The sequence below is a fragment of the Camelus dromedarius genome, chromosome X (genome assembly GCF_036321535.1).
Source record: "Camelus dromedarius isolate mCamDro1 chromosome X, mCamDro1.pat, whole genome shotgun sequence".
Lineage (NCBI taxonomy): Eukaryota > Metazoa > Chordata > Mammalia > Artiodactyla > Camelidae > Camelus > Camelus dromedarius.
Window position 1 is genome coordinate 8,913,142 of NC_087472.1, and position 72,089 is coordinate 8,985,230.

The following is a 72,089-nucleotide window of genomic DNA, read 5'->3' on the forward strand; positions in this document are numbered from 1 at the left end:
TCTAGCAGAGAAAACCAGGATTCCCTAATAGGCAGGCTAGGTCAAGTGTAATTCAACAAGATGAAGGCAGGGGACCTATTAGAGTTATGTGTCAGTAAGCTATAGCAAACTATGGTGCCTTCTGCAGGATTTGGTACTTCATCCCATTTGGGGCACACACCATCATCTCCTTCCTGGCTGAGCATCAGTCCACTGTGAGTCGTCATAGCAGATGGGGCGGTCATCTCCCTAAGATTGGTCACTTTGACCAAAGCAGGTTGGAAACTACTTTTGAGAACGTTTAACCTAGGGTCCAGTGTATGCTCAAGTGCTGTATTTATTCAGAATATAATAATTATTCCCCCATTTATTTACTAAACACATGTGTATTAAATACTATTTTCCTGGCACAGGTTTGAATTTTATATGCTATTTTCCCCCCACTCTACTAGAGAGGCATGGGGAACATGGAACACTGAGATGAAGGAGATACCACTGAAACTAACTCTGTAAGATGTTGTGCAAATCTCAGCAGGTCCGAGTTTGTGGGCTGTTCTGTAGCGGATTGCGAATACTGGAGCTCTGTTTCATTTAACTCATCCTCAATTCAGTGCACATGTATCTCAGGCATGGAAGCAGAACACTACTCCTACCTTCTACCTTCCTCTGTATTTTTTCCTTCCACACTTTAAGTATTAGGAAATTTTCAAAATAAATACTTTTGAGAACAGGACCTAGCTGGAATCTTATAAACCTATCATTTTGAGAACCTAGAATAGCTCAAATCTTCTGCTATTTACCATTTCCTGACCTTCCTCAGTACCCCCAACCTTTGGAATATTAAAATTGGGGTGCTTTGGGGGGCTACTCTTTTTGTGTATATGCAGATACTTTCTCATCAAAATCAGCTTCATGTGCAAGTTCTATTTGTGCTTTTCAGCACACTTCCCTGGGTTCAGCAGCATAAATTTTGGTGACCTACAATTCTTAAATCCAAATTTTAAAGATTAGTGTTGAAGGTAAGTGGATTAAAAAGTCATTTTCCAGACACCCAGTTTTTGCTTGTTTCTTGGTGATCCAGAGTCATTAAAATCCTCAGCCATTTCCAGTATGATTGCAGTCCACCTGCCCAGAGGCTTTAAATCAAACTGTAGTGTCTCAGATTTTATCATCGTCCCATTCACATACTTCCCATACCAGCAGTGAGCTAAGTGTGCTTTCCTTAATATATCAGTCTTTTCACACTCTCATTGCTCTTGTCCCAAGCATCAAATGACTGTTTTATACGTGAACAATACTAGGATCGTAATAATCCCAAATAACATCAGTATCACCAGTTTATAAACCATGGGCTAGCAAGTTATAGCCCATAGACCAAATTTAGCCAGCCACTTGTTTTTGTAGATGAAAGTTTTATTGAAAAATACCCACTGTCTATGACTACTTTCTCATCACAGTGGAAGAGATAAATAGTTTTGATAAAGGCCTGTGATCCCTAAAGTCTAATGTTTTTACTATCTGGGCCTTTATGAAAAGTTTGTTAAACCCTGCTCAAAAAACAGAATTAATCTCACTAAACTGAATATTCAAATTCTAACTGTCCACACCATAATGACTGACCTGGAATGTCCCCTTCAAAGTATCCAATGAGCAGTTGCATAAGTCCACCCATCAGTGCTGGTTACCACTTGTGGCTTCTTTGGTGCTTCAAATCTGAAGTCCCAAAGAGCTGCGGCACTTACAGATGTGATCCCTTGACTCACGGCCCCAGCCAGCCAAACTGCGACTTTCTGGCACAGACACGGACAGTTTGACAAATGTGATTTTCTGATTGAGACTTTGGCAGGAACTTTCTGGCCTGTTACAGCAGTAGTAGAGTCCATCAGGGCCAGTGGAGTAATGATAGTCACTGGCAGGAAATTGCTGTACCCAGCAGAGTGGTATGAGAGGTAAAACTAGCAGCCTAGCAGAGAAATAATTGTGAAGTGTTGTCACCCAAAGAACAGATCGATTTTACATCATACCTACCGAGCCTCATCGGCAGCTGCGTAAACGACAGCACTGGTTCTCAATTCTGGCTGCACAGTAGATTCTTCTGGGGAGTTTGTAAAAATGCTCATGCTCAGGCTCTGCCACATATCAACTAAAACAGCAGCTCTCAGGATGGACTCTGGTACTGTTATTTTAAACTACCAAGTCTTAACTTACTTTTAGAATGTAAATGAAATTGAGTCCAACCCCCAAATGTCATTTCCCACTTGTTACATTGGTCTGGTTCCTGCCGAACACTCATGATGGTGTCAGTTTTCAAGAGAAAAAAAGAAATCTGATGTAAAATGCTGTAGTTTCACCTTGCCTATTTCTCCTTTTTCCTCTGGACTATTTCAGCAGCATCGTGGCTGGTTTTTTCTTTCTCAGTCCGTGAAAAACAAGGAACATGTTTTTTAAGTTTCCATTTCGATTACATTAACACCCCTGGATATGTTCAAATGCGTTATACTTTGTTATCAAAGTCCCCATATCTGAAACTGTAAAGCCAACCTAACATTGCCTGAGTACTTCTGACGCATTGACTGTGCCACTAGTCCCTTTATACACGTTATCTCATTTCATCCTCACAACATCAGTTAGATAGGTTTTATTTGTCCATTTGACAGTGAGAAACCTGAAGCAAAGAAACTAATCCAACTAATTAATGACAAGGAAGGGAAGAAAGAAGGAAGGCAGGATAAATTTTTTGTTCAAAGTGTTTCCACACATTGGGGAAGAGGATTCTGCTGAAATGTTTAATAACAGCTAACATTTATAAGGTGCTTACCAGGTATGAAGCAATTTGCGTAGCTTTCACTTAACCCTCTGAACAAGTCTACAGGGTAATTACTCTTAATATCTTCATTTTGCAATGAGGAAACGGAGGTACAAAATATTATAGCAACACAGCTTTGAGTTACAAACCTAGTGAGGGTCAGATACAGGGACCAAACTGAATTTTGCATGATTCCAGAACCCATGCTCTAAACCACTTCTCTCCAATACATCTGTCAGAGTATAGAAAGAATTTCTGTATTATGAAAATGATACTCTAATTCCTTACTCCCTCAATAGGTGTGAACAAAGTCTCAGTGATGTGAGGTGGTTCAACTAAATCACCACTTCTCAAAATGTCCCGCAAAGCACTACATCCAGGAGCTTCTCTGTCAGAAGTAGGTTTCCTTAGTCAATTACAGCGCAGACACACTACATATGAAATCCCCGTCATGGAGACTCACCATGTGAATGCACACATCCCAGGTTCTGAAAGGAATCGGGAGCACACGTACACACTTCGTGAACCACGCAAAATTCCTCGGAGTACTTCTACAAGTTATTTGAAAATGGAAGACCCCTCTCCTACCTATAGTATAATCCTACTGAACTGATGTTCAGCGAATTCACATTGAGAAGTGCTGATTTAAGGCATTCAGCCATTTAGATGATTCCGTTGTAAATTGGGCAACTCACAAAGATTACGCTGCTAGTACCTAAAAATATCTGAAAGTGTTACACTGAATAAATTTTTATGGAGAGCTATCTATCTTACTTAATTTTCCTACACATACACACGCACGCAGCATATTTTCTCTTGGAACTCCTGTTTTGGCTGACTGAAATATAATGCGTCTATCACACCCTGCCTCTCACCTCTCCAGTGACTGATAGAGATGGTATCTGTGGTGGCCACAAAAATGTGTCAGTTCTGCTCCGAGTGGCACAATTGACAGATGGCCCCAGGAGCTGCATTCTAAATCCACTGCTACCCTTGCTCTGAGGTCACATCTCCCACGGGCTTCTCTCAGCAACTGAGAGTTGCAAGAATACTAAGGTAGACTCATTCCTGCAAGTTGTCCAACCCCTGCAAAGGTGAGTTGCTTAACAACTCCTCGCCAAAACATCCTGAGAATTTCCCTGTAGTCTGAGATGTCTGTCAGTCTAACCCTCCTTTCATCTAACCGTCCTTTCTTCTGTCTCTTCAAAGGGGTTAGACCTTCATCAAAGTCTGATGACTTCCTCCAATGCTCCTACCATGCCGTCCACTCTCCCTAGTCGGTGTCTCCACAGTAAATCCCTCACATGTCTAATCCCATCTTGGCAAGTGCTTTTCAGAAGATCTGAACTGACACAGTGTCCTTCCTCCCCTCAGTGCTCCAATATATTTTGCATATATCTATATTTTCTCTATTTTCTATTTATAAACCTATGACTTTCACTGAAAAGTATAAAGTATACCTTGTTTATATCAGTTATCGCCAGTGTTGAGCAGTATTTGGGATATGAAATGATGGCAGGATTGGATTTATAAAGGAAAGAAGAAAAAGGAAAGAAGAACCTTGTATCAATAAGATAGTAGAATAGGAGGTCCCAGACCTTGTTCCCCCACAGTAACATCAATTTAACAACCATTCAATAATAATAACAACCAAAATAGTTTTTGAGAGCTCCAGAGACCAGTTGAGAGATTCCAGTACCCTAGTGGAGCACAAACACCAAGAACAGCCTTATTGAAAATGATACTACCAGTTTCACTTGACCTGCATCAACAGTTCAGTGCAGAGAGAGACTGTCTCCACTCTTACTCTCCTGCAGGGGTAAGACAGACTGAAGTGAGCTACTGGCATCTTGAAACTTTTTGGACATTGCTTGAGATGTCAGCTTGTCTCATCTCGCACAGTTTGCTGAGGGAATCAGCACGGCTGCCTGGGGGCGGCTAAAAACAAATCATAGGGGCAACTGATGCATGGATCACAACAACCAGCCAGCGGACCCTGCCAGCTAACCCACCCACGGGCAGACCCCAGTAGCTAGCTATTTCACACACACCCCCACCAGTCAGTGTCTCATGTGCCCTCAGACTCAACACCCCACAGGTCCCTGCAATCAGTGCCCTCACACAGTGGCCTCCACAGCCAGTGTCCTGGGCACCACCACAGATGGTGCCCCATGCACCCTTGCAAAAGATGCTCCTTGTTTCCCCATAAATGGCATCCGCATGCCCCTGCAGACAGCATGAGGCTGCCTCAACCCTGCAGGACTGGGGGAAGGCACACAACCCTGAGACTGCTCCTTCAGGAGGGCAGCAGAGCAGTGGAGCCTGCACCCATTGTCCTGGCATCTCAGTGCAGTGCCCTAGAGAAAAGGGCAAGTAACTGTCAGCACTCAGCCTGGCTCTATGGGGTAGGGAGAGAGGGTGCACAATCTTAAGACATCTTCAGGAGGGAGGAAGAGAAGTACAGCTTGTTCCCAACACCCAGCATCTCAGGGCACTCCTCTAGGGAAAGAGAGCGTACCTCCCAGTACTTGGCACAGCTCTGTGGGATTAGGAGTAGGCAAGCAATCCTAAACCTTCCTCCCCAGGAGTAAATGAGAAAACTGAAATGGGCACATCCATGGAAAAGAATTGAGGGATCCTTCAGTATCTCTAGCTATGATGATTAGTGAAAGGCTTTCCTCCTTAAAGGAGTTTGTGAAGACTGGAGAGGTGACTGCTTCTTGCAATGCACACGTACCAATACAAGGCTATAAGAATCAGGGAAAAATGACACCACAAAAAGAGCAAATTAAATCTCTGGTAACAGATAACAAGGAAATGGAGATCTACAAAGTGATGGAAAAATAATGTAAAATAGTCACCTTAAAGAAACCCATGTACACCAGAATTTGACACAATGCTGTAAACTGACTATACTTCAAATATATAAATATCAAAAAGCCCAGTAATCTACAAGAGAATACAGATCGACAAATAAAATCAGGAAAACAAAACATGAACAAAATCAGAAATTCAACAATGAGATTAAAAAGTATAAAAAGAAACTAAATGGAAATTCTGGAACTGAAGAATACAATGACTGAACTGAGAAATTAAGTAGTGAGTTTGAATATTAAACTCAAGCAGAGGAGAATCAATGGACCCAAAGAATATCTGACATTACAGAGTCAGAGGAACAATAAGAAAAAATGAAAAAGAGTAAACAGAGCCTATGGGACTAATAAGACACTATCAAGTGAATCAGTATGCATTATGGGAGCCCCAGAATAACAGCAAACAAAAAGGGGAAGACGGTGTATTTAAATAAATAATGGCTGAAAAACTCCCACACCTGGGGAGAGAAATAAATATCTAGATTCATGAAGCCCAAAGGTTCCCAAATAGAATGAACCTAAAGGGCTGTGATTAAGTTGTTTAATGTCAGAGACAAAGAATTGTGTAAGCAAGAGAAAAGAAATTCACCACATAAAAGGGAACCTCCGTAAGACAGGCAGTAGATAGCAGAAATCTTACAGACCAGGAGAGATTGGCATGACATATTAAAAAATGGTACTAATCTAAAATATTATATCCAGCAAAAGTGTCATTTAAAAATGAAGGAGAGATTTTTAAAAATTCCCAAACAAAAACTGAGGGAATTCATTGCCACTAGACCTACATTATAAGAAGTGCTATGAAACATTGATGATTGAAATGTGAAAAGATTTTAAAAACTTAGAGACACAAATGGTAAGTTAGTTTATGTTCATAATTGGAAGACTTAATATTCCTAACATGCCCATACTACCCAAAGCATTCTACAGATTCAATGCAATCCCTATGTAAACCCCAGTGGGATTTTTTTTTTTTTACAGAAACAAAGTCCTAAAATTCATATAGAATTACAAAAGACTCCAAATAGTTAAAGTAATTTTGAGTAAAACTAACAATGCTACAGAGAAAACACACTTCCTGACTTCAAAATACATTACAAAGCTACAGTCATCAAAGCAATATTTTACTGGCATCAAAACATATATAAAAATTTAAATGGATTAAAGCCTCAACTATAAGACTTGAAGCTATACACTTAGAAGAAAACCTAGGGGAAAAGTTCCTTGTTACTGGTCTTGGCAATGATTTCTTGGATATGACATCAAATGCACAAGTGACAAAAGCACATGGTGCTTTCCACAGGAATTCCCCATTTGTTCAATTAGCAAATATTTGTCAAGCTTCTCCCTTGAGTCATGCTTTACTTGAGGTTCTGAGAATACAGAACTCTCGAGGAGCCCATAATCAAGTGGGGAATATATAAACACAGATGGAGAAATACTTACTGTGGGATAGTGACTGGGGATGCTCAAAGTGCTCTAGGTACACCTGACCCAACTGGTGTGAGAGCAGGATAAAGCCTGGCTTTATGGACGATGTGGCATCTGAGCTGGCTTTGAAGAATCCATGAAAGCCAGTAAGATGAAATACGCAGTATGCAATCTGTGAGATGAGCACTCTAGCATAGGGTAGAACAGAAGCAAAGCAGCAGGGAAGTAGAGAAGTTTCAAGTTAGTTCTGTCGAGCTAGGACATAGAAAAGCAGGTGAGGCTGGTGGCAAGAGCAAGCGCTCTCTCTGTATCCCAAATTTCTGCTCAAATATGGAAAATATTTCACAATAACTAGAGGGTAACTATTCAGCTGCTATTCAGATGAAGTTCAGCTTCATTTGTTACACCAGCTTGATCATTTTTGAATAGTAGATATGTTATCTATTTCTAATATTCTTTCCTTGTGAGTCTATTTTGATTTCATACTGGAGATGAAAAAGTACTGAACTCAAATGAAAATGGCAGGTGGTAAGAATGCTGGGGGAAAATATGCTAATTCTATTTACAATCCAACACCAGATTCATGGACATAGAAAGCAAACTATGGTTACCAAAGGCGAAAGGGTGGGGACGGATAAACTGGGGGCTGGGGATTGGCAGACACACAACACTATATATAAAATAAACAAAAGGACCTACTGTATAGCGCAGAGAACTATATTCAGTTTCTTATAGTAACATAATGGAAAATTATTTGAAAAGAAAAAAATATATGTATGCATATATATAACTGAATCACGTTGCTGTATACCTGAAACTTTGTCAATCAACTACATTTCAATAAAAAAAATTTTTTAATGGAATTCTGAAGAATCCACAGTACTTAGTAATTGACAAGATAGCTTTGAGAAATAGAAGGACAGTTGTTCTTTTGCGGTTGGTTTATACCTTTCCCCAAACCATAAATGATTTTAACCCAGTAATATCACAGTTCCTTGAGGGACGTAGGAGAGCAGCGAGCAGAGGTGGGTAGACAGTGAAGGGAAATGATCAGTCAGCAATAAACAGACTTCATCAAGAAATCAGGTTTAAAATAATGTAAATCATGATTATCTCATTCTGCTTTTCTAATTTTTTAAAAATATGGATGCCTTACTTTCATTATCAGAATTAAAGAAAAAACCTTATATGGGATAATTGGGATTTGTTTGAGATTTTACCTCAGATTGAAATAGCGAAATGTCAAAAGGTGTCTGTTTTCAAAGCTGAGACGCGGCAATGCTACAAAACTCAGAATGGCTCCCAATGAACAGTATGTCCACACCCAGCTGAGGCTCAGTCTGACAAGAATGTCAAGTTCCTGTACTGCAGACAGCATCACGGTACAGCTTTCCATTTAAGATGGTTTTTGTGTTTCATTTTTGTGTCTTCTAAATTTTTATTTTTAGATGCTACTCAAAACTTAAATCCCTGAACTTTGTCTTTCGTTGAAAGGATAAAAGAAGACATATCCTAACAAAATGTGGATATCCATTATTGATATTTATACTTAACATGGATTTATGAATAATTAATAATTGAGGTGATCGTTCTCACTTTAAACAAGCTTAGATTCTTTCTCTTCTTTGAAACCACCTCAAAGAATGAAGAGATCTTCATCTTTGGTAAAATATGGGACTAGCTGTCTAAGCATAGCTTCATAGATCAAAATATATAAAGAGGAATTGCCAAGTGCATCAAAATTTAGATGAGGATGAATGCTAGATGCCACAAAAGAACATATATTTGCTGTCGCTCTTACTGGGCAGAGCCAGCTGACCACTGTCTTCTCTAAAATGGGTAGCCCACCCCGAAGGTCAAGAGTTCCCAAGTACTTTTTCTAATAGTAAAAATATACAACTAATGATATTTATCTGATGGGAAATATGGAAGGTAAACAAAAGTGATCTACCATCCTCATAATTGGTATTTCAAAGCCATAACTCAGGAAAACGTTCTAACTAATAGACGATTCAACTCTCTTGACCTGATCACTCACCATAGTGCAGGGATGTTGTTACATAATAATCATGACCATCCTGTTGGCAAATAATGGAAAGAATAATGGCACCAAGTGTTTGTTAGAATGTGAGGTTTACTGGCGGGGGCTCTATGGAAGATTATGTTTGAATAAATGTTTCTACTGCTAAAATGTCAAAAGCTACTTGCGTGGTGGCAAAAAGAGTGTTCAGTGTCGGGACATGGTGACGATGATAAGTAATGCCTGTATAGCGCATCGTAATTTACTAGAAATTTTCACATCGAGAACCTCCTGTCATCTTTGCAAATAGATATTATGAGTAGGTACCTTATTATCCTCATTTTCAAATGATGAAACTGAGATTCACAGAGTCTAAAAGAATTCCTCAAATCGTACAGCAAATTAGTGGTAGAAGTGGGATTAAAACTTACATGTTATAGCAGATGAACTGGCTTTACGACTTGGCTTTGCCAAGTATATCTTATCCTCTCATTAGTACTAGTTTCCTCATCTGTAAAGGGTTCAGGCTAGGTCTCCAGTTTAATACAATCAATATGTTAGACTTCCAAATGTATCTTGTTTGAAGAAAAGTATTCAACAGTTAAAAAAATAAAAACTACTGCTTTATATTAAGTAACATTGGGCACCTCCTGCTGATTTGATTACATTTGATTATAGCAAAGGTGTCCATTATGGCAAAAGCACCCTGCGTGCGGTTCTAGGCCATTTTAACTATCATACACTGCTATTTTGTAGATATAAGACTTTCTGTAAAATTCATTGCAAAATGAAACATCTGCAAGCACACATACATACACACACAAACATGCAGGCATATGCAGCCCCAATGAAAATGCTAGTTGTAGAACTGTCTTAGTCACCCCGGGCTGCCGTAACTATATAGCACAGGTTGGGTGTCTTAAACAACAGAAATTCATTTATCACAGTTCTAGAGGCTGGGCATTTCAAGATCAAAGTGTCAGCAAATGTGGCTCCTATTTAGGGCCATTTCCAGGTTTGCAGACTGTGCCTTCTCACTGTGTGTGTCTAAACATGGCGGAGAGAGACAGACAGACAGACAGACACTGAGCAAGCTCTGGGCTCTCTTCCTTTTCCTGTAAGGACAGCAGTCCCATCATGAGGGTCCAGTCCTCATGATCTCATTTAAAATTATTACCTCCCAAAGGTCCTACCTCTCACTCTTCAACTTGGCGGTTAGAACTTCAATACAGGAATTTTGGGAGGACCCCAACATTCAGTCCATCACAACAGCTGAAGTTAATGGGTAGATAACGTGAGAGCCAAGATGTCTGTAAGTTGACAATGAACAGCTGCTAGGATTTTACTTGTGCATCTTGACACAACAGCAGAATCACAGTCAGAGAACAGAAGCAGAAGTTTAGTTGGGAGGAGCCACAGCTATGAAGTACAGGGACCTTACAGATACTGCATTTCAAAGAGCCATTGTGACCACTCCAGCTGATGATAAAGGAAGCTTCATTGACATCTGCTGAGATTCTAATAGCTTCCTGTGGAGCATATAACAAACGTACTGAAATAGCAGAACTTTAATGTCTTCATACTTTTGATCTTACTTTCTCGCTTTGTCTCTACTCTATACCATTTGTAATTTTTAATGAGCTGAACAACTAGCCAGCAAAATACAATGTTAACACCATGAAATGCATACTTAAAACATAACATGTATGTATGTTATAGAACTTGCCCCTTACCTGTCTTTTTTAAAGCATCTGCATACATTCTTCAAAGCTTTTAAGCCTTTTTTTAAAAATGCATCTTTTGCCATACTGGCCCAGGATGACAAATTACATCTTGACATTAACTCCCTCTTTCAGTGTGCTCTTAGAAATTTCTCCAACAGCTGCCTTTTCTTTTGGATAATTAACTCTAACTAATGATATTTGTTGACAAAAGGAGCTGATTTGGCACTTAGAGTTCTATTAGTTAGGGTCCAATAAATAAAGGAGAAGGTGTAGGTGCATTTAACAATTTCTCTTCTCGTATAGGTAGCTGTGCAAATGCCTCACACCTCAATTCATCATTTCAAAAAACATCTATCACTACATGTAAGATGTTGTGCCGGGTGCTGGTAAGAAAGGGAAAATCAAGCACTCAGTGGTAAGCTGCCTGAAGGCCCTGGGTCTACTGCAGCCTTCTATACAGATAGGATGCTTAAAAATATCTACTGATGTGTATTGCGTTCAGTTAATTATTATAGAAAGATCATTGGGTTGCAGATAAGGTAGGAAACGTGGACTTCATTTTCTCCATCTGTAAATATAAATGCTGTAGATATATATTATCCTTAATGTCGATCTGTGAGGGAAGTAAAGTCAAGTAGGAGGTGCATTTTTGCTTTTCTCTTAATTATAAAACAAGAGCAAATTACCTCTTTCCTCAGAAAGCATTCAAGGATGAAGGGAGGAAGGTGAGCATGAGGCACTATCCCCTGTGATCTTCTTCTGATTTTTTGCCCTCTTTTAAGAATGTGGCCATGACCATTTGCTCAACAGTCGTCTGTCCTGTGAACTAAGAAAGAAGACCAATTAAGGAATTTAAAAATGTATAAGATCAACATTTCCTTCCTATCTTGGAATCTACAGCATCCACTGAAATCCATACTCTTGCAGGATTTTAGTTTAATCACAGCTCCGTAATCATGGGTTCAAAAAAAATCTCATAGTCGTGAGCTCAAATCCAATCGCCAGTCTTTTAGAGCAAGGCATGCTTATTAAGAATTAGGAAAGAAGCAAACCGACAGAAAAAAATTACACTAAAATATGAATAACTGATAAAAGTTTGTATGTTTTCTAAATTAAAAATACACTTGTCAGCCATAAAAAAGAATAAAATAATGCCATTTGCAGCAACGTGGATGAACCTGGAGATTGTCATTCTAAGTGAAGTAAGCCAGAAAGAGAAAAATACTGTATGATATCACTCATATGTGGAATCTTAAAAAAAAAATGGACTTATTTACAAAACAGAAACAGACTTATAGACATAGAAAACAAACTTATGGTTACCAGGGAGGGGAAGGGAGTGGGAAGGGACAAATTGGGAGTTCGAGATTTGCAGAGTTTATACTGTATAGCACAGGGAACTATATTCAATATCTTGTAGTAAATTATGGTGAAAAAGAATATGAAAACAAATATATGTATGTTCATGTATGACTGAAGCATTATGCTGTACCCAGAAATTGACACACATTGCAAACTGACTAGACTTCAATAAAAATACACATATACAAAAAATATATACTTGTTAAGTACATATCTAATTTGTAGAATTTCACAGAGTTCAGTTAATGAAAGTGAGAAATGCCAAGTTGTTCAGAAGTCTCCTTGGTGGATTTGGTATCAGCCGTCGTTTATCATAGAATCATGTTCCTTTAGCTATTGACCCATTGACAACTGTGGAACACAAATACTGACTCAAAGCCTATCTCCTCTAGGGAACTGTTCTGACTTCTCCAGACAAAGAAAAATCTTTCTGCTATACTCATTTAGGACCTTGCTTATATCCTTATTATAACATTCATCACATCCTGGTAAGCATCTCCGGGTAGTTTGGGAATACCTGATAATTTAGTGGCTGCTCACTAAACAGGGGTTTGATTGGTATTACAACTATTTGTAGGCTATCTACTGACCCTTGATAGGGAATCACTCACAGCTAGCCTTAGGGCCAGAGGAAAGAAGAATGATTTATAAAATGAGCCATCAGCAAGTACAATGGTCAGGAAAATTGTGGAGTAGGAGTTGGTAGGGGATGCACAAATTCTAATCTCTTCCTCTGACAGGATCAGGCATATGCCTAGAAACCCAGTGATGTGTAACTGGTTTTGACCAGTCTTCTTCTCAGTAGATTGTGCTGGACAAACAACCTTGAATTTCCCAAGGCTAGATTTATGCAAAGCAATTTGCCTTGCTGTTAGAACTTACTGATCAGCTGATTCTTTCTGACTAGTTTTGACTTGTTTATTAAAATATAAGTTGGACAAATGTGATACTGAATTGATGAAACAAAATTTGGCAAGCCTTAACACAAAAGCCACCAGTCACCCATCTTGCTAATAATATTTGTAAGTATAATAGTTTACTTGATTAAGTGCTTATGTAATAGATATGTGTAGTTAAAACCCCAGCATCCACTCTCCATTTGATCTAGAGAAGCTCAATCCAGTCTGCGCTGCTGAGTTGAGCATGGATACACCTGGAACTGCTAGAAGCATTTTGTTCCTCTAAAGGGAGTCAGTCTGGGCAAGAACCTGGCCTAGATAGGAGAGCAGGACTGAGATGATCATAGAGAAATCACTGATGGCATCATGAACCTGTGGCTCAAACTTTGGCTGGAGAAGATCCAACCTGTGAATGAACCTTTGTTCTTGAAATATGTTTTGATTTGGGTTTTATGATACTTTCTATGGAAGGGCATCTTACATAGTTCACTCTGGGCCAGGCCTTATACTGAGCTCTTTAGGTAAGCTCTCTCACTTAATCCTCACCAAAAACCCTAAAAAGGAAGCGGGACAGCCATTGGGGCAGTCATTTCTGCTGAACTCAGATATACCGTCAAGCCCTCAGGACAGCAGAGCGCCAGGCAGCTGTCTCCAGTCAACTACATGGGACATGGGCAATGACAGCAGTTGCTTTCTCAGCCATAAACCATGCTGCCTGGAAGCTGTGGGTCTAATGTCGCACTCGATACACTTTGGGTGCTTAATCTATATCTTTGAAAGGTACTGAGTTGGAAGAATTAATGTAGAAAGATTATCAGAGAAGTGCCTTCAGTGCCTTCCTCCTTCCAGTGCCTGGGGCCCCAGGAGCCTAACAAGCAGTGTCTGCAGAGTCTTTTCACAGACGAGAGAAGTTCCCTGTGCTCTGTCTCTGATCACCTCCTTCCAGCGCTTGCTCTCCTAGGTACCGCTCAGTATCTTACTTTTTCCCCACTACTTTTCCTCTCTGACCCCTCGAAGTTGATTGTGCATTTATCCTGTCTATCCACAATTTGATACAGCTTCTATTTGCTAATTTCCACCCCTGGTCTAAACCATCCTTAACTCTTTATAAATGCACATTTTAGTAAATTCCTTGGCCAGACCTATTGTCAGCTTTATATCAGAAGAAGCATCCTGTTCCAGTGAGAAATGAGGCAGTGAACTGCCCCAGGAAGACATGTTTGCAACAGGTTAAATTCAGGATTTGTCAGACTGCTTTATGGCCATAAAGAGGGAAATTATGCTTTAATATTACTTTTTTTTTTTTTTTTGGGGTCCATAACTAAACCTAGCTGAGGCTTCAGTGACATCATCTGGTCAGAGAAGTTCACCATGCACCTCTCTGGAAGAGTTAAAAAATACACATTCACATTTCCTGGGAGCTACATTAAGAGTTGAAAACAGTCACAGTTCACAAAGTAGCAATTGTTTCTTGTCACTACCTGGAATTAGAATAGCATCCGGTATGGTGAAAGATACTATACTTTTGATTGTTGTTATCTATGGCAAGATGGTAGCATCCAAGCAGGTGTTTCCTATTACAATCAACTTATTGACACTGAGTCTGTGACAGGAAAAAAAATATCAGAGAAAGAACATGGAAAGTACTTAACTGTAACTTCAATTTAAATAACAAGGTTATTCTTATTCTGCTGTTGAACAGGAAGCCTGGTGCCAATGCTTTTGCATTTCTGATTGTCATTTGGTACAGAGTAGAATCTGGCAGATGCAGTTGCCAATTGCTTGTTGAAATGAAATGGTACATTATTGTGAAAGAAACCTACCACCTGTGCCACCTTCCAGTAGGTGTAATTATCCCTAAATGATCCGTGGCAGGATTAAGCAGTATTTGTATTTCGTACCAACCAAATAGCTCTTCCTTGTCATACACATTTTGACACATCATAAAAAGGAAATAATATATATTCTTTCTCAATATAACATTAATAAACTTCAAATTTAATTTAATTTCCTTGACATGTCCTTGTGACAGTGTTTATATGCAATATAAGGCACTAGATGTAGAAACCGGGTGACAATACTATCTGGAAAAACCAATGATTATGATTCATTTAACATCATTACTGCTGCTACTATTACTAGTAACTGTACTTGTCACACTTGCATGCTTCCCTGAGTCTGATTATTCTGTCTGTGTTTGGGAAACCCCATATCATGAGGCAGAGCTTACTTCTCATTCATTATTTTTAAATCTGCATCAAAATGTAAGAACATGTGGTATGGGATGAGTTCTAAGATTTGGGATAGTAAAAACGCAAGCAAAAAAAAAAAAAAAAAACCCTCCTCCATCTGGGTAGAGAATCTCTAGCCCAAGGATTCTCTGCCCATGATTTTCCACGTAAGATCCTTATTTTGTTGTCTCTCTATGACATAGATCTTTAAGTAGTTTCACTTCTTGAAGAATTTCATCTCCTAAACCCTCTGAGAAATTTAGCATTATTGGTTCCAATTGCTCCTAACAATATTAACACATGTTATTTTAAAACTATTATAGATGACCTTCTAGAGTTTACTTGATTGTTGATAATTCTTTGCTTTCTTAGGATTCCATAATTTATACCTTCTATTTATTATTACTTTTTTTCTGGGAAACAACATATAACTGTAAAACAGAGTCTAGATTCCTTCCTCGCTGACTCCAAAGATGCACACCTAGCACCAAAAAAATTTTTCCTCTCCAGAAATCAACCCACATTTCTAGGATTCATGAGGTTGCCTTCTGGTTTGGTACACGGCACCACAATGCAAAGCTGAATCCTAGAAACAAAGATGAGTTTCAGATGGTTATCTTAGTTAGGCCTGAAGTATGCACCAAGCAGGTTTCAGGAAGACTTCTTGAATTCTTTGTGCCAAATATATACACAGAAATGGACTCGTGGTGGTTATTACTGTTATTTCCCTCTAGGTCCATAAGCAGATGAATGGATAAAGAAGATGTCATATATGTATATACAATGGAATACTACTCAGCCATAAAAAAGAATGAAATTTTGCCATTTGCATCAACATGGATGGACTTTGAGGGTAATATGCTAAGTGAAATAAGTCATACGGAGAAAGACAAATATTTTGTGATATCACTTATGTGCAATGTAAAAAATGAAACAAGCTAATGAATATAACAACGGAAACTGAATCATATAAAGAACCAACTAGTGGCTACAGTGAGGAGAGGGAAGGGGGAGTGGCAAGATAGACAGATTAGGAGTGCGCACAAATTCTAATTAGTATTTATGTATAAAATAAATAAGCTACAAGGATATACTATACAACATGGAATATAGGAAATATTTTATAATACCTGTAAATAGAGTATAAACTTTAAAATTGTTAATCACTTTGTTGTATATCTGGAACATAATATTGTACATCAACTATATCTCAAATCTTTTAGAAATGAATTAAATCTTGTCTTTGAGGCACTCATCCTCTACTACTTGAGGTCCTAGTAGATTTGTCAATTACACTGATGCACACAGATCCCACAAACTCCCATCTCTACTGCAACACATGACCCAGGCTGAGCCAATCATTGTACTCCATCCTGGTACAATCTTGGTCCAGTAGTGGATACTGGACCCATAGAAAGATAATCAGTATCTTCTTCAAGATTCAGAAATTGGATGAAAGAAATCTTTCCAATAGTTTAACTAAGGAAATGTGAGTCTAGAGATACCTATAGCCATCTTACCCATCACATATAGAGCACATCTATGCAGAATACAGCCAAGTAAAAGAAAGATGATGACAGAGAAGGTTTGAGCTGGTAGGTTCAGCATCTCATTTCATGTATTTCTCAGGTCATGAGCCAATAAATCCCCATTATTTTTAAGCTAGTTCATTTTGAGTTGGGTTTCTATGACTTGTACCAGAAAGAGCCTTAACTAATTCAACCACTTTCTAAGGGAAATTGCCCAGTAGCCATGGATTTTACTTTGTGTTTTGAGTTAAATTAGCATACTTTCTGGATATATCTGATTGGGGCAGTATACAAGTTGATGGCAACCAATGTTGAAAACCAAGGCTGGGCATGAGATAGGACAGTTTCTTCTAAGGTGGCTAGTACAGTTTTCCCAATAAGAATGCTCCTTTTGGGAAGGTAGCAAAATGACTGATTCAAGTCATATAGGAAGAATTCATTTGAAACATATGAGATCTCCATTTGTTAGATCACAAATTGGCAAATATTATCAATTTCACTTGATTCAACCTAATATAATTATTAGATAAATAAAAAGAAAATACTTCACTTGGGTTAAGCTGAAGTCATCACTCTTTGAGTGTGACAGACCAAGATTTGTTTCTGTATTCAAGTCTCTATAATGTCTGGCACGTAATGTTGCAAGCACTGACACCCAAGGTTGATTTTATAGCTAGAAAATTGGCTACATTTTTGTTCACATGAAGTTATCTTAGAACAAAATCTGTACATTCTTGCAAATCGAATGATTCTGACAAACAAGAGATTTTGAGAGATCTGACCAGCACTCTCAGCCTAGATCTTATCATATAACCCCCAGTATTATCAGAACCTTGGCTGATCGTGTTCTTGTTTCATTCATTAATTCAACAAATATTTATTAACCAAATGCAAAGTACTAGGCTCTGTTCAGTTGTGTTGGATTTATATCAATCAACCAAACAGTCAAAATCCATGCCATTCTTGGAACTTACATTCTGGTGAGGAGAAAGCTAATAACTGAAAACTATATTATGTATTAGAAGTTCATAAATACTGTGGGCAATAATAATGCTGGAAAGTGGGTAGGAAATGTGGACTAGTTTACAATTTTACGCTGGGTGGATGGTGGGATGGTCAGGGGAAATTTCACTGAGTATGTGCTATTTAGGCAAAGAATCAATGGGTGTGAAGGAGCAAGCCATGTAGATATCTAAGGGAGGTGTGTTCTGACAGAGGAACCCAGAATTTTAAAGTCCCTGAGGGACCTGTAGGACTTGCATTTTCCAGGAACAGGAAACAGACCAGCATGGCTAGAATGGAGTGGGAAAGGAAAATAGGAGGGAAGAACAGAAGTCAGAAAGGTCCCAGGAGGCCATATCTGCGGCTTGTAGCCTTTACAAGGATTGAGTGTTCACTTTGAGTGAGCCGGAAGCCCTCATCTTGAGCAGAGGAGTGGCATGATCTGACTTGTATTTTGGTGGAATCACTCTGGCTAATGTGTTGAGGACAGACTGAAAGTGGACAAGGTTGGAAGCAATTATGTGGCTCTAGCCACAGAACCTAGCCCTAATCCAGGTCAGAGATGCTGGTGACTTGGACTAGGGTGTCATGGTGGAGGTGGTGAGAAGTGATGGGGTTCTGGTTCTAATCTGAATACGAAGCCATACACCAATAATCTCAATTAGTCTACAGCTGACCAGTTCTTCCGTAATACTCAGTTGGGAAAACTGTCCCATCTGTGACATCTGGTGACATTCTTGCTATGCAGAACACAAAGCTAAACAAAACAAATAATCTTCCCCTTTCATAATTTTCCTCCAATTTTCTCCTCAGCTTAAGGGCATTGCTCTTGTGGCTGTCATAATTAATGTCAGTTCCTGGGGCTCTGCTCCATCATCAGAATAAAGAGACTAGGAACCTGTCTACAACAAAGTGGTTAAATGTCATTGATCCTTGATCCGAGAAAAACATTTTCCTGGCATCACCCTATGAATTCTCACTAAGTGCTAATCCAGTTCACTACTGTCCAGTTTTAAAAGCAAATGAAGGCATTTGATATTTCTCCAAATGGCTGTTTGGGATTCAGCAGGTGTGGGGGAGAGGTCAGAACGATGCGAAGTAGCGAGTGAGGGAGAAAACGGGGTCTATCCAAGGAATGTCCTTCTGAACTGGGCCTGTTGACTTGGTTCTACTGGAACCATGTGATGTGCTAATACGTTTTCAGAATGTATCCTCTACTTAAAACCACGTTGTGTTTTCAAAAGCATTTTCTCTGCACAGTACAACCTCCCGGGTGTGTGTCTGCCTGCTAATAAACTCATGCCCAAGGTGGGTAAAGTATTGGCAGACAGGCCCAGACCCTGGGGTGTGTTATTGCTTGCATAATTAGCCATCAATTATCACCAGTTACATTTGCACCTGTTCCATTTACAGATCTTTGGAATTTCAAGCTTGCCCAATTAGCATGTTCCGAACTTTCTCCCGCTTGTGAGAAGTGGGATAGTAATTCCTTCCTTGCGGAACCTCCTTGGGCAAGGTCTCCTCTGCAGCCACCATATGACAAGGGAATATCTAGTCAACCACTTTAGAGGCACTGTGAAAACAGTAGTATGTCAGAAACAGCAAAATTATTTATTGACAGTCCTAGCTTTTTTAGACTTTGAAAGGGCTTTTGAGATCATTTCATTTTACTGATGAAGAAAGTAAGCCCCAAAAAGTGAAGGGGACTTTTCCAACGTCACACACCTTGTGAGTGGCCGAGCCACTGCCCGAGCCCAAGTGTTCCTAGCTCGGGTCTGTTTCTGCTCTGGCATGTGGTCAAAATTCACCTTTTACTTGGGACTGAATTAAGACCGAGCTTCTTTTGGGTATGCAGAATTATGGGAAAAAATGGCACATTTCAAAATACCCCATTTCAGCTACATCAATTGCTGATTATTCGAAGCTTAGTTTAAAGGTTCTCTCACACAAGTGTTTTTGGGCTGTCTCTAGTTATTTGGAAAACTTTAGGAGGCATCTTTCTATGGTAATATTGCAATTCATAACGGAGGGCATCTCCGGGGTCTTCTAACCCAAGGGGGCCTATCACCTTTCATTTCCATCCGTGACTGGGTGCAGCTTATGAAGACTGGTTGTATATGAGGCTTCTAACTCTAGTTGGCCAAATAACCGTTTTTCAAGTTGTATTGGTAGATAAGGTCACCTTTATTGCCCCAAAGCCACAAGTGTTAACATAATTTTAGTGTAAACTGTACTAGAAGAAAAAGTTAACTACAAATTATGCTTCTGACCTTTGTATTTTACTGCTTATAAAAATGAGGCTTCTGGATCTTTAAATTATAGATTTTGGTCCCCATTCAACTGTATGAGTCCATAATAGCTGACCTATTTTGGCTTTTTCACAGACATAATTTGAAATGGTCCAGCCTTTGAAGGGTAAATCTGTGTGCAATATGCTTGGGGAAAAGCTGCGACTGGTGGCACGGTGAACAATTTAACAGACAGTCTTCTGCACACCTCTTTCTGTATGAACTTCAGCTACACTTATTACCTTTGGTTCCAGTGATTTTCTTCTACAGGAATTTTTCATTTCCAAAAAGTTTCTCTCATAGCAGAGTATGCATGAAGATTAATTCAATGAGACTTAATTTGATAGTTAGAATCTTAATAATTTGGTGGTTAAAGTGATGATATAATGACTAGAAAATTACGCTAGAGTCAGGAAACCACCCTTCTGTCCAGATCCACCACCTAAGAGCTGGTTTCCTGAATCAGTGAGGTATACTGTTGAGAACTTGAGTTTTAGAATGAGCTGACCCTGTCACATATTCAGGGTGTGACCTTGTACCAGCTTCTATCAGCTACTTAATGCTTTTAAGCCTTAGTGTCTTCATCTGTAAAATGGGAAATGATGGCTATTTTGCAAAGCTTACTGTGAGGATTACATGATTTACATAAATATCTCAGCACTTGGTAATTATTATTATTACATTCAGGAGCCAGGAAAGGATGTACAGGAGTAGATTCTGAGGGTGCTAGAGGAGCGTAGTTGAACCTAAAGATCTCACTTTGAGAATACAATACCCTCTCATGTTACAGGATTTAACATCCATGGGGAGATCCTGGGATACAGTGGGGAAACACTGCTGGGAAAGCTCTCAGAAATCAAACACAAAACCAAAAAAAAAGTTGCTCTATACAAAGTGAGGCTGAAATTCCAGAACTGCCATGGCAGACAGGAAAGAGGGATTAAAGGTTTCAAAGAAGCAGACATTCTACATATACTATGCAAAACAGGGAAACATACCAGATGATTATGTCCCACTGGGGACCCTGGAGATACCTCACTTACTAACGTAATAAAGAAAGTAGCAGTGAAAGGGACACCAGCATCACTATACAGTTTAGTGGGGGTGATATCTGTAGGCTAAGGCTAATGACAGGAGTGTCTAGTATAAAAATAGGCTCACTGATAACAATGGGATGATGGAATTCTGAAAGAAACAGATGTCACGTGGCTTAACATCAGAAGCAACGTATGGACACAATGCTCATAATGAGTGGCCAGGTTGCAGTGGCAGCTAAGGTATCCTGACCTGCAGAAGGCTGTGGAGACAACTAACAGACTACAGTATCTTTAGAGGCAAAGTTCATGGCCAGCCAAAACAGGTGTCAGTCATCAATCTACACAGTAAATTAAAAATTAATCAAGGATGGATGATCATGAATCCAGGGGTTTTCTTCCTTATCAAAAGTCATTATCTCTTGCCCAGTTTCCTGAGTGAGCCTATTTTCAGACCTCTAGAATCCAAGGGCTTACAAGGCCAGATCCCCAGAGTAAGGACTCTGCAGTGCCAGGGCAAGGATACATGGACACAATTATCCCATTACTTCTGCAAAGGGAAAATAACTCCTCTGCGAATCAAATATTTAACATAAAAAAAGAAGGTACAAGAGTATCAGAAAATATAGATACTATGTTTCTTTTTTAGTAATAAAAAGTGGTATATTTCAATGAAGTCAAAGCATCATATGAAATTAACACTAGCATAATCATTTACCCATAAAACAGTGCATGCTTCCTGGTATCCATCTCTTGCTCTTGCTCTCACTGCTGTACTCTCCTGCTCTCCTCTCCCTGTTAGTTGACAACAAGGTCTTCTTTCTTTTCATTTATACTCATTTGATGGTGACAGAAATTGAAAACTTCAGTACAATCTAAAATGAATTCAGAATACTGTGCATATGCAAACATATGCACATATATTGAAAACACACACCTGAACATTATTTATCCATAGTTACTTAGGTCTTTTTGAATTTATTTGTATAAATAAGAATTAACCTATATTTAAGGAACAAAGTAGGTACTTTCTTTGCTTCAGTGTTTTGAGGCAGGGTATAAGACATGGAAATAATTCCACATCTGACATTTGAGAGAACACACCTCTTAAACCACATACTAAGAAGTATTTGGGAAATGTTCCTTTGTTGCTGTTTTTCTGTTTTTGCCATGGTTATTAGTTCATTTTTTAAATTTAGGGAAAAGTTGGTAATTTTCTCAGAAAAAAAGGTCAATTTTGTTAGATTTCAAATGCCTCATCAGCAAACTTGTCACTACATCTGGAAATGGTCATGATAACATAGTGAAGCATGTGGGCTTCGTACTCAGAGATTTGAATCATTGGTTCTCCCGCTTACTGGCTGTGTGATCCTTATAAAATCAATGTAACCTTCCTGTTCTGTATTCGTCTCCACAATAACATGAGGATAATATCACCAACTTTAGAGTTATGATGTGAGTGTGCAATGATACAGTATTTATAAAGTGCTTAGCACAGTGCTTTCTTATTATTAATACTATTCTTTTGCATTAATACTATTACTTTTTTCTTGATTCTGTTTGCCAGATTTCTATATAAGATATGAATGCTTTCAAAGAATTATATCTAAGATGTGTTTATCAACTTCTTTTTTCTAATTCATTGTCTAAGTTCTTTGCATCAAACTTCTTGGGTTGAATATTGAGCTAATATCTTCCTTATTTGAAAATGCAAATGTTTATAGCTATGAATTTCTGCCTCTATCATGTTGGCTATATTCATTGAGCTTTGATATGTAGGATTTTGTTATTTCATAAATGGTAGGAAATTAATATTCCTACCATTTTAGAAATTAATATTAAATATTTTTCAATTTCCTTTTGGCTCAGTTGTAATTTGAGGAGGATTTTCTTTTTAACTATATAAGTAATTAGGTTTAAGTTTGATTTAACATTGATTTCTAACTTTCTTACATTTTGATCAGGCAATGTACATGATCTTATCATTTGTGATTTTTTAAATATATTGAAGTTATATTTTGATCTTGGATGTGAATCCATTCTATTTACAGAGACTTCACGTTTAGAGCAGTTTTAGGTTTACAGCAAAATTGAGAAGTTAGAAATTTTCTGTATATCCCCTTCCCCCACACAGCCACAGTCTCCTTCACTGTCAAAATCCCATACCAGAGTGCTACATTTGTCATAATCAGTGAATCTATATTGACACATTATTACCCAAAGTCCACAGTTGATATTGGAATTCACTATTATTGATGTATATTCTATTTGTTAAATGCATAATGACATGAATCCACCATTATAGTATCATAAAGAGGAGTTTCATTGCTCTAAAGATCATCTGTGTTCCTCCAAACCACACCTCCCTCTCCCCCAACCCCAGGCAATGAGTGAGCCTTTTATTGTCCACAAAGTTTTGTCTTTTCTAGAATGTCATATAGTTGGAATCATAGAACATGTAGTCTTTTCAAATTGCTTTCCTTTACTTAGTAGTATATTTTAAGTTTTCGCCATGACTTTTCAGAGCTTGATAGCTCATTTCCTTTTAGTACTGAGTAATATTCCATTGTCCGGATGTATCACAGTTTACTTATCCATTCACCTACTGAAGGACATCTTGGCTGCTTCCACGTTTCAGCAATTATGAATAGAGCTGCTATAAATATTCATGTGCAGATTTCATGTGGACCTAAGTTTTCAACTCATAGAAGAGTATAATTGCTGGATCAAATGGTAAGAGTATTTTTAGTTTTGTGAGAAAGTGCCAAATGCTTTTCCAAAGTGGCTGTACCATTTTGTATTCCCACCAGCAATGACTGAGAGTTTCTACTGTTCCACATCCTTGCCAGCATTTGGTGTTATCAGTGTTTTGGCCTTTGGACATTCTAATAGATGTGGAGTAATACCTATCTCACTATTGTTTTAATTTGCATTTCCCTGATAGCATATGATATGAAGCATCACTTCATGTACTTATTTACCATTTGAATATCTTTTTTGGTGAAGTGCTTTTTAAGGTCTTTGGCCCATTTTTTAATTGCTTTTTGTTCCTTTTTCCTTGTTGTTGAAGTTTGTGTTCTTTGTATATTTTGGATAATAGTCTTTTATCACGTGTCTTTGGCAAATATTAACTCCCAGTCTATGGCTTGTCTTCTCATTCTCTTGACATTGCATTTTGTAGAGCAGAAGTTTTTAATTTTAATAAAGTCCAGTGTAACAGTTCTTTCATAGCTTGTGCCTCTTGTGTACTGTTTTAAGTCACTGCCATACCCAAGGTCATCTAGCTTTTCTTTTATGTTATCTTCTAGGAGTTTTACAGTTTTGCATTTTACACTTAGGTCTATGATCTATTGTGTGTTAATTTTTGTGAAGAGTGTAAGATCTGTGTCCAGATTAATTTTTTTGCACATGTAGATATCCAGTTGTTCCAGCACTGGAACAAGACTTTTTTTGCTTCATTGTGTTATCTTTACTCCTTTGCCAAAGATCAGTTGACTGTATTTATGTGTGTCTACTTCTGGGCTCTCTAGTCCATTCTGTTAATATATATGTCGATTCTTTTAACAATACCACACTGTCTTGATAATTGTAGCTTTGTGGTAAATCTCGAAGTCAGGTAGTGTCATTCTTCCAACTTTGTTCTTCTCCCTCAGTGTTGTATTGGGCTATTCTGGGTCTTTCTCCTCTCCATATACATTTTAAAATCAGTTTGTCAATATCTACAAAATAACTTGTTGGGAATTTGATTAAGATTGCACTGAATCTATAGATCAGGTGGTTAAGAACTGACATGTTGATTACATTGAGTTTCTAATAAATTTTTAAAGTATTTTACTTCTAATCATGTATTAAATGATTTTGATAAGCACAATGGATAATAAAGTTGAAATTCCATTTCCTTTTTCTATATTGTTTTACCAGAGACACTAAGTAGTTTTCTTTCTATTTCTTCAATGTGAAAAAAGAATGTATCTGTGGAGAGCCAATGTTTACCAACAAATAAAGTCTGTGGTGTGTTCTGTCCCTTTGCCCCCATCTCTTTCTGTAAGTGTGGACGCCAGTCAACCTCAACAGACGTATTGCACTGTAAAGTTTATGGCCTCATATGAAAGCAGCAAGTCAACAGAATAATGAATTTCAAAATACTGGAGTGAGAATAAGAACTTTTGCATGAAATTCACAGTAGAACATGCATATACTTGACAAAATGCTTAGCTAACACAATCAGACTTAAAATTTACACCTGGAAAACCCTACATTTGGGTTTTGGTAGAATACCCTTGGCATATCGGTCGTTAGAGAACAGATGTATACATGCATTGGCCCAATTTCCTGTGAATATTTTTCTAGTACATCTCATTTGAACTGGGTTGAAATATTTACCTATTTGCACCATCCTGCTCTTTATCATACTAAACCAAAGAAGCACATGCAACCCAAAGGTCCCCAGCATGTGAAGAAACCAGGGTTCTTCCTCTCTCAATCGTATCCATTTCCATAGAAATTTACATGAGGTTATGATCTCCCCTTTGGAAGCAGTAGATAGTTATCACTCCCCTCAGTCTCTTGCTCTGTCTTGTGTGAGTGATTACATCCCTCTGTGCGAGGAATAACTAAAAAACCAAGGGGAGGGGCACAGTACTTTAGCCACCTTCAAAAACAATACCCATGGACATCACCATTCAGTTGTGATAACCTGATTTGTACTGGACTGGGAACAAGTGGAAAAATGAACAAAATATACAAAACATCTGTTTTCAGACATCAGCATATCACGACAGTCATACTTGGGAGAGGAGAAACAGAAGAGGTGAAACTTACGATCACCCAGTCTTTCTGCCAGAGGCACCTTCTATACTGTTGAGCAGGAATGGGGGACCCGAGCATAACACAGGGGTTTTGTTGATTTGAGTTAGACAATAGATTTAAAAGACACTCATGTAGCTAAAGTATGTAGAGCAGAGTCTTGGAAAGAGGGATCTGTGTAGACAAAGGGCTCTGATATTTTGCATTGGGTCCCCACGAGTCTACTGCTCAAAATAAAGTTACACACACATAGGGTAAAACTTCACAAGATTAGGCAAGATAACAGTGGGAGCTATAAGGTGAACAATTCTGAGAGCTCACACAGGACTAGAATCCATTTGAGTTTTAACAAGCCAGAGTGGAGAGACTTTACTGGACACCCAACACATTCAACAGAGATCTCAGAAGAATTGCACCTCAGTAGTAGGGATACATGAGGCTTAGAGTAAAGGCAACTATAGAAGTTTCCTAAAAGAGTTACAACAATCTTCACAGCGGTCTTGTCCAGATATTTACCCAAGAGAAATGAAAACATATATTCAAAAAGGGCTTGCTCACAGATTTTTATAGTAGTTTTTTTAAATCACTATATATTGCAAATAGTAATAATGTCGATCAACAGATAAATGGTTTGTTATGTTTATACAATTACTAATCAGAGAATGAATTACTGATATACCCATAAGCATGGGTGTATCTCAGAAACATTATGCTGAGCTTAAGAAGCCAGACTCAAAGAGCACTTACTGTATCATTTCATTGACGTGGAGTTCAAAAACAGGCAACTAACCTTGGGTGAGAAATATGAGATCAACAATTGCTTATGGGGGAGTGGTACTGACTAGACGCAGGCATGGGGGAATTTTCTGAGTAATAGAAATGTTCCGTATCTTGCCTGTAGCAATATTTATGGAAGTGTATGCACCTGTCAGAACTGATCTGTAACAGTAAACTTAAAATGGGTTCATTTTATTGTATGTAAATAAATTCTACATTTATTTATTATATGTAAATAAATTATATGTGTAAGTATATTATATGTAAATAAACCCCAATAAGATCGTTAAAATAAAAACAATAATATGGAGAGAGATGGTTGTACAGGGTTCTGGTTGGTCTGAACCCTGGACGTCTGAGTCACAGGACATCTTTCTTGCAGGCTTTCAGATTGCCTTCATTTCTGTATCAGTTATTTATTTTGAGTCTTCACTCAGTGCTCAGTGCAGGTCTTGAAGTCAGTATAAAATTCTCTTAAATTATGACAGTAGGTTGCAGGCTCTTTTTTTAATGGAGTTTTTGTGGTTTTTTAGTTACTAAGTGTGTCTGTGCTATTTTAGGGAAAGGCTTAGTGGTGGCTACTAGTTAAATGCCACCCGTGTGAGGTGCAAGGGTTTTCATCTTCACTGCCCTTCCACTGGGAAAGGTTTCTCTCAGATCTGACACTTTCCTCTCACGTTGATTCCCATGTACTTGTCCATTCCCTTGTACTTGTTGCGATCAGCACACATCATCCTGTATTATTTCTCCTCTACTCGTCATCCTCTCCACTTGCCACCCCACCTACCACATAATAAATCCTATAGGAAAGAGGACCCGTAAGTAAAAATCTAATTTGCTGATAATGTCCATTGAATCAACCACAGAGTTTCTACAAAGGAAAACGGACTTACAAAGGGTCCAACAGTTGGTTAGTAAAATCCAAAATAACTAATAGAATGTTTGCTCATGCATAATACAGTATAAAGGTCCTGGGCTTTGGAGTCTTGGCTTTCCTATTTGTAAAAAGAGAATGATATCCTTGGGCGCATGTAATTTTATGAGAAATACACAAGCTAAAATAAATAATACTCCCACAAATATGTGATACACCTTCACCTAATCAATAAACATGTGCCTCCCAAATTATGTCTGTAGTGTGTATGTATGTAGAGCTAGACTATGTATACATATATATTCATATGCATGTGTGAATCCTTAATATGTTCTACATGTCAGATCTACACATATTCAGCTAAATACATGTATTTTAAATATGTATCCAGTAGCATTAGAAAATAAAATAATGGTTTTATCATATATTTAATTAAACATCAAGATTATGCATAGAAATTCCCAGACAGCCATAATTTCCTTTGTTCTCTTGAAATGTTTCTTATTTATCATTTTATCTCACAGGTGCGCATACATCAAGATCATGGAATGTGCAATAAATTAATGAAGGTGTTGGGCTACCCTGCACAAGCCACTTGACTCCTTAGCACATAACTGATATTGATATTACCTTGCTAAGAAATATAACCTAGCAAGGAACACTGCATTCTTGTACCATTTCCAATTTGGATAAAACATGAATATTCGACAGTCATTTTTAAAATCAGCCGTGAGATTTTTGTTTTGGTTTAGCTGAGCTGCATATCTGGCCTAATCAGTGGATATTCCAGTTAAAACATCAAGTGTTACTTAGATTATTTCCTGCCATATCAGCTTAAAAGTCTTGTTTTTTTTTAAATATCACAATATTCATGTTGATGATACGTGTGGATTCTGTATGCAAAAAAATAGAATCTCCATATAAATAAAACAGAAAAGATGCACTGAAAATTTCTTCTTAAAATTATAACTAAACAAGAGTTATCGCCTTTGTTAGATCTGACACAACTTATTCATTAGAGAGCAACCAGTGTGCACATCTGTATATTTGCATGCTAAAAATAGTTGTTCAAGAAACAAAAGGTTGCTTAGAATACATAACCTCTTATCCGTTTAAATTATATGTTTCCGAGTGGAGTATTATGATCTTGTTTTCAACTACATGTATGTGACCACCTAATTACAAAGCAGACATTTTAAACATAGTGTTTACTGCAAAGCATTGTATCTCAGAATAAAAATGCATTAGAAGCAGTGATCAGGAGGAAAGGGAGGCAGACACGTTCAGCGTCTTGGACACAGACATCAAAATCTTCATCCTCCATTCTCAGTCAGTGTTGTTGTGACTGGACTTAATGCCATGTAGACCAAATGCAACTGCTTAGCTATGACAATGCTGATGGCATGATCAACTCATGAGGAATCGTGTCATACTGTTTTTATTTTACCTGAGATTCATCATTAGTCTTATTGGTGGGCAGAGAACAGGACCAGGAGGATGCTGTTGCAGTGTTAGTATCTGTATTGATTTTCTCTTGCTTAGCTTTGTCAAGTAGGGGATAAGGTTTAGTGGCGGTGCTTGCTGACTGGGACACGGAAGGGTAGCCAGGAGGGAGGTTTGACTGGTTAAGCCTAGGTGTAGAACTGGACACTGAGAATCAAGGACAAAGTGCCCAATGTATCGAGTCCAAATGGATGAAATCATTTGGGGCTTGTTTCAGCGATTCTTGTGGTTTCAGTTCTTTCCCAGCAAGATCCTAGCTAGTGTCTAGGGAATGGAGGAAAGGATGGGGAGCGAGGGTGTAGGGTCCAGCCCTCTAGGAGGGCGATAACAAGAACTAGGGTGGATATCAGGCTCCAGGATTCAAAGTCATCTATAATACGAGTAGCAACTGTAGGACTTGGCAAGGAAACCATGGTGGGAAACTGCAGCCGCCCTGGAGAGCACACTGATACGGCGGGCGTGCAGCTCTACAGGCACCTGCCTACTAAATCAAGAGCAGAAGTCTAGCTTGAGGCCTGACTGGATGGTTTGCTCTTTATAGGCTGCTTTCAGCAGGACTGGCTCAGGGATTATGTGCAACTGTGTTGGTGGTGGAGGCCATTGGTTCCCCCAACAGTCGGAGGGGCCGGAGGAGGCAGGGCAAGCCAGAGAGAATAGTGTCTCATCACGTGTGTCTGAGCACACAGCAGCACGTCTATGCTGTGAACAGATCATGACATCTCCCTGTTCTGATCACCTTGCACTGAGCTCCCAAAGGTATGAAAAGAACAATACAAGTGGAGTGTTACCTGGTATTTTTGTTTAGTTAATAAATATAACACATGTGACCCAAGGTTAATTCCGAATGAGGAAGTAGTTGTCACATTGTGCACATGCCTATGGCCCTTCATCCATGCAATGTTTAACATGTCCTGTCAGCACCCCCTCCCAAAGCAAGACTTGTCCCTGCACTTAAGATGCTTACTTTCACGTAAAGATGATGAAGCAAGCTCACACACACGGTAACATAATCCATGACAAATCCACACGTCAAGACCACTCTACACGCCACAATAAATCATCTGGGCCACAATTAGTGTTTCCTTACCTATCATTTTATTTATTTTTAGTGGTGAAGTCTATTGCTACCATTCTTCTGAGGCCACAGTGTGAACACACTGGAGTCCTAATTAGTCATCACGAGTTGGTTAGTGCAATTTTGACAGAACAAAACCTAGAATCTGAATCCCTTTTTAAACAGTTTATGCAAATTTACTCTTTATTCTCAGGCTATTTGCAATCACAATTGAACTTTTAAATGGAGTAGTAATTTTACTCAATAAAGTGCAGCTTCTAGCATGGTGTCCCTCTCTTTCACTTGTCTTTTCTATCACAAAATGAGTGTGGTCACAGCATATATTTTCAGTTCTTAAACCCATATTGCCGGAAAACATGCTGCTTCCCAAGGCTCACCTTTGGTGCTGCGGACAAAACTTTTCCCTTATAGAGGATATGCAACAAAATGGCTAAAACTTGCTATCCAGGCCCACGGTGATAGGAGTGAAAAGGATCTTATGCTTCTTATTTTCCAACTGAATTTAAAAGAAAAGGAAAAAGAACTTCCCCCTACACACTCACAGGCATGTGATCCTAGTCTACTCTACTCTAGTCTGTTCCCGTTCTACTGTCTGATCCCTCTCCCCTTCTGTGGTTAGATTTCATTTAAACAGAGTGAAGACAATGCAATCTCTGGCTCTGATTTTCAGTTGAAGATACTGCCTTTGCCAACCTTAAGTTGTGATCAACAGATACCAAAAGCAGCAGCTTTGTTTTAGAACAAACACATCAACAGGGTCACTTTTCTGGATATAAGGATGCTAAAAGATGGTGATGGAGATGAGAAGCAGAATGTCATAGGCAAGAAAATGTTACAGTTCAGGGGACTCTTCATTAGAATTAGAAAGGAAGAGTTACCATTTGTCAGAGAAGATGAGTAACGTAATGTCACTAGTGCTGAGATGGATGATATGCAAGAAGAAGGTAGGACCACATGCTCAGAATGAATAGTCATTAGTAATGTAGAGAGCAAATTCAGACTTTACTAAATCATACGTTCGTTAAGAGCCTGTGGACACACCAAAAAAGTTGAAGAGTTAAAGACATAGGGAAAGCATCATCTTATGTCCCTAATAAGTGGACAGTATCTCCTCTTCAGTAAATTTCCAAGTCTTGACTTGCAGTCTGGGAGAACTAGAATGAATGTGTTTACTAATTCTTTTCAACTGCTTTGGATGAAGATCCTAATTAGGTTGTGATGGTGTAGTTCATTTGACTCAAAGGTGGATCTCTTTTCCTAGCAAAAGCCGAATCTATCCCAAATCTGAATGCCAAGGTTCTTGAGAACCACTAAATGGCACCATTAACCATCAATAGAGAAAATAAAAGATGCTGTTGTCCAGTGATTTAATTTGATAAAAGTAATGTATGGAGGGGAAAGAAGCCACTGGGAGAAGCTCCTTTTCTATTCTTGCATTAAAATATAGTGAATGTTCTACTATAATGAATGAATAAAAGAAAGAAATAAGGGCTACAGAATCAAATCAAGTGTATCTGTTTCCCACAACGACATTCATGCCCAAAATCAACCAACAAAATGAGCAAAAAGAATGCATTTCTGAGGGAGTGGATACCCATTAAATAATTTCTGCAAGCGACAGAATACTTTGATTCATATTTGGATAGCAACTCAGGTTATTATTTTAATTCCTATGGTGGTTATGACCGTCCCAAATTCCCCATCAACTTGGACTTTGCAGAGGGCGTGATTAATATGCATGGTGTTCCTCTCATTTGCTTGGAATTACAGATGATGACTCCAGCACCAGTGTTCTGGGCTTTATCTTGCAAATGGGACATGGACTAAAATATGAAGACCATTGGGTCCCTTGCACTCATATAATCTGCATTCTGGACACAGTAAGGTCTGCTTATATAAGGATGGCCTGATCAGTTCTCAAATCCAGCATTTTTGAAAAGACTGACATTTAGTGCACATTTGGAAAGTAAAGTAGGCAGTGTCCTAGAAGAAAGAACATAGAGATGATCACCTCTAACAGGCCAAAATCTGGTTAAAAATTACTAGACTAGATGATCTCTAGTAATTTTTTCCAAATATAACATTTTATGGATCTGCAAAGAGAATGATTGCTTACTTGTACTATTACTAAACACTTACATCCAAACATTCTCTTGCTTCACGATAACTGTACTAGGAGAATAAAATGACACCGACGTGGGAAAGAACACAGTTTTACATCTGGCACATGGCGTGCGCTCCATGAATGGAAGTTGCCTTCCTTCTATCTACAATTGATGAAAATTTTCCTTACACATAGTATGTTCGGTAATGGGAAACATAAGAACGAGGCGGGAGAAGACAAACACTAGTTTCTTAAGAATAGCCTAGTAAATTGGAAATTATTCTGTCTGAACATAGCATTAGCTCCCAGCCCTGTGGATTTATGCAGACATTTAGCAGCTTTCACTGCACAACTCTTACTTAGAGAAGAGATAGGACTACTCCCAGGTGCTGTGATATGCAGACAGATAGCCATAGTATTGCATTTTATAATGAGAAGTATCTTTGTTTAATGAACACCTTTTCCACACATGAGTCCTACCCTATTCATTACACAGGAAATAGTCTCATCATTTATGGAGTAGTTATTTTCTCTTTATGTCACAGAACACTGTTATGTATGTTCTTCACATTAGGACAAGTGAGCAGATGCAATTTGTTTCGATTGTGTGGCTTCACGTACATGTGCTAGGCATGTAGTCTACACATTTGTGAGATGTGCATGTGTTTGGCACAAGTGGATATTAATTTTTGATAAGTGAATGCATATCTGCGTTGGGAGAACTTTTCAAACCTCACACATACACTATATTCATCATATAATAGTATCTGTCCAAATACAATGCATACATATTTATTTAGACTAAAGTCAAGTGAAAATGACCAGGAATGAGACCCAGAGAAAGAAAAGAATTGAGAGTATATGTGAGGGCAAGAAAGGGAAAGAGAAAAGTATGAGGGCCCCCGAAATAACGTGAACCACCATGTATGTTCCTGAAGCTGACTTTAAATTGGGTATAAGAAGAAATGACCATTACTTTAGTGTAAAAACTGAGTACTTCTTGATGAACGTAGTTTAGGGACAACTAGCTGTGTCTGTTGGTAGGTTTTGCTGAGCGCTGTGCTGTGTGCTTTACCTTTTAGTCCTTAAGTAGTGCGTGATCTGGTTATTGCTCCTGCCTAACAAGTGGCCCCCAATTTAGAGTAAAACAAAAACCTTTTGTTATGCTCATGATTTAACTTGTCAGGAATTCAGGAAGGGCTCAGTCATCTAGTTCTTGGGGCTCCTCATGCTACTGCAGCCAGATTTCAGCTGGGGCTGCTGTCATATGAAGATGCAACTGGACTGAATGTTCAAAATGGTTCACTCCCATGACTGGCAAGAGACCCTGGCTGTAGGCTGGAATGCCAGCCAGGACTGCCCAGCAGTTCTCCACGTAGTCACAGGGCAGCTGGACTTCCACATGGTAGTTACCTTCCTCCAAGCAAGTGTCTCAAGAGACCCTGATAAAAAACTTCAGGGCTATTTCCATTCTAGCTTTGGAAGTCAGATACCATCATGTGGTTACCCACGTTACTAATGTTCACAGCAGTCACAAATTCAATCAGATAGGCGGGGATGAGACAGAGGGTCACCTATGGATGGTAGAACATTCAGGTCAAGCTAAAGAAAAGCATGCAGAATGGGAGATGTCATTGTGACCATATTTGAAAAGTGTGATGGGCCACAACTGGTTTTTCTGTGCTAGTTTTTTTAGAGGAGTAAACTCAGGCCAAAAGTATTTTAGAAACTGGAAAGAGAACTAAAACCTGTATCCTTTCTACTGCGCGGCATTGCCTCATGGGGTATATTATTCTGCCTCAGATGATTATATTTTTTCAAAAATGTGAATAGATTGAAATTTGGTATCAAAGACAGATCATCTCATTAAGAGTCTTAGTCCTGACTTCTAGTCTTGTTTCTATTGCTTGAATGATCTGGGGTGAGTTGGTTCCCTTCCCTGGGCTAATTTTTCACATGCGATGAGCAGAAAATTTGTGCCATATTGTCTCCAAAGCCACTCACACTTCTTGAATCCTGTGCTTCAGAATGTGAAAACATTACAAGAGAAGGAGGTGGGAGAGAGAGAGAGTGCACAGTATTAAAAACTTTAATCATTTTTAATCGGAAGGTTACAATACCTATTTATCTCACTTCTAACATGTCTAATTTTGGTTTTGTGATCCTTGCCTGGGATCCTCATTAACCTCTGAGGCAAGAGGCAAGTGATTTAATTAGTTGTGCAACTGTGTATTTCCTCTCTGAGTATTTCCTTCTATATTCAGTCATGTTTCCTGAATCAAGAGGCTCCCACAGGCAAGAGAAAGGCTATGGATTTTATAGGTTTATTCGGGTTACTGACTAAAAGGGAATGAAACTATCACGGGTTTGAATAACAGTTTGAGTGAAAGACTATTCTAGTTCTGCAAACACAACAGAGAAATTTATTTCCAGGCAGTAGGACACGCACTCTTGAAAAAATATGTCCTGCAAGAAGCAGCTTCCCAAATGATTGTCTGGTACAGTAATGGTAATGATCTGGTGAATTGTATGACAGTGTCCTAAGTCTCGGGCAAACGTCTTTGAAGACCGTTTCTATGTAGACTAGAGTGTAATGCTTTCATCTCTTATTATTCTAACCATTTAATTAACTGCAGTTTCACAAATTTACAGAATTCAGACCTTTGGGGGAACTTCAATATCCTGGCCTTTAGTTGTTTCTCAAACTTTTTTTCTCAGCAGAATCTTTTCTCAAACAAAATCAGAAACGAAACTTTCATGGACGTATTGATAAAAGTGCAGATTCTGGATTCAAAGTGGGACTGAGGCTCCAGAACCATTTCTTCTGTTACCTCCTCTCTTCCTTTATTCTTTCCCCTATCCTGCTGCAGGCTTCAGATTATCGGAAGGAACTTCTAGAACTTTGAAAAATCTGGTTGGAAAGTCAGTCATCCAGTCCATTATTTGATTCAAAATAGATGCGATAACATGTCCCTGTGCTGGACAGTCGTAAATAAGATTAGACAGAAGTCAATAAGACCGACAGAACTGCTGCCCTCACGGAACACAGGATCTAATAGGGGACTTACGCGTGTGAACAAACCATCTTAGGCCTAGTCTTGGTGTGCTAATTACAGCCTATGGAAAGGATACCTAAGGTGACCTGGGGCTTAGTGGTCAGGAAGACTTCCTGACATAGGAAAAATACTGACACCTGAAGGCAAATTAGGTGTGACATCAAAAAAAAAAAAAAAAATAAGAATAGGAGGAAGAAATAAAAGTGTGTATAAAGCCCCTGAAAGGAGGGGAGTGGCCTATCTGAGTTTCTCCTGAGTGTGAAATGTGAAGGGAGCCAAAGATAAGGAATGAGCCTTATTCAAGCTGTTGTAAGGAATCTGAATTATAACCAAAGAGTACTCCAGCAGGAGCCCACCGCAGGAGGTTCAAGAAGGGACAGGATATAACGTGAAATGTGTCTGCAGATGCTCGCCGTGGCTGACGTGTGAAGAATGAACGAGGGAACTATTGCAGACGTAGAATTGGCATCATTGCTAATAGACTGGATGTCATCCATGAAGAGAAGAGAGAACTCCAGAATGGCCCTCGGGTTTTGCCTGGCAAATAGGTGGAAATTGGTGTTACTTATTCATATGTGGAAGACTGACAATTCTTAAACCCTATGCTTCAGAATGTGAAAATATTACAAAAAAGGCGGGGGAGCATTTTTTAATAAGTTTGACATACATCATAAACATCGCAGTTGGAATGGAAGTAGGTAGTAGTTAGATCTAAGTACAAATTTCAGGAGATGGGTCTGGGATAAAGATACAGTTTTGAGATTCAAAAATATACAGGTGGCATTTGAGGCCATTGTAGTAGATTATCCAGATAGATGGCATAGAGTGGAAAGCTAACAGGACCAGAACACAATCCCCAGCATTTAAAGGAGGATTAGAGAAGATAAAGCCCACAGTGGAAAATTAGATAAAGTACCCAATGATGTAGAAAAACCAACCAACAAACAAAACAAAGTGCTGAGGGATCATAAAAACAAAATAAAGTGGCTGTCTGAGGGCGGAGTAGTCAACACTGGCAAATATACCTCTGGTGGAAATTAGGAGAAGGAAGAACACTTACTTAACTCTCTTTAACTCTGCTTAACACTCAGTCCACTCTCCATTTAGAAAAAGGAAGAAAATTGGAGAATAAAACAGCACAGATAATATAATTAAGAGTAGCTACTGACTCAAATAATATTTTCTAGAAACAGTGAAACTAAGATCAAATTAAGGGAGGAAAGTGAGGAACAATACATATTTCTCCTGATCTTTAAAATGGAAAACATTATTTTTCCAAGAATATTTGAGTACTGAAGGATGCAACTCATTAAACTTTCCTTGAATCAGTAAGGATCAGAGCCCTGGACGGGCCACACAAAATGGAATCAATCATCTGAGAGTGAAGAAGACCTTCTTAGACAAGAGAGAAGCCATATAGGAAAACAGTGAGAAAATATAGGATCTAAACATTAAGTTTTATAAACCAAGAACTAGTATAAACATTTAAAGAGGCAGTAACTGGGAAAAATTGTAACTCTTTAATAGATGGAGGACTGTTACTATTAATATATAAACAGTTCTTATAAATTTGGGAAGGGAACTCACAGAACAAATGGTTAAAAAAAAAAAAGGGAGGAGAAATAAAAGGAAGTGATGGCTAAGCTGAGTGGAAATCCATGAAATATACTGTATTTTGCCTATCAAATTTGCCCTCCAAAAGGCAAAAAGATGGTAAACTACATTACTGACAAGGATATGAGGAAACAAATTCTATCCCTCATCGTTGGTTGACTGTAAGAGGCCACATATTTTCAGAAGGCAACACAGCAATAACTGAACATTAAAAGCATACTCCTTATCTCAGAAATTTTATTTTTAGAAACTTATATAGAAATGCATGCGTGAATATTTAAAGATACTTATTATAAGGATGTTCAATAGTACATTACTAAAATTTTCAAAAGTGGAAACCACTCCAGTATCAATCAATAATAAGGTATTTGAGCATTAAATCAGGGAATGTTAATACGCTGGTGCAATGGAATACTATGCACCAACTGAAAGGATCGATGCAAAATATACAGGGAATGACATAAGATTTATGTCCAATATACATTAAGTAAAAATCCAACAAAAAAATCAAAGAGCAGTATATTATCATATGATCTCTTTGTAGACAACAAAGTCCCACAGCGTATGTTACATGTCAATTTGAAATATGTCAGATGACACAGGTAACAAAACCAAAAAGTTGCATTACACATGTTACTTGTCATCTGACATGACTGTTTTGTGTCAGTCTCAGCCTATCATTAGAGATGCTATGGGTTAGGAACTCCTTAGGGTACTCACCTGGACCCCTGCTGCTTGTGGGGAACCCCCACAGACATTTCTGCAACCAGAGCCAAGTGTGGCTGGACTACCTCTTACGGTTCATATTATGATTGCAAGACACATCTTGGCAACAGCCATTAGGGAACTTTGAAAAAACAAGGTGTATTATTCACAAGTCCAGGAGGGGACAGTGCATGCCTGAGGCCACACAGCTAGGTCATGGGTAGAAAGAAAAATAGACGGTGTGGATCTAGGGTTCTGTTTTTACTGGGGTGGAGGGTGGGGTATATAGGATTTCACGCATTCACTTTTTATTGGTGAATTTAAAATATAAGAGTGGGAATTAAAATGCTGGAAGGGATAAGCAGGGTCACTCAAAAGGTCAATTACGTAGGTCCCCTGGGGCCTTCTGAAAAGGAACTTCTTGGGTGGGGCAGCCTGGCTCTTATTCTAGTTGTGTTTGTCCAAGATGGAGGTCTTTGAAATGGATGCCTCGGCTATCAAAAGTTTAGTGTCTTGCACTTACATGACAATCAAAAAAGCTAACTGTCAGCTTACACTACAAGGTCATAAGGCATAATGTAGGTAACTTTTGAAGGATACATTACAAATATTTAATAGGGCTTATCTTTGAGAATTAAAATTAGGGGTAGATTGGGAGAAGTTCCCTTCATCTTTAACTTCAAACACTTACGTATATATTTGAAAAATTTTTATAACAAGTATACTTCTGAAAACATAATTTACAAAAAAGGGTTACAAATCCTACAGAGAATAAGGGCTGACAACTGTCTATCTGCTTTGGCAGCCTTGGTCTTGTCCACAGCACTTTCAATATGAAGTTAATATACACTTAAAACCCCAATATAATAAATGGATAAATTTTAATCATATAAATATCACTCTGAAGAACAGCTTTAGTATGTCGAAGTCAATATGTAAGCAGACAGGGTAGGGGGATCTCTAGAGAAAGGGAACCAGGAATGGTTTTCTTGATGTAAGAGAAGCCATTTTTTGGCCTTAGTCATTATGTGATTCAAGCCCGGCCACAATGCTTGCCCTTGAACAGGTCTCAGTAATCAATGATCTTAAGGGAAGTAACGGAATGCAGGAACAAAGGAAAAGCAGTCAAGAAACAAGAGTTCAGCGATAAAACAAGAGTTCCTCCTTCAGGGATATACAGAACAATCTGACACAGTCTTTGAGCTCTGCAGGAACTAAGGCCCCCACCCAGGTGGAGGATGAAATGATGACCTTTACCCTCATGGCTTCAATCAATGAAAGCTTGGACTCTGTTGACCTTTGCTCCAATTCTATGCTGAATTCTCCTCTGCTCAAGACCCTTCATGAATATGCATGTACCCTTAGCATAAAACTTCCCCAATTTTGCTGTTTGGGGAGACACTGCCTTGGGGAAGATCCCCGAGGTTCTCCTTACTTGCTGCAAGTAATAATAAATTCTTCCTTCTCCCCATCTTTGGCTTGGTTGTTTTTTTGGTTCAACATCCACCAAGAGGCGAACCTAGTTTTCAGGTAACAAACGTAGTTCCTGTATGTGTAGCAGTTGTTCATGCTTAACACCCTAATTTTGTTGGCTTGAGTACCCCTCCAATCACCTTCAAAATAGTATCGTTCTTGGGTTCTACCTTCATCTCTCCTTCAGTTGAGGTACAAATAAAGTGGTTTCTACTGAAGAGGGAACAAGAGTTATGTTTTGTGAATCACTGTACACCTGAGAAGTTCCCAACTCGTGTGCCATAGCATGAGACTGTACCAGAAATGGATGACCTGTGTGCCGAGGAATTGACCCCCTTCAGCTTTGGGGTGGCTAATCATAGCTTGGGTCAGCCGAAGCCTTCAGGCCAATAGTTTCTTGGTGTGAGCAGCCACATCTAGTTACCTTATTATACTATAAAAACATCCTTTTCTACGTGTGCCATGAAGTGAAAAAAAGGAAGAGTGTGGTACCACTGCTCTGGAACATCACTGCTTTCTTCCCACATATATCACATCAATGGGTATAAATCTTGGGTTACAATTTTTTAGACCCAAGACAAGATAGGCATTTCTTCATTTTCTTCTTCCATTTAGTTTTTTTCTGTGTAGAAAACTGTGTTTAGGTTGTTTTTTGTTTGTTTGTTTTGTTTTGTTTGTTTGTTTGTTGGCATTGGTCAGTAAACATTTTTCCTGCTTTGATGTTTGGATAATTTGTGAATTTAATATTAAAGTGTAAAGTTTTACAAAGGTATCCTCAAGGTATCAGTTGCCTTTCATTAATTTTGCCTGAATGTGGGTGAATACTTTCAATCTGTATGTGTACATCTGTTATCAGTGAGATTTCCTTCTATTTCATCTTTCTTACTCTTTGGGTTTCTTTTGTTCCAGTTTCTTGTCTGAACACCTGTAATTCCTTGGTCCTCTAAATCACATAGTGTTTTTGTTATTGCTATTTGTTACATTTTTTTCTACTTTACTGACTTTTCTTTCACATTTTGTCTATTACTGCCTACAGTAAGAATTTTGTTATGCTGTGCTGAATTATTTCCACGTATCATCACTTGCTTGTTTTAGTCATCCATTTGTATATTTTCCTTTATCTCACCTGGATCTCTCTTTTTGGTTCATTTTCCTATTTCATAGATGTTCTCCGTTTGCTCTTGGAAAATAAGTCTAAAAATTTTCACCAGTCATATGAGAAATAAAACATTTTTCAGGTCATTAAAATTCTTTCCTCTGGTGGTACATCCTCTGCCTTATTTTTCCTGCCATGTTGTTTTAGAGCTGCTTCAATATCTGAGAAAATGTCTCAGGACATAGGAATGGGAACCAACCTTGGCTAGTTCAGAGTTGACAGAGTGTCACTCCAAATGTATATACTTTGCAGGTAAGCCAAAACAATTTAATGATACTGGAGGGGGAAATTGTGTGACTTTAAGGTAAACTTGTTAAAATATGTATAAATATATACTGAGGTCATTAATAAATCTCATATATTTTATTGAGGCACTCTGTAATCGTAGAGACACTGTATATCATCCAAACTAGGACTCTCGAGAGTGAAAGGGACACTATTAATACTTACACTAGAAAAACAGGTATACACGGAGACTATCGTGAGCAAAATGAGACGTACAGGCACTGTATACAGTTCTCCTGCAGCAATTTGTTGCATCTGCAGTTAACCCAATGGGTGGGTAAAGCTCTTCCTCCCTTCTCCAAGCATCCTTCAATCGTTTCCCACGAAAAATACATTTAGTGAATCATCGACCAAGATGGAACTTCCAACATACGGACTGTTCTTGTCTGCAGTCTAGTTATCCTGTTTCTGGGTGTTTTTTTATTTCAATAGGATTTTGGGAAGGTGTACAGCAGTAATATCTTATTTTCTGCTTTGCTTAGTGAGGATTCTTAAAGGTTATATTTAGCAAATTGGACCAGCTACATGTTTTATTCAGCTCAGAAAGCACAGAAGATCACCTACCCTCATAAGTAAGTATGCTAATTTCTCACCTAGGCATAATTTGAGGGACATATTCTGTGAAAAGGGTCCTGTGGCTCAATGTTTTGTCAAGTTGAATATCATGATTAGCAGTTCCACAGCTGTTATCACTTAGGGAAGCTTTTGTGAGAAGCACTGGCTCCTGTGCTGGGGAAGGGTATAATGATGTGTGTGGAGCAAGCAAGTGCTGAGAGACACAAGTACTGTATCAGTTGGACTCCTCTATCAAAAAGTCAAATATGTGAATTTGCTGCAAGTAAGGAACGTATAATCCGGAGGATGCGAAGGGCTCATGATCACTAGAAAGTGTAGGTACTAGGTGATCTTCAAATTTATATGCAATATTATCACGGTTCTGTGGAGGCAGGGAAATTTAGTAGTTCATATTAATGGGCACTTGCTACATGCCAGATACTGTTATAGGTGCTTTATCTTCATTCACACATTCATTCTTCACAACAAGCCTATGAGAACAGACAGTCTTATCCCCACTTTACTGGTGAGGAAATCAGGATTCCTAGAGAACACTTAGGTCAAGCTATGCAGCTGAGACTCATACAAAGGCCTGTGTTTCAACAGCTCAAGCCCTTCGCCTCTCCGTGATACTCTACATTTGCAGTACAAATTCACTCAGATGATGCTAATCCAGTCCCTTGAGATAGATGTCTTATAAGACCTAAGCAAGCTACCAGGTTTCCAGTCAGACGGATGGGGTTTTATCACAGGAGAAAGTAAATAGCCGGTAAGAGCACTGAAAGCTGGTCATACGGATGGGTGAGTGGAACAGGGGAGCGAACACTTGGCAAAGTCTGGGACTCGAGGGGCTCACACATCTAGCCACAGGGCTTATCAACACAGGCTACACCTTGGATAACATGACAAATTCCAGACTGAAAGAACGGGGTTCTGCTCACACAATTCCAGTTCTGACCAGGATTAACTCAGAATCAGGCAGGCTGGGTTGGGAGGTGCTCCTGATCTGGAAAAGACAAGTAACAGTACTGACTCTAGCTCGGAGGGGCTGAGAAATCAGGGGACGACTACAATTTGGATGTCTTCAGAGAGCTCCCCTTGTTAAAGACTTCTTTAAAGTTTGAAATTGAAAACAATAAAGAAGTCAGTCATGGGTAAGAGACACACTGAGGCAATGAAACCCTTATATTAAAACATTATTTTAAAAGTTTTGGAAAGAAAACATTAGATTTAAAATTCAGTTACATCATGTAATTATATTTAATATTATGAATAGAGATCCATTTAATGATTCCAAGTTGAGAAAATACTTTTTGACATCTGTTTCAATATTTTGGCTGTTTTCCTGACAAGTAGAGTTTCAAAGATAGTTCAATGGAAGCTCACACATCAATGAAAAGGAAAGAAGCTAGGAAAGACAATGGATGAGGTATTGAAGCATCCTTTGGGACACATGGCAAATGACGTTTTCTAAAGAAAGAAAGAAATCAAACCATTTCACAGAGGAAAGTTTTATCTGAAGATCAGCATTCAAAGTGAGTATCCTCCTTGTTCTGCTCATTCAGGTGAGGCCCAGGAAAGCAGAAATTTATGGATAAAGACTTGGATTTCAAGGTGACACAAATGCCCAACTGTGGCCAATCATGTGGGGAAGGCAAGCAGCAGAGTCTGTGAGATCTGGGCAACTAAGTAAAGTTTGAGTCAGTCATTTTTTATAGATCCATACTAGGAAATACCCAGGTCCATCAAAGCCAGATTGCCATCACTGCAGACATTTTCAGGGCTGGTTATTGAAACTGTGAAGAGGAAGATTACTCAGTGTCAAGGTAAAACAGATCAGCAGGTTCAATATAAGTCACTGGTAAGGGCTGGGGTAGGGGCAGCAGAAACTTTATTTTGTGTACTATAAGCCGTATCATAAAAATCCCACTAATGTATTATCTCATGTCATCCTCACACCTCTTTGTGTTAGGATACTGTTATTGTCTGCATTTTAGAGATGAAAAGCCTATGGCTCAGATTGCTTAAGTAACTTGAATAAGGCCACATAACTTGTAAGTTGGGACTTTGGGTCTATATGACCAAATCCTATAGTGAAATCCTGTCGTGATGAAAATTACCACAAAATAGAACAATGAAACACAAAGGACTACAGTAACAGAGGAAAGGAGTGACAAAAAGACTACAAGACATGCAGAAAACACTTCTTAAAAATGGCAGTAGTCAGTCCTTCCTTATGCTTAATTACTTTAAATGAAAATCAGTTGAACTCCACAATCAAAAGATATAGACTGGCTGAATGAATGAAAAATAAAAAAAGGATTTAACAGAATGCTGCCTATGAAGGACTCATTTTAGATCTAACGATACACAGAGGCTGAACATGATAGGATGGAAAAGGATATTCCATGCAAACAGTAACCAAGAGAGAGAAGGCAAGGCTATATTAACATCAGACAAACTAAACTTCAAATAAAAAACTGTCACAGGAGACAAATTACATTATATAATGTCATTATATAATGATATAAGAATCAATTCACCAATAAGATAGTCATTATAAATATCTATGCACCAAACCTCAAAACTTCTAAATTTGAAGTATAGTTAGAGAATTTAAGGGAGAAATACATAGCAATGCAATAATAGTGGGAGACTTCAGTATCTCACATTCAATAGTAGACAGAACAACCGAACAGAAGATCAATAAGGAAATAGAGGACTTCAGTAGCACTATAGGTGAATTGGACCTAAGAGACCTCTACAGACCACTCTACCCACCAACAGCAAAATATATAATCTTCTCAACTGCATATGGAACATTCTCCAGGATAGACATTTATTAGGAAACAAAAACATACATTAAAAAATTCTGACTATTGAAGTCCTGGAAACTATCTTTTTTGATCACAGTAGAATGAAACTGGAAATAAATAGCAGAAGGAAAACTGGAATATCTAAAAACATGTGAAAATTAAGCAACACACTTTAAAGCAACCAGTGGGTCAAAGAAGAAGCCACATGGGAAATTAGAAAATAACTTAAGATAAATGAAAATGGAAACACAACATACAAAAAAAAAAAATGAGAAGCAGAAAAAGCATTGCTAAGAGGGAAGTTTTAGAGCCATAAATGTGTACATTAAAAAAGGAATATCTCAAACTGACAACATAACTTTCAGTTTCTTGAGTTAATTTGACAAAATAACTCAAGCAATTGAAAAAAGAAGAAACTGAACCCAAAGCTAACAGAAGGAAGGAAATAATAAAGATTAGAGTCAAGGTAAATGAAATAGAGACTAGAAACGCAATAGGAAAAATCAATGAAACCAAGTGATTTTTTTTTAAAAGATGAACAAAATAGACAAACTCGTAGCTAGAATAACTAAGAAAAAGAATACTCACGTAACTAAAAATCAGAAATCAAAGCGACGAGATTGCAATTGACAGGATAGAAGTTAAAAGGATTATAAGAAAATACTATGAATAGTTGTATGCCAACAAATTGGATAACCTAGAAGAAATAGATACATTCCTATAAACACACAACTAACCAAGAGTGCATCATGAAGAAACAGTATCTGAAGAGAACAGTGGTTAGTAAGGAGAGTGCTTGGATCACCAAGGCTCTACTATTGTACCATGAGTGCTTATAAAATCAGTTGCACTGATTTCAGAACTTCCATTCTTTCCCAAATGTACAAGATTTATGGAGGTAGCAAGAGAGCAACAAGTCATAAATGGTTTGCTACATTCAATTCAATTCACTGTCATAATAACATCTTACATTTCGAACATAATCTAAAGAGCAGGGGACTTTGGCTTTTAAATAAAGTATTTTAATATCATTTCCTGAAATTCACTGTAATTTCCACATCCCCTAGGTTCTATTCCTTCAATCACTAAAGACTAGCCCAAACCCTCAGCATTAATCTGGGACATTCTTGGGGCAGATGGCAAGTGGGGGGCACTAGTGAGAGTCTGAAGGATTGGTAAGGAAATCAGGGGAAAGACGTTAACTCAGTCTTAAGTGGTGAATTAATAAGTGCCCGAGCCCTGTCAATGACTGCAAATCAAAGGAGCAGTGGTTGATCTATGCCAGCCGAGGACATACGAATTCATTATTTGGTTAGGAGTACAATCATAATTTGTGGAGAATTTCTTTGGAATTCACTTACCATTCACTTTCTAGCACTACTGAGGAAGTCTTAGTTTAGCTGCTCAAAATGTTTCTTGTTAGGGAAGTCTTTTATTTTTGTAGCATGTTCCTCAGTGTAACTTTACAAGCCTAAAGTTGAATCCGTGGAGTTCGGTTGCAAGAGGTTACACGTTCATTCCACTGCCTGTGACATGCGGGACACCTATCTCACCTCTTACACATGCAGTAGGTATCTCTGCCTGCTGACAATTTAAATTCAGCCTGTTGCCCGTTGCACAGTGGAAGGTAAGACACTTACTGTGTCTGCAGTGTGTTTTCTTACCGTATATGTTATAAATTCTCAATATGATTAACATCCCTACAGGCCCAGAGATTGAACTAAATAGAGATAGAAAGTAGAGAATATAAATAGAAAAATATTCTCTGTCCATCACCACCATACATATCCAAAATATAATACTGGAGCAACTAAAAGAATATTGGTGAGGGAAAAAGGAAGGAAGGAAGCAAGCAAGTAAAGAAAGAAGAAAGGAATTTCCATTCAAAACAAGGAATAAAGGGATATATACCCATTCGTCACTAGTGTATACCAAGGCTGAAATCCTGAAAGTCAGGAATTATGAAGGCTCCCTACCCTATGGGTGGGAGAAGTCTCTTGATTAAGGCCTAATTCTACTCACTGGGAGGGAGTCCTTGTTGATTATCGCTGAGCTTGGGCTCTGCCTTCTAGAAAGTTCTTTTACATTATCTTCTTTGGTCACATCTGAAATACATGGGAATATGCCCTCCTTAGTGGCTCTGCAGCTGTCTGGACTCACTCCAGAACTTGGGACTGCAAGTTCTCTTAACTCTCAAATAATCAGACGCTTGAAGGATTTTGATCTATTTGCTTCAAGTAAGTTCCATGAGCCAGTAACCAGACCTCCAAGCAGCTCCTAGGTATGATTCTCGAGTCTGATTTATTTTTCTTCCTTACACATAAAACACACACACAATCTCTCATTAATAGTAGCTATCTTGAGGCTATCTGTAAAAATAGGTGGGGACCCATACCTTAAATCTGATCATTGTCCTGAATCATTTTATTCAACTGAGAAGTATTACTGAAATCTCATCCTCTCAACATCCTTTTTATTCCTAACTCTTAAAATATTGGGTCTGGACAACATTTGGCTTTTTCTAAACCTCCAAAGCCCCCAATTCCTTAACTCTTCCTATTTCCTTTCATTTCTGCTTGGAAACTGACTATATTCTGAGTTCATTTCTTTCTTACAACCATCTTACCAAGCTTTTGCAGGCAATCAGCGCCAGCACATACTATGAAATTTCTGTTTTTCCAACTTTTCCTCTAGGACTGCTGGCTGAGTATGCATCTATACCTCCAAGTTACTGCAGGCACTTTTATTAAAAGATCTGCAGTGCATACCATAAACTGTCATCTTTCTGACCTCTTTCATCTGTTACTTGGCTTCCTGGTACCCAACTGTTAAAACAAAGGCACATATTTTACGTTTTTGTTACAGCAGCACTCCACTTCCAGATACCAATTTATGTATTAGTAGGCTAGATTATACAATGGAAGCAAATAAATGCCATACTTGCTTATGCAAAAATCCAATGCAGATGTTCCTGACTGAGTGGTGATCCACTGGGTACTGATTCAGGGATCTGGAAGGCTCCTTGAATTGTTTTGCACTCTAAAATGAAGCTTTTTAATTCTTTTCCTTAGAAGTGATAAATCCATTTTAACGTGACTTCTGTCATCCTGTTTGATGCTTTATGTTCTTTTATGGCTTACTTGTCATTAACATTTTTTCCTGTTTTTACAAAATAAAATACCTTTCTCAGTTTATTTGGAAGGTATACATCCTCTTTCCATTTAAGGAGATATCTTTAATATTGACATATATATTTAAATGTAATTATAATAATTTTAACAAGGAGGCGAGATCTATCATATCATAGCTGATAAAAGATTTATCCCTTGGCAATTTCTGTTTATTCACTATGAAATTTTATATTCAGATTATTACTTATTGTTACAGAAGTATTTTATACAATCTAGTTTCTTAGAGGTATTTCTGGCATAGCTTTAGGTTTTATTACCACACTTAAATTATTTAGACTTACATCTATGTTTTAATTGGTTTTCGTGCTCACAGCAGGTCTTTAATTCTATAAAAAATTCATTTTGAGTTTTCTGCTTTGATTATTTCCTGAGGAAACTGGAGCAAATCTTTAAGTTCTAGCTACTTGAGGGGAGGGGTATGGTTCTGGGAATTATGTAAATGGCCTTCTTTTTACACCCTTGGGTATCTGAGAAAGTGATGTTGCTGTTGGTGATACTAAGACCCCTTAAGTGCCACCTTGGCTATGTAGGTAAGTTCTCATTCAGAAAATATCTCCTAGCAGCCTTCTGTGGAACTAGTTCCTCTAGTTAAAAAAAAAGAAAAAGAAAAAAGAGGAAAAAGAACTGAATCTGATCACTTGCCATCAGCCTGTTTTCCAAAATAAATCTAAATCTTGGTTTTCTTCTCATTATTTGCCTATTACATGGTATGCACGTTTACTAATCTTAATAGGATCTTTTTCACCTCTGGAAGATTTTCTTCAATACTGTTTTGATTGTTAATTTCATTAATCATTGTTATATCTGCTCTGCCTTCCAGGTTTCAGACCATGTTTAATTTGGATTTCCACAATCTGTTCTCTGAGTCTTTTAGCGGTTATTTCATTATTTTAATGTCTTCATTCTTTTCCTCAGAGTTCTGGTAAAATATAACAAACTTGTATTCTACTTCAGTGATTTGATTATGCATCAATCTGGTTTATGCTTCCCCCGTGGTATATTTTTATTTGACAATTGTGAATTTTCATTTCTGTAAAATTGTTCTTAATTTCGCATTTTCCCCGTATGGTTGGTTATTCTTAGTTCATAGATTCAGTGTACTCTGAAATATTGTTAAGAACACAAACCTATTTTTACTTTGGATTTTTATTGCTTCATATTTTCTATTTACAAAAATTATAGAACATTACAGAAGAGTCCCTAGATGCATTCCTGTCACTGCCATGAACTTTTGTGTCTCTCACCATAATTTTGACTACATACAGAGCTGTATATATTTTATAAAAGTTGCATGAATGCTTTAATTTTTCATATTACTGTGTACTTGCTTTTCTCTATGTTAGGTTTTGGAAATCTATTCTTGTTATTATATATTATCCATTCATATTTAATCCTGTATAGTTTCCCATTGTAAGAATGTACCATAAAATATTTGCCCATTTGTCTGTTGTTGGAAATGTGTGCCATTCCGTGCTATTATTACACTGCAGTGAACATTCTTACACATATCTTCTGGTAAATGTGTGCAAGAGGTCCTCAAGGGTATAATACGTAAAAATAAAATTCCTGCGTGTTAGAGTACACACATTTTCAAAGTAACATTTTTTTTCCAACTAGCTCTCCCAAGTGGTAATACTCATTTTATATTCCCACAAAGATTACATAAGAGTCCCTTTATTCACCATATGCTTGCCATTCCTTGGAATTATTCAGCTTATTTTTTAAATATGCCAATTTCATTTTTTCGATGTTTATTGCCCATCAGGTGTCCTCATCTCTGAATTCAATTTTATATTGCCATTTTATTTTTTTCTTAGTGATCTTTAGGAGTGTTTTCAATATAGTTGATATTAACACTTTGAATGTTATATATGTTCAAAGTATTTTTTGTCATGTAAGCTTGGTTTTTAAATTTTTATATATATATATATGTTACTTTTCAAGTTGAGGAAGTTCCCAACTATTCCTATTTATCTGAGAATTTTTATCTTTAATGGTTGTTAGGTTTTTTCTGCATCGGTTGATAAGATCATATGATTTTTTAAACTTGTTGATGTAGTGGGTTACATTGATTGATTTTTGCATATTGAACCAGCACTGTATAACTGGAATAAATACCACTTTGTCATAATGTATAATTGTTTTACGCATTGTTGGATTAAGTTTGCTAACAATTTGTTGAATATATTTGCATCTATGTTCCTCAGAGATAATGGTTTGTAGATCTTCTTTCCTGTAATATTTTAATCTGTTTTTAGTAGCAGTAATTCTGATCTCATAGAATGAATTAGAGTGCTCTTTCTGTTTGTGTTTTCTGGAAGATATTGTACAAAACTGATGTCATTTCTTCCTTATAGATTTGGTAGAATCCACCAGTGAAAATATCTGGGCCTGGCATTTACCTTTTGGTAAAGTTACTAATCAAGGATTTAATTTCTTTAACATACAAGCCCATGCAGATTATCTTTTTCTCTTTGTGTAAGTTCAGTAATTTGTGTCTATCAAGGAATTGATCCATTTCATCCAGATTATAAAACTTGTGGCCATAGACTTCATAATATTTTATTATCCCTTTGATCTTCAAGGGCTCAATAATGATGACTCCTCTTTCATTTCTAATATTGATTTATGTCTTCTCTCTTCTTTTTTTGGTTAGCCAGGCTATAGGTTTACTGGTTTTACCAGTCTTTTCAAAGAAGCTTTTTCTTTTGTTGATTTTCTCTACTGTAGTCCTGCTTTTCAATGTCATAGACTTCTACTCTAATTTTTATTATTTTTTTTTTCTGCCTGCTTTAGGCTTTAATTGCTCATCTTTCTCTAGTTTCCTTAGGTGAAATCTTAGATTATTCATTTTAGATCTTTTGTCTTTTCTAATATGCGCATTTCATGTTGTAATTTCCCTCTGCATGCTGCTTTATTTACATCTCACAAATTTTGATAAGTTGCTTTGTACTTAGCTCAAAATATTTTAAAAATTGCTCTTGAAAATGCTTCCATAATTCATGTGTTTCATTTCCAACTATATTGCCATTTTTCAGCTATGTTTTTGTTATTGATTTCTAGTTTAATTCCATAGTGGTCATGCTTTGTGTGATTCTATTTTTTTTAATTCATTAAGCTGTCTTTTATGGCCCAGAATGTGGTCTTAATAAGTATTCATGTGAGCCTGAGAAGAGTGTGTATTCTGCTGTTGTTGAGTACTGTATTAGTGTCAAGTAGACACTGGTGATTAATAGTGATGTTCGGGTAAATTATATCCTTACTGATTTTCTGCCTGTATGATCAATTCTCTATCAGTTTTTGCCTCACATATTTTGTTATTCTTTGTTAGATGCATGTACATTAAGAATTGTTACATTTTCTTGGAGAATCATAATGCAGTGCCTCTCTTTACTCCGGATCATTTTCCGGATCATTTTCCTTGTTCTGAAGTCCACTTTGTCTGAAATTAACATAGGTCTTCCATACTATATTGTTATTCACTCCTTCACTTTTAATCTATCTTTGTCTTTACTTTAATATTTTATTTATTATTTAATTATTTTTAATATTTTATTAGGGGGGAGGTAATTAGGTTTATTTTTAGATGAGGTACTGGGGATTGAACCTAGGACCTTATGCATGCTAAGCATGCACTCGACAACTTGAGCTATACCCTGCACCCCATTTGTCTTTATATTTAAACTAAGTTTCTTGTAGCTAACATGTAGTTAAGGTAATGTTGTTGTTTTAATGTACTCTGACAGTCACTGTTTTTTAATGTCTGTATTTAGACCATTCACATTTAAAGTGATTATTGATATAGCTGGAATATTCATTGTATATGTAACTCTTTTCTGTTTGTTTCCCTTTTAGTATGTCATTTAGACTATTTAAATTGTCAATTCACATCAGTGGTGAATTGATGTCCACTTATCACTTACATGTCTTTTTAAAAATGTTTGCAGTGGTTGCCCCAGAGTTTGCAATATGCGTTTATGACTAATCTCAGTCTACCTTAAATACATTATATGGATTCATAAGTAGTACAGATAACTTAGAAATCGGAATTCTTCCCTCCTGTGCCTTATAAACTGTATTTCACTTACCCATGTGCTATAATCATACAATAGGTTGTTACCATTGTTATTTTGAAGTTATCTCTTACAATGATTAAGAGTGGAAAAAAGATTTTATTTTAGCTTCATTTATTCCATCTCCAGTACTTTTCATTTCTTTATGTAGATTCATTTCTGACCTTCCTCTTGTTCCTTCTCCCTGAAGAATTTCTTTTAAATTTCTGTCCAGAGCAAGTCTGCTGGCAAACAATTCCCTCAGGTTTGTTTGGTTTTATTTCATTTTGTTTTTTGGTATAAGGGAGTGTTTATTTCACCTTTATATTTGCAGGATAATTTCAGTGGATATAGAATCCTAGGTTATATTTATGTTTTTTTTCTTTCAACACTTTAAATATCATAGACCACTCACGTCTTGTTTGCATGTTTTCTGACGAGAAGTATGCTGTCATTCTTATGCTTTTTCCTGTATAGATGAGGTGTTTTTTCCCCCTTTGACTCCTTTTAAAATGTTCTCATTGCCTTTGGTTTCCTGCAGTTCAAATACAGCATGCGTAGGTGTAGATTATTTGATATTTATTCTGCTTGGTATCCTCTGAGCTTCCTGAATCTGTGGTTTGGTATGTCGTTAATTTTGGAAAGTTCTTGGCTATTATTGCTTGAAATATTTTTTGTGCTCTTTCTCTTTTCCTTCTCCTCTTGGTATTCCAGTTACACATATGTTTTGAAATTATCACCACAGATGTTGTATATTCTGCTTTTTTTCATTCTTTTTTTGCTTTGTATTTTAGTTTGGGAAGTTTCCACTGACGTATCTTTCAGCTCACTGATTCTTTTTTTGTCTGTGTCCAGGCAATTAAAGGTACTCTTTGTTATTGTTCACTTCTGAAGTTTCTGTCTCTCTGCTTACATTACCCATCTTTTCTTGTATATTACCTTTTTCCATTGGATGCATTAACATATTAATCATAGTTATTTTAAAGTCCCTGTCAGAAATTCCAACATGTTTGCATCATGTCTGAGTCTCATTCTGATGCTTGCTATATGTCTCTTTCAATTGTATTTTTTCTTGGTTTTTAGCATGCCTTTTATTTTTATTGAAAGCCAGACAAGATGTACTGGGTAATAGGTAAATGTGCCTTTAGTATGAAGTTTTATGTTAACTTGGCTAGGATTTGGGCTATGTTTAATGTTTGCTATAGCCGTAAGTGCCAGAGCTTTTAATTACCCCCAGTGTTCTTTGGTCCCCTCTGTTGTCTTTCAGTTTCTCCTAAGAGCTCCTTCACAAAGCCTAAGCGTTGTAGCTCTTTCAGCAGTAACCCACTGTTACTGTACTGCAGCCCTGTTGACATGGGAGGGGACTAGCAGTCTATATCATTTGATTAAATTTCAGTCTTTTAGTGAGACTGAATACCTGGGCTGTGGCCTTGAGAAGTGTTTCTTACTTAGCCTTTTATTTTCTCTAGAAAATCTAGAAGGCCCTGGACTTGCCTAATTGCCCTGCCTCCAAGTTGGATATGGCTCTGGTAAATCTTTTCTCCTGCAGAGTAGGGCTTTGTCATGGTGGACATTCTGGACCTATTTCAGTGTTTACTTTTCCCATCACCCTGCCGCAACAGGAATATTTTCTTCACTTTCATCATGAGAACATGGTGGGGTTCCTGCAGTGAAGGCCCTTGAAGTGCCAGTAAGACTGGACCCCAGGATTTTATGTTTCTCATGCTGGTCCACACAAATCCTCCAGCAATTCATCAATATTATCATTTAATTGTTCCTCCCAGTGTATGATTCTAGTATCTTTTGATCCAGACAAGCTCATCTTAGTTATGATCCTCCGTATTTACCTGTCTCTCTAGATTTCAGGGTACTGGTTGAAATCTCTTCCACTTCTCTGATGGATGTCAGAATGTCATTGATTTTTAGTTTGCTCAGCATTTTTCCTGTTCTAAGAACAAGAGTGACAACTTTGAAGCTCTTTAAATGTCAGAACTGAAACCAAAAGTGCTAATAATCCTAATATTAGTTTATATAATTCAAGTTTATGGTACTAGGTATATACAAGTTCATAACTGCCATCTTTTTGGCAGTGTTCTTGTATATCTATAATAATGCCTTTGGCTTAAAATCTGTTCTCTTTGAAATTAATAATGCTACACTACCTTTCACAGGCTATGCATTGCTTAGAATGTGTATTCCTCTTTTTTTTTTTTAACCTTCCTGTATGATTTTGCTTTAAGTGCTTCTCTTTTAAGAAGAACATAAATCTATTTTCCCCTCATCTGTCATGTAATAGATGAATTGAAACTTTTGCATTTTATGTGATTACTGATATGACCCATTTCTGCTTTTTTGATTTTTCTAGTTGTTATGCTTTCTTGTTCCTTCCCCTTTCTTCCTCTTTTTTTTTTTTTTAATGGAGGCAGTGGGAATTGAAGGGGCAGAGCCAAGCATGTGCTCTACCATTGAGCTATACTCACCCTCCTCCTTTCTTCTTTACAGCCTTGTACTAAATTTATCAGACATTTTTTTACTTCTGCATTTTCCTCAGTACTGCTTTTGAAGTCAGCCATTCTATTCCTAAATCTGTATTGATTCCGCTTCGCTTTTCTGATGTGGTTGTGACAGTGGTTTGTTTTTTGTTTTGCCCTTACTTTTTAACATGTATTTTTACATTTAGAAAGCCTCAAGTTAGTTAGTATCTCTCTCTTCCTCCTCAAAATACAGACCCAGAAATATTTCAGTACAATCAGTCATCTTGGCCTCATCCCACTCCCATTTATCACAATACGTTGTCTAGCACTTTTTCTAAATTTATTCATTTTCAAAGCCCTTCCTTGTTTGGTGAGCTCATAGCTTGGTAGTGAATGATTATTCATGGAGCTTTGATAAGGCAAAATCTCATAGTAGTTTGTGGGCATTTGCTATATGTCGAAGATCCCAATCTATAGCCTTGACCTAAGAGGACCATGGCATTAATCAAAGTCACTTGGTGGTTAAGTACTTTATTCCAGCAAAGTACAATATAGCAAGTGTTCCTGCACTCCCAGAGATTGTATGCTGACAGGAGTTTGGAATGTTTCAGGGCTTTCTGAATGTGTAATAAGGAATGCACTTGATCCTACTTCAATTAAAGACTTCTTTGAGATCCAAGGCAGAGTGCATTTAACTTGGGGTGAAAGTAAGAAAGAGAACACAGTGCTCAGAGTCAAAATTAAATTGCGCTGGGGGAGATTTTGATGTTCCTCTGACCTGGAAATGGAATAATATTTATTGGTTGTCTTGAATTAAATTGTACTCTGGGTGTGTCTTATGTATTGAGATGTGCTTACAGTTTGAACTTTCACATAGAACTTCTTTCTTTTCTGAGCTCTACTGTGGATTAGCTTTGTGACTTCAAGTACAATATTTAACCTTGCTTGAGCTTAGTTTCGTTTATATGCCAAAAGGTGACAATGCTTGCCCTGGGTACCTCATAGAATTGCTGCGAGAGTCAACAAGAATAATGAAGGATAGTACTTTCTTGATTATAAAATATAATGCAGATACAAAGGATTGTTCCAAAACAGGAAAATACTGGAAAACTGTATGTGACTTAAGTTCTGGTCCTGGTGAGTCATCCTGTCAGTAAAGCAAGAATTATTATGAAATCACAGGATATTGAAGATGTTCAATGTCTTCCAAACATAACCTATTTGAAGTAGGCTGAAAGATATCTGATAGAAGCTGAAAAATATCAATGTGCCAAGGATGCTAGTTCATTTTTGACTGCTTTATAATTTATGTCTGACATAGAAAACTAAGTATAAAACTTATTTCATATAGACTGCAAATCTAGACAGATGAAAGATCTGGGGAAAATCTAAATTTAGAATAATTCTATTTTATGTTGAAAGAGTTAGTAAGGAAGTTCTCCCCTGTAATGTGGCACCACTTAAGAAATGAGATGCAAAGAAAATTGGGTCAAAGAAAGTGATCATACAACAGTGGTGCACAGAGCCAGCAGAAGCAGGACCTTGGCCACTCCAGTCTGAGCCACTGATTAGTTCCTTAGAGCTCTGGGACTCTGACTCAGTGATTAAATTAGTTGTAAGAGTTTTATTTTTTGTCCCTAGTATGCATTTCTTATACCATTTTTCTGCTTTTCAGAATAGGGTTAAATACAGCAGAGTTCATTCTTATTTTTGAGGAGGGTTTAGGAATAGAAGACACATAAATTGAGTACCAGACACTGAGAAAGCTCTTTACCCACAATGTCTCATTTAATCTTCTGAATAATCCTATTAAGTAGACATTCGTCTTCTAACTTTACCTATAAGGAAGGTGAGGTTCAAAGAAGTTGAACAAGTTCACCAGGGTCATGCATTAAGTTATAATGCTGAAATTTAAACCCGTGTCTATCTGATGCAAAATCTTCTTCTCATTCTGCAATTAGGAGACCTCAATAGAAAGATGAGGACTTCTGCTGGGACATATGTGTCCTATACACATGGAATATGAACAGTTATCTACGTGGTATGATTTCAGGGGGAATGACTGCTTCCAAACGTATCTATCAGCTGTACTTCCTAAAGCCTAAAAAAACTCTGTTTAAGCCACAGGTAGCTGTGGGAAGGAGGGGGTGGCCAGGTGCCAAGCTCCTGCCATCACAGAACTAGACATTTATTGTCTTGATTTAAGCGAAGTTAGCTGTAGCTGTTAATAGTCCGGTTCCCGTGGGAAGAGGCCTACATTCAGCCTCATCATTTCTTATGCCTCATTTTGTGAGAAAGCTAATGGGATCTTATCCTAAGAGAAGTATTTGACTGTCTGAAGGGAAAGAAGATTGTGGGAGCACTGCATTCCTGGAGAAGGAGAGGAGCATTGCGGGAAAGGCCAGGCATGTAGTCAAGCTTCGTTCATTTCGTGAATGTGTCTGGAGGGGCACTATTTAAAATTACCAAAGGTTAATCACCAAGCTATCTTGGAAAGCTTCCTTGTTGGTTCACTGGTATTGTTTGGTGTTATGTAGGTACCCACAGTCTCATAAAAATGAAAATTGGCATATTAATTAGAATTCTCTTCCATTTGAGCAATAAAACTGCTTTATAGTCTTCGCTAGGGTTGGTAGAAATTAGTCTGAACAGTGGCATCTTGCTAGAGGAAAATTATAAAGCTGTGTCTACATTTTCATGAGCTTGGGCAGGGGAGTAGGAAATCTATTCTAGGTGGAAAGGGTAACAAAATGAGTTTGCATTGTAAACTGACTATACTTCAATTAAAATATATATATACATTCAAAAAAATGAGTTTACAGCAGTCCGTTAGCCAGGATCAGTGATTACCTGTCCATGGCAGCCCGGAAGAAAAACAGTAAGGTAGTTCAGGGTGAAAGCCAAGGATAGTGACCGGGGATCAGTATAAAAGCAAATATCCAACTAAGAGCCAAGCAAGTACCAGGAACTGAACATAGCACACACCACCTCGCACTGGCTGTTTCAGTCACACCGAGTGCTGACGAGCAGACCCTATCAGTTCAGCCAAGTTTCTCTGCTTGCCTGTTGCTTCGGTCAAAAAAGCAGGTTGGACTGATGTTTTCCATGAGCTGGTGGCTTTGGCGGAATGCAACATCTGCCTGGATGTCACACCAGCACAGTCCAGGTCACGCAGGAAATCTTAATGTGCTGCTCGTCTTGATTTTCTACCGCTAATAGGATCTAACATTTGAAAATTATGTTTTCAATATAATCATTCAAATAATTCCAGTAAGCAAAATTAAACTTGATATGATTTCCCACAGGAAATAAGAATATGAAGTGAGCTCCCTGATACTAATCTCATTCGCCCTTAGCCGCCACACAATTGAACAAGTAACATCTCTAGTATCTTCACAGAATTTAATTGGCCCCAACAATAGCAACTTCATAATATTTGTAGGCTGCCCCTTCAGGGTGGTGAGTATCCTTAGAGCGGTCAGGAAGCGAAGTGTGGGCCTTGGAGAGCTGGGGTAGAGAGAGCAAACAAGTTCGCATACATCAGTAGTCAAGTCAGAAATCCAGGGCGAGTAAACCCGATGCTCTTTACTACAAGGTTTGAGGAATCAGAGAATTCTGAGACATGCCTCATGGCGTAGCAGGGTTATAGTTCACCTACAGACAAGCCCCAGGCCATGGGCAGGCACCTCTGAGCCAGAGGTGAGAGCACACGAGTGAGAATAACTTTTAGATAACATTTTACTACTCTGAAGACCCTTTTCAAAACGTTTTATTTTACAATCAAGGGTTTGGCAAAGTGATCAAAAGATATGCCAAATAAAATGTTTTTAATGAAATTTGAAAAATTTAAGCCCAAACTATCAGCAAAGTCGTTGTAAGACAGACACTCTCATAATGACCTGGTGGATGAATCAGGTAGTTTAAACTTCCTGTGGATAATCTGGATCATTTAAAAAATGTTTGTACTCTTTGACCCACTTTTGGGAATTGGTCTCAAGAAGTAAACTAAAACTCAATGAAAGATTTATACATAAAGATTTTCACTGAATCATTATATAGAAGCACAGAAAAATAGAAAGGACCTAAATAATGAAATATTAGTTAAACAAATATATTAATACCATAAATATGCAGTCATTAAAATTCTGTTATGAAACATTTTTAAAGTCCTAAGGAAATTATTGTAACACATTAAATCAAAGTAAAGAGTAGAAAATTGTATATTTAGAATGATCTCAATTATATTAAAAAAATACATCAAAATAGAGAAATGCATTAACATCAGTAGCAACTATCTCAAGGTGGTATGCAAATAGATGATTTTCAATTTTGTCACTACAGTGGTCCCTATTTATTGATATCATGTAATAAGTATGTAATATTTCAATAATAGTAAAAATAAGTAATTTGATATGTATTATTACATCTGACTAAAAACCAGGTTGAAAGATTATTAACATTATTCCCACTTTATAGATGTGAGCACAGACACGCAGAGAAATTAAATGGATTTTCCAAGGTCACATTGTCTGCATTTTACAGAACTAACATTCAAGTCTACTTTTTCCGATTTTTCATCCCATAGTCCTCCTTCTATCTCACACTATTTGTTTCAGAAAGAGAATACAGGGGAGGCACGTGCAGCCAACAGTAGCTTATGTCACTTAGTAACCTGAGGAGTTGTTTAATTAGATGCCTGACACAAAGCTGATATGAGCTCATCACTCAGTGCAATAGCTTTGCCTCAGTTAAAGCCTAGTTTTCAGGTTGATTCCATGTCTGATCTCCTTATACAACTGACACTGTCTCTGGCGTGTAAGTTAAAGCAAACAGTCTCCCACGTTGTGCCTTTCTTCTTTTTCACATGTCACAATTATCTTGGTTGCTTTCCCATGTGTGGGAAACATTCCAAACTAAATATATCAAAATACATAGTGAATTCCTTGTTTTTTAATTGTCCTGTTTCTTTATACCCTGGGTCAGGGTCATGCACATTCACTGTCCTTATGTAACAATAAAAGTTTTTTGGCACATTAAGTGCCTTGAAATGTGTTTTAAACCATTCCCTATGAGATACACTTGTTGAAAGCACTTTAAGAAAACCACCTATGAATTATTTTGGACCCCTGAGGAAAGGGTGTCAGTGACTAATTTTTAAGGTATGAGATGTCTTTTGGTTTAGAGACTTCTGGATGCATGGTAGGGGTTACAAGGCATAAGCTTCAGGACTCATTTTGTTGTAATCTTTGTCTTATTTTCCTGAAATTTGTCAGCTCTGAGTTAATGTTAAGTATGATTGACCCACATCACAAGTCATGTCATTCGCATAGATTAGACCATTTTAGGCCACTTGCCTACCTCTAAAGCAATCACTGTGACCAGAGCTACTTGGTCTTAGCCAGTCAACTCAGCCAGGCTTCCTTGCCCTGTCTGACCCCTGCTCACTGGCTGTTTCCCCACCCTAAGCACCCACAAATAGAGAAGGCAAATTTTGACCAAACACCTCTATTAACTATGACCTAGAGAAGGTCAATGAAGTTGCTCATATCTTGAATGAGTTAATACTATTTTTGCTCTGGAAACCTAAATCAGATTCATACTTCTAGTTCTCCATCCAACTGATCTAAGTTTTAGTGATTTTAATCTCTACATAAATGAAAGCAGTGAAGGAACAGACCTTATCCATATTTCTCTGAACAAATATCTGTGCAGTATGTGGATACAACAGGTCTATACTTCCAGCTCCTTGAAGAGCTGGGAGTGAATGTGTAGGTGTGGCTTCAAGACAGCTGATATCCATGGGTTTAAAATTCATTCTCTCTATGCTCTGTCTTCCTTTTTCCCCATTTCAGTGTGTACACTCACCTGTCACAAAGCCTGCTATTATATGTCTGCCTCTGAATTAAAACATCAAGCAATTAAGATTCCCAAGGTGCTCAAAGATTTATAAATAAAAGGAAAGAAAATGTGTTCTATTAAAAAGCCAGGAAGTAAGCATCTTCTCAATGAATGATCTGAAGCCTTTACAAAATTTCAAAGTACAAGAGAACTTTACCCCTAGGAGCTGGTATTTCAGATAGTATGATTTTCAGATACTCTTGAGTGCTAGTGCAAATGGTATGTCTATTGGGATTTCTATATGGCCAAATGGTAGAAATGATGAAAGGGGATTCAGTTTGAAATAATAATGGATTTGATTCACTTGTTAAGACATTTCTAAAATTACTAAAGGGAAAGCTCAAAGAATAGATTCCAAAAATTCAGTCATTCTTAGCCAATATACTTTGAGCTTGCATTTTGTTACATAAAGCATAGGAATTATTATGCCCAATGTCTGCTGCATCCATGAATGCATGGATTTATCATTTTTTAAAGCCTGAGGGGGAATCTTACTGACATGAAGGGACTAACTGCTTTGTAGACAAAAGAGTCTACATTCTAGCTACCATGCACATTTACGTTTAACATTAAGGGAACACCTCTCTATATCCAAAAAAAAAAACCCCAAAAACAATATACATTCTTTTAAAGTGCACATGGAACATTCTCTAGGAAAGATTACATACTAGGACACAAAACAAGCCTCAACAAATTTAAGAGAATAGAAATGATTTCAAACATCTTTTCTAACCACAATGGTATGAAACTAGGAATCAACCACAGAAAAGAAAAATGAGAAAGAAAAGACTGTATGGAGACTAAACAACATTGCCCTAAAAAAAACAAGTGGGTCAACAATGAAATCAAAGAGGAAGTTAAAAAATACCTTGAGACAAATACAATGAAAACACAACCACACAAAATCGATGGGATGTAGCAAAAGCAGTCCTACCAGGGAAGTTCACAGTGATACAGGCCCTCCTCAAAAAATAAGGAAAATCTCAAATAAACAACCTATCCTACCAGCTAAGGTAACACCTCTCCATCTATCATCTGCTCTTTCCTTTGAAAGGCTGTTAGAAGAGCATGTACAGTACCAAGTGTCCTGTAGGCCTCTCCATTCAGCACAATGTAGACCCCTTAGCTTATATTGACCATCCTCTCAGGGACAGCATGCCACTGAAGATTGGCCAAATACTATCATTTCAATAGACATTTATTTAGTGTCTGTTTTTGAGTAGACTTAGTTTGCACTGGCATTTAATATTCAATGGGTATATAGTGACAAAGGCCATCAGGAAAATCTTAATTTGAGAGGACATTCTTCTTAAACAAGTGAAAATGGTCTATTATCTTATAACACTAGAGGCTGGTACACTTGAATGTGAAAGTGCAAAGGAACTTGTCCCTGGGTGTCGGGGAAACGTTATAGGGGAAGTTGCATTTGAGCTTTGGGTGTGTCTTAAAGGATGTGTATGAATTTTCCAGAATTAGGAAAGTTAGAAACGGAGAGGAAGGATGTTAAATTAGAAAGACGATGTTGTAAAGGACACCTACACACACACACTTAGAAAGAGCCCTAGATACCCTCTAGAGAGGCCTGATATCCTCACATTGCAAATGTGCTGTGTGCAGACCTGAAAGGAGATGTGACCTGCCCAGCTTGACAAAGTGGAGCCAGTGGCTCTCAAATGAGCACCCTTGCCAGTCCACACTGCCTCTGTTTATGCGAACAGAAAATAACACGACTCTTAGAATTTCTAGAATGCTCCATTCCCAACGACACCCCCTTTTACTGGTACGGATCCGTGGGTTATTAATCAAGACTGGAGGAAAGCCTCATACTCATGCACCGGTATATTTTGCCTTGTGGAGCAGTGGGGAACACACAGACATGAGCAGTAGGAGCTTTTCTTCCCCAACCACTTCTTTAAGTATGTGCCCTTCATTTTCAGATCCCTGCAGAAAGCTAACTCCTTCGTGTTAATCACCCTGATTTAAATACCTATTCATTTATTACACGTAGCTACCTTTTCAAATGTGCAATGTTGAAAACAGCAAGAGAGCAGACAAAACCATGGTAACACTAATACACCCAGATACGTATGACTATTGTCATTTATTTTGCCACAATGATATACGACATTAACATCAATAATAAAAGATCAGTTAAGTGAAAGAAAATGTCTACTTAAAATATGGAAAAGCTGGCATATAGTATGTCCCAATACATATATCTTGAATAAATCAATCACAATGCTTAGTACGACTTTCAGTTCAGTTCTGCCACTTACCAGCAGAGATATGCTAGATAACCTCTCAAAATCTCCATTTTCTCTTCAGTAAGCCAATATAAATAAGTACGCAGGGTGAATGTGAAAATCAAATAGAGTAATGCAAGTGGAAAAGTTTTTCAACTATGAAATGTTATTCTGATATAAGGTATTAATGTAATTCAGACTCGTTTTTAAAAATAGTGTACTTAGGAATTTTAAGTGCCAATTTCCTTATGTGTGATCTATATTTATTTTACTCCTACTTCTTAAATATTGCTGTATTAAATGCTAGTCCATTTTTCAAAGTGCTCTGGCTAATATCAACAGATATATTTTAAAATGTAATTATTTAAAATAGAAGTTTGCATAAGATTATGGGAAAATCAATGAATACAGTGTTCCACAATCATTTAAAAATGATTTTAAGTTTCTGTGGGTTGATTTAACTGACCACACAATGCAACATGGTTGATTTGCATTTCTGTTGCCTCTTCTATTCATCTGAAAAATACATTCAGTTATTAGAGAAAAACTGCCTCTTCATAAAATTGAAAGGTAATATTCAATACATGTCATTTCACAAATTGCAAAGCACTTTTACATCCACTAGCAAATTGATCTCCCAAATAACCTTGTATTTTGGAAGAAAACATACAACACGAAGTATCTTGGTACTGTTAGCTAGCTCTTACAGTTGAGAGCAGTGATGTTGTGAAAGGTGAAGCAATTTACTGAGGTTTATAAAGCCAACTGGGTCTAGTACCCAGGCCTCTGGTTTCCTTGTTCAATACTCTTTCTCCTGGACTACAAAGCTCTTTCAATAGTAGCTTGAGTTAATATCGAGTATCATATAAAAATGAGGACTGTGTTCCCTCCCCAATGTCTCAGCTGCCCTACTTTTTGGAAATTAGGGATTCAGCAATCCTTTATGAAGAAAGCTGGCCACCAAGCACTGATAGATTCATCCATGGAACTATATGTAAGGCAGGTTTCAGATATGAGAGCACAATTAGTTAAGATTTCTAGTATTAGTTTAAACAAATAATTTCAAGTGATTTTCAACAAGTGACACTTTCAACAAGTAACACTTTAATACAGTTTATTGTGGTCTTATTCTATTCCACATTCATCCTTATAAATGTGATATCGAGTACATTTTATTAGCAGGTATTACAGGATTCTTATAATGAGTCACACAAAGCTGATTAACCATCTCCTGGTGATTCATTTGTTTATGCAACTTCTTCCCTCCTTAAATCAAGCCAGTTTTAAACAATAATCTCCTTGAGCATGCTTTTTGCTTTTAATGGAAAATAATAAATCTTAATGGATTCGCCTCCACCCCAGACCACAGATTCTCATATTATAAATATGTGAAACCTGTAATCTACCCCAAAAGCCTGCTACTTCTATTCAATATTTTAAGCTTTAACAGTAGAGTGCTCTAAAAAGCTTCTATTCTACAAGGAGTTCCTGACTTGAGCATAATATGCTGTGAAGGTTTACCGTAATTGAAATGAAATTATACATACAAAAATGTGAACAAAGTATAATTTGTAAGAGAGTGGATTTAGTGGGGTTTGTTAAATTATTATTAATTCTCTAAATCTTAAAAGCAAATACATACATGTCTCTTATTGGCTAATAGAGTTTAGCTCAATTTTATATAATAGTAATATGAAGCAACAGATCCAGTATGAACTGAGAAGTTCGGTCTAAATTCCCTACCTACTCAACCAGCTGCCTATAACTTTCAAGTTAATATACTTAAATATATATTTTAAATTGTTGGTTAGGTTTTGTGTTTTTAATCAGTTTCGTAAGCTATTGCAGCAAATTACTACAAACTTGGTAACATAAAATGACAGAAGTTTATTATCTCACAGTTCTGGAGGATGGAAGTCTTAAAGTCAAGGTGTTGTCAGGACCAGACCCCCTGAAGTTTCTTTTGGAGGATCCTTCCTCCAGGTTCTGGCAGCCCCAGGTATTCCTTGGCTTCTGGCACCGTAATTCCAATCCCTGCCTCTGTCATCAGATGGCCTTCTACTTGTGTGTCTGTGTGTCTACACCTCTTCTCTTCTTATAAGGGCACCAGGCTTATTGGATTAGGGGCCCACCCTCCTCCACTATGACCTCATCTTAATTAATTATATCTTCGATGACTCTGGTTCCAAATAAGGTCACATTCAGAGTTACTGGAACTATATACAATTCCACGCCTTCATATGGTTTCAAATTATGGTTTATAAATAATATAAACAATCTAGTGATAATACCGCTTCCACTCCTGGGTCTCATTTGCCCAATGTTCACCCCAATTCCAGATGAAATTACTGTTTCTTATATAGAAATTAATAATTTATTCTAATTTCTTAGGAATTCTACTCTCTTCCTGTCTCAATTTCACTTTGAGAATTGAACCCACAGATATTCTTGTGCATGTATAAAATGATACATACATAACATTATCCACTGCTCATTTTTAAAAACAAATTTTGCAAACAATCTAATGTGAATTGAAAGAAAAATGACTAAATAAATTGTGCCACATCCCTACAGTGGACTACGAACCTGCATTAAAAAAATAACGAGGAAGCTCTCCTCTCTGAAGACAATTGAGTATAAAATGTTAAAACACTGACACTAGAACAACTCTTCCTGGGTTCTCACAACTCTACCACTCCTTAATTGTGTGATCTTGTGTGTTTTGGGGGGGTTGTATGAAATTTATAGATTAATTTAGGGAGAATTAATAACTTCTTTTTTAAATAATTCCTATTCAGGAGAGTGTATATTGCCCACCCTCTTTTGTGTCCTTTAGGGGTAATTTTAAAGTATTCACTTAATGGAGAATGTACCTATGACTTCTTTCATTATGTTATTTATTCCACTATAAAAACAACCTTACTGGTAGTTGTGGATCCATGTGAAAAGTTATTGATTTCTATTTATTATTTTTCATTTTACTAATTTACTGATTTATGATCCTTTTTGTTTTTCAATTGATTGTCTTGATTTTTCTATGAATACACTCACATCATTTGCAAATAGGGATAATTTTACCTTCCTCTTTCTAATTAAAGTAATTTATTTCACTTGTCTATTGTTTTAGCTAGTATTTCCAATATAACATTAAATAATAATTGTAGTGGTGGATATTTGTATCTAGTTCCTTACTTTAGTAGGGATGAAACAGGAGGGAAGGGGGCAGAGCACAGCCATTAAAAGAAGGACACAGCAGTTAGCACCAAGATGACAGAAGATTTGACTTCCAGTAGACTTTGAGCTTCATTACATGCTCATTGTAAAACATTAGCATGGTAAATGACACGCCCACAGGTGCCATGACAGTTTCAAAGCTGACCGTTAAAGGTCAAAAGTGGGTGATGGCCTAATGCCTGGGAATCCCAGCTCCTTCGCCAAAGTAGTTGGAATAATCTTCCCACTCGTTAGCATATGAAGTTACCCAGCCCATAAAAACTAACCCCTGCACCTCACTCTCCCTCTCTCTCACCTTTGGAGACAGCCCGCACTCCACCCATGGAGTGTATATGTACTTTCACCTTAAACTAAACACCCTCATGCCTTGTGGCTTCTCTGGCCTTCTGAGACAGCCTGCACTCTGTCTGTGGAGTGCACATCTCTCTGAATATACCTACCTTCACTCTAGCATGGCTCGCTCTTGAATTCTTTCCTGTGTGAAGCTAAGGACCGACACTTGTCTGGGTGTGTCCCACTCAACTAAGAACTGGGACATGGCCATCCTCTCACACCCCATTTTCCTGTATCAGGAATGCATCTAGTATTTCCCCGTTTAACATGATGCTGCCTTTTGGAGTGAGATAGATATATACTATTACATTAAAATGTCCATATATTCTTTTATTAACTTTTTTTTAAAATCAAGAGTTTGTTTAAGTTTGCCATGTATCTTTCAGCATTATGGAGTAGATAAAAGTTTTTCTTAGCTCTACTATGATGAACTAAATCAGTAGATTTCCTATTACTACACCATCTTTGCATTCCTGAAATAAACCATTCATTCACTGTGAATTTGTTGTTGTAATCTCCTGTTGGATTAATATTGTATGTTGACTTTTTGCATCAATTTTCCTAAATTAGCTTGGTCTATAGTTTTTTTGTGTGCTATTGTTTGAAATTTTGGTACCAGTGTTAAAGTAGTTTAATGGAAAATAAGTGGATTTTGCCTCTGTTCATTTTCCATGCTCTGAAGTAAAATAGTTGCTCTTTAAATGCTAGCTAGAATTTTCCAGTGAAATCATCTTAACTGGGTAATTTTTGTGTCTGTGTTTTTGTCCAGTGGGATAACCTGTTTGATAATTTTCTCAAATTTTTATGTGGACATTAGTCTATTATTGAAAAGTAGTAGGACCCTGTGGGGACCTCCCCAGTACAAATCCTTTGTGTCCCGTGTTTCTTGTTAGTAGGACATAGTCTTCATTCAGCCTCCTTGACCTTTCCTGAGTTGCAAAGAGCAGATGCAAACAGTTGCTAATCAGGGCAGGGAGGGGATGCAGACAAGGGAGGAGCAGTCAAGAAACAATAGTCCAGCCTTGGGGCAGGGTCCTGGTTCCTCCTCAAGGTATATACATAACAGTATCTTTTGAGTTCTTCTGCAGGAACTAAGGCCCCCACCCAGGCGGAGGATGGTAACTTCCAGGGTGAGCACAAGATACCTGGTGCATGGCCCCATTACCTCCCTACCAACTGATCAGAGGAATGTCACACACCCTGCAGCCTTCACCCCAAATTTTCTTAAAACGTCTTCCCCCAAATCATTGGATAGTTCAGGAGGTTTCAGCACAAGCCACCCATTCTCCATGCTTGGTCCTGCAACAAACCTTTCCCTCCAGGCTCCCACATTTCAGTTTATTTGGCTTCACTGTGTGTCAGGCACCTGAACGTGAGTTTGGTAACAGAGTATCATCTATGTGTATGTTTATTTTTTGGAATTAAGAAGACAATTTGTAGCATTATGTTGTCTTAATTTTGTTGCTATTCCATGAATACTTGTAAAAAAAATACATAGATATCTAGTAATCAGGCAGAATGCCTCTGTTCGCAATTTTGCTTTAGGTCTGAAGTATTTCATGGTGGGGGAGACTGTCTGCTTCTACTTTTGTGAAAACTTATACCTATTTTGTAGTATCTCTTCTTAACATTGTCATCAGAAACCTCTGCCCCCAGTATAACCTCCCTGACAACAAGGATCATCTTTGTCTCATTGAAGATTATATCCTTAGCTACTAGAAGGGTTCTGGACATATAGTAGACATTTGGTGAATGTTTATTTGTTAAATGAATGCATATTCTTAGAAGTAGACATTCTGAGTCACAGGCAATTGGTTCTAGAGGCCAGGAAGACTTGGAGGCCAGGAAACAGAAACCTCATTAGGTGTTTACAATATAAACTTAAGACTGAGAAATTGGCTTTTGAACATACTATGGCAGTGACTACTATTCACCAGTGAAAACCTTACCTTCCTTTCTTAAAGTCAGTGAATTTACCTGAGCACGTGGATACCCAGCTAAAGGTTAACTTCCGCACCCTCACTTTGTTGATAAGTTATCACCAAAGAAGGAATGGAAGCAATTAGCGTAACTTCTGGCTCACTGGCTTAAAGGGAAATTGCATGCCCTGTGCCACTTTTTGCCTTTCCCCTGAACTTAGCGATGTGATTATGAGCTAGTTTAGACGTTGTTGCATAGTGCTCTTCTTTTTACTCATATATCTTCTAAAACTGTTTGCACATTTTTACACTGACATCTAACATTTTTCAAATTTTAAGTAAATGATTTAAGTAAGGAAAAGATTTAATTTCAGGCATGTTTTATATATTGATGTTTTAAAATAAAACTGTTACGTCAGCTCTTCTAAATTTGTCCAGTGGAATCGAAATACCTTAAGCCATCCATTTTCTGACGCTGAAATCTACAGAGTCTGGAGTCACCCATCCCTGCTGCTGCTGCTGCAGCCGGTACCCAGGAGCACTGCACTGCCAAGACTGCTGGAGCGCAAGCTGCTATACAGCCCCTGGAATTGCACTGTCAGGCACAGCCCAGAAGCCTAGGCCATCCAGTGTGCTGCAGACATGCCCAGAGGCATGACAAGAAACCTAAGGGAAAAAAGAAAATGTGCATTCTCCCTCTCTTGCCCTCCAGTCTCCCCCTGTGCCTTTCATAAACACAGCCTAAAAGGAAGCCAACTGGCAAGAAAATCAGGGAATTAGTTTGTAAATATCCAACATTCTGCAGTACAGGGGAAAGCATGGGAAATGGAGCTGAAAGCGAATAAAACTGTCTATCACAGTCTACCCGTTTGGCTGCTTAGCATCCATTCTCATCTTTCTTCCCATATTTGAACTCAGAAGTAACAAAAATAACAAGAACATCATGCTTCCTTCTAGCAGCTATTCCTCATGGAGACAAAGATGCTGTCTCTCACACTCTCCTTCCATAAAAGGAAGATACAGAATCCCATATCCAACTGTGCAAGATGTTAATTCCTCTTTTAATTACTAATAATCCCACCTATAGATTATTTCATGTACAATTTAAACTATAAACCACTACCACTATATCTAAAATCAAATAATAGGGAAGATGGAGAAAGAAAATATTTACGTAACAAGTAAGGAAACTCATATGCATGGCTGCCATACCCCTGGTTTCTGCAGCAGCCGTGAGGCCGTAGTTGGTATCCACAACTCCGTTTCTCCCCTGCCTATTCCGTGTTCACTTCACTTTAAACCAACCTCCCTGCTGAGTTGGGGAGTTCTTAATAGGCCTTTTACTACTTTTTACTATTGGACTTGGAAGTCCTAAGAGACATTGATACTCTGGATCAATCACCCCAGGAGGGAGGTTAACTCCTCCCCCTTTATCTGTCAATTCAGTATCATTAGGGACCAAAAAGAGGCAGGCAGCAGAGTCAGCTTCCAATTCAGTGAAATCATTGTTCTGTCCACTAGTAGAAGCATTCATCCCTTGGAGACTAAGACCTCCGTATCAGCAAGCTTAAAGTTACCAGAACGGGAAGTAAAAATTCTGCTCTCACGTTATTAGCTGTATTACTGAAAGGAGTCACTCCGACTTGCAGTCTTCATTCACAGACCCTTATTAAAATGGTTTTATAGCTCTTTCAGACATATCAGTAAATTCTAGACACCATGTTGATTTGAAGCTAGCCATTATCCATTTAAATATATATGAACAAGCTATTTTTATAAGCAAGATATGTGTATCTTTACTTTTTCTCCTAAATATATGTTATCATTCCACAGCTGTCACAGGGTTTTTAAATACATTTTATGGTTGGAAAGTCATACACCTTTGATTTTTTAAAATTATCCTATGACTCCAAACTCCAAGTTTTAAAAAAAAAGTCACATGTGGAGTAAGTTGTCATTACAATTCTTAGTACACAGTTGATTAAAAAAAATTAAACTACAAGTTCGATAAATTACAGTAAACATGAAAAGAACACTTTAATTGGAAATACACCTCTTAGTGAGATGTATGGAGCATTTTTTCAAATGAAAATAAATCTTTCATTTATTTGTGAAGGGAAAAAAAGTCACTTATTGAATGAACGTCACTTTTTGAGCCCTCAGTTAAATAACGTTCAGTATCTATCCTTCTGGTTTTGTTTTTTTTTTTATAAATATGTGCTCTGAGAAATCTTGTACAACTAATTATTGAAAATTCTTTTGAGTGATATGCAAATCATTTGTCAGCTAAACACTCCAGTGGGTCTCTTCAATTTTGTTTTATGCAAAGAAATGAAAGCCACCTAGCTTACAAAATGATTAGCTACTCTGTCTTTTCATTCATTCAACTTCACGACACTAACACCAGTATTTCAAACTGCTCCTTCATTTGGTGCCCTGGTGATTTTTAACACCTCTGGGGCAATGAGCCATAGTATAAGAGACGGAAGAGAGGTATGCCTTTCTTTTGTAAAGTATGATTGGGAATTGTGAAAGGAAAGGAATAGGGGGAAAGTGCCATGTGGGAAATTAAATTGATGCAATTGTGGCGTTCAGGTTCACTACCAGGTAAGTCATCCCAGAAGTCATGGAACATAAAGGCTCAGAGAAAAATTAAATAGCTCAAATCACATGGATTATTAAATCAATCTACAACACAGAGTGAATAACAAGGACAAGGGATGGAAGATTATCATATGTAGGATAAGATACAAGTGGGATGTAAGGACCACAGTACCTTACACCAGGGGACATGAAACATCTCTCCCTTTCCCTCTCCCCATATGAGCTACTCCTGCTGATGGTATGAATTAACATACCAGAGATTTGGTATTATTAGGGAAGAACAACTGGCAAAGGGTTCCTGGAACCATCCCATAATCCATCTGAGAGACATGATGGGGTGGGAATGGACATGCCTGGCCACCACTATAGCTTGCCGATTAGCCTGATGGACAACTATGGATTTTGCATGCATTTCTTCACTAGAACACATGTAATACCATGATGGGATCAAACTGGATGTCACCAATGGGTGGCCAATTTAAAGATGGCATAGCTGTTGCCTTGGGGTGGCAGGACTGTAAATCGTGACCTGGTCCTTCAATCCCTTTCTACCTATAAGTAGCTCTCTTAGTTCCATTATTTATCCCTTAATCATATTTTAATGTACACTATATGTAACTAGCTTACTTGCTATCTATATTTGACAAGTATTACACACTGTCCATGTCTGACAAGTTACTTGCTTACCAGGTATCAATATTTACCATGTGTATATGATTTCTGCCTATGTAGTATAAACTACTCTTTTACTATATATCCTTAATACATTTCTTGAGTTTTATTTTTTGCTGTCTATTCATCCTATTGGTGAGGGAGAGAGTACCACCCTAGGGTTTGAGATGGCTAAGCAGACACCTGACACTGGACAAATGACATCCACAACAGGTTATCAGTCATGTATACTCACAGCCCTAAAGATGAGGACACTACATGCCGCACTGGAACACATGGGAGTTGCATTCAGATAGAGTAAAGTAGGGGCTGTGCGGAACAGGCTTTGTAGTATCAAGTGGGTGGGGTGCTCCAGCAGGAGGATACAACTGGCTTGTTTGAATAACTCTATGAGGTGTCAGGAAAGTGAAATCTGCATTTCCGGGAAAAGCAGGAACTGTACCTTGTCCCCTTGATAGGAGCTTCGTTTAGTTAAGGGACATTATCCATAGGAGCAGAGTGGGTAGTTTCACTTGGAAATTTATTAAATCCATTCAGTAACCCAAACATTGTCTTCAATATACAAAACTTTTTTGAAAATGTTAAACAGTTACCCACATAATAGTATAATAGCAGTAACTATAGATACACATTTTTAGTTCATTGTTTCTCTAGATGTTGATTGCATTTGTCTAATATTTAGGAAGTTTGTGGTCTTCTAAAATAAAAGGTATTCTTTAAATAGAAACTACATATTTCTAGCTCTACTTCTAAGAAATTAGCATTCTGTACATAAATAATGGATAATGAGATGAAAAGGAAGGAAAGGATCACCATGTCTGTATAAAAATGTCATTTGCAAATCTAATGACAGTTAATTTCTGCATGGCCAACTTACTGCTGGAGTGATCTTATACAGTCTTCTGTAACTTAACATTTTCTTTCCCTACAGAGTTAAAAGCTGGTGAAGAATATATCCTTCTGAGGAGGATGGAGATTGATTTACTTGTGTTAAACAAAGAATGAAATGTAAAAACGAAACCTATCAAAAAGTTATCATATTGAGAGGAGCTTCAAGATGGTGGAATAGAAGGACATGGAGCTAACCCTCTCCTACAAATACATAAAAACATACGTCTACATGTGGAAAATTCTCACAGAAGAGGACATCAAAATCATAAAATGTGGGAGATGGGAGTAAGAATATGTAGATTTTTTTTCATTCTTTTTAGGATGTGTTTGGGCCTATAAGATTACCAGTCTAAAGCAAGGAGACAGAGTAATGGGTTAACATATTTGAAAAACCACAAATCAAACCACAGATCAAAAACATAGAATACAGTCACAACCCTCCCCCCCCAAAAAAAAGAAAAAAAAAATCAAGCATAGTACAAAAGAAAATCATCAAACCTGAAAGGAAAAACAAATAGAAAAAGATGATCAAGTGAGAAATATCAAATGGAAAATAAGGTTTAAAATAGCAATAAACACATATCTATCAATAATTACTGCA